This window comes from Gopherus flavomarginatus, chromosome 3, assembly GCF_025201925.1.
Source record: "Gopherus flavomarginatus isolate rGopFla2 chromosome 3, rGopFla2.mat.asm, whole genome shotgun sequence".
Lineage (NCBI taxonomy): Eukaryota > Metazoa > Chordata > Testudines > Testudinidae > Gopherus > Gopherus flavomarginatus.
The window spans coordinates 64,825,612-64,897,700 of record NC_066619.1 but is presented as its reverse complement, the minus strand read 5'-3'; the positions used below and the strand labels follow the sequence as shown (position 1 = coordinate 64,897,700).

The 72,089-nt window shown below is 41.6% G+C and overlaps 1 protein-coding gene across 3 annotated transcripts; it reads right to left on the bottom strand.

Annotated features, from left to right (window-relative positions):
- Positions 1–39,724: 39,724 nt before the first annotated feature.
- On the bottom strand, positions 39,725–68,507 carry FAM174A (family with sequence similarity 174 member A). Of its 3 annotated transcripts, none has more exons than XM_050946037.1 (3): positions 68,117–68,507; positions 46,195–46,344; positions 39,725–40,311 (listed from the first exon to the last, which is right to left on the bottom strand). In XM_050946037.1, exons 1-3 carry the CDS (start codon positions 68,383–68,385, stop codon positions 40,308–40,310), a joined length of 423 nt encoding a protein of 140 aa, XP_050801994.1. In that variant the 5' UTR covers positions 68,386–68,507; the 3' UTR covers positions 39,725–40,307. The 3 variants fall into 3 exon arrangements, with proteins under 3 accessions (XP_050801994.1, XP_050801996.1, XP_050801997.1); XM_050946039.1 differs by having other exon boundaries at positions 46,210–46,344; positions 68,117–68,505; XM_050946040.1 differs by lacking the exon at positions 39,725–40,311 and adding an exon at positions 44,299–44,392 and having other exon boundaries at positions 46,210–46,344.
- Between the last annotated feature and the right edge of the window lie 3,582 nt (positions 68,508–72,089).

The window sequence follows — 72,089 nt, the reverse complement described above, 5'->3', positions numbered from 1 at the left end:
TAAAGTGGCTTCATACTGCCAAGGGGAACAACAAGAAACTTCTTCGTTGGAGTTTAGCTCTCCAAGATTTTGATTTTGAAATTCAACACATCACAGGAGCTTCTAATAAAGTTGCTGATGCACTCTCCCGTGAGAGTTTCCCAGAATTCAGTAGTTAAAAAGTTTTCTTAAAATGTAGAAGTCTGTTAGTTATATACTTAGTAGTATATGTAAAGGTGCATGTGTTGTATTAATCTGTTTATTTTCAAGTTCTAGAAGGAAATCGCCGCCAGTGAGCTTCCCCACTGTCTGCAATTTGGGGGGCGTGTCATAAACAGATAGCTAAGGGTTAATGTCTCTTTCACCTGAAGCACCTGACCAGAGGACCAATCAGGAAACTGGATTTTTTCAACTTTGGGTGGAGGGAACTGAGTGTTTTTGTCTTTGTTTTCTGGCTGCCTGCTTGCTCTGAGCTTTGGAGAAGTAGTTCTACTTTCTAGTCTTCTGTTTCTAAGTGTAAGGACAAAGAGATCAGATAGTAAGTTCTATGGTTTCTTTTCTTTGGTATTTGCATGAATATAAGTGCTGGAGTGCTTTGATTTGTATTCTTTTTGAATAAGGCTGTTTATTCAATATTCTTTTAAGAAATTGCCCTGTATTGTGTCATCTTAATACAGAGAGACTATTTGTATTTTTTCTTTCTTTTTTATATAAAGCTTTCTTTTAAGACCTGTTGGAGTTTTTCTTTACTGCAGGGAAATTGAGTCTGTACTCACCAGGGAATTGGTGGGAGGAAGAAATCAGGGGAGATCTGTGTGTGTTGAAGTGGCTAGCCTGATTTTGCATTCCCTCTGGGTGAAGAGGAAAGTACTTTTTGTTTCCAGGATTGGGAACAGAGAGGGAGATTCACTCTGTTTGGATTCACAGAGCTTGTGTCTGTGTATCTCTCCAGGAGCACCTGGAGGGGGGAAGGGAAAAAGAATTATTTCCCTTTGTTGTGAGACTCAAGGGATTTGGGTCTTGGGGTCCCCAGGGAAGGTTTTTCAGAGGGACCAGAGTGCCCCAAAACACTCTAATTTTTTGGGTGGTGGCAGCAGGTACCAGGTCCAAGCTGGTAACTAAGCTTGGAGGTTTTCATGCTAACCCCCATATTTTGGACGCTAAGGTCCAAATCTGGGACTAAGGTTATTACAAAAGCCCAGGGTGTTATGGCAGCACATTGCAACTATTTCCCACTACTGTAAAACCTCAGAGTTACAAACTGACCAGTCAACCACACACAATTCATTTGGTACTGGAAGGATGTAATCAGGCAGCAGGAGAGGTCAGAAAAAAAAAGCAAATATAGTACACTAGTGTGTTAAATGTAAACTACTATAAAAAAAATAAAAGGAAGCAGCATTTTTCTTCTGCATAGTAAAGTTTCAAAGCTGTATTAAGTCAAACTTTTGAAAGAACTATAATGTTTTATTCAGCATGAACATTTCAGAGTTATGAATAACCGCCATTCCCAAAGTGTTTGTAACTCTGAGGTTCTACTGCATTATTTTCTGAACCTCTAGGGTATGATATAATAAGAGCAGGAATCAAACTCAGAACTCCTGCCCCGCACTACAAAATACTTCCACAAGGACACTGAGCATGACAGCTCACTATTGACCCACTGTATGTGAAATGATTTGCTAGGGCACAGGTGGATTTCATTAAAAACTAGCAGAAGTTGCAACTTCCTGGGATAAATAAGCTTGGAAGTTTTCATCCATGCTAATGTTACAGTGCTGTAATAGTTGGGATATGTCTGCGTTTCAAGCTTTGTGTTTGTGGAACCATGCATTTTTTTCCATACTCTCTATCATCCATATTCAAAGCCATTAGTCATGTATCTAGATGCACGTTGAACCCAAGCTGAAGAGGGTACCAAAGGGTATGACTCAGAGTGTGTGTTGGCCTGTGACCCACCCATTTTGCATTTTGGAGGCAACAAAGGTGGCCTCAAGTCTAGCCAGTCCTCTACTGCCATTCCCACAATTCCTTGTACCTGTGTCTTCTGCCTACTCACTTGCCCTCTATGCACAGGAAGCTACATGCTTGTTCAAATACCCTTGTCAGCATTTAACCCTTCATTTTACATAAGACTCCTCCATTTTCTGAACTCAGTCCAGCTCAGCCCAGACATTTTGCTTAGAAGATGCTCACCTCCCAGAGTGCTGCTAGCCTACCTGAGGATCCCACCAGGATTCTAGTTAATAGCAATGCAAATTCAGTAAAGTGTCTGAGTGTGAGTGAGAGGGAGGGAGGGAGGAAAGAAGGGAGGGATGAAGGAGCAGGCTTTATTCTTTCCTTGTTAATTACATATTAGACTATGAATTTCTCCAGGCCCCCTTAACTTCTTCCTCACGTACAGTTTCATTCCTCATTAAATTGCAGCTTTTATGCATGTGTGTTCATAACAAATATATCAAAGTCTCACAAGCCTCCCACTGCTCTCAAAATGACCCTCCTACACAGACTCAATTCCACAGATTTTGGCCTTTCATTGTTAAAAGAACTCAAGAGAAAAAAATGGGGGATAATTATGAGAAAACAGAGGATTTTAAAAATACTATATATTCTAAGTTGTATCCAATCTTGATCACAGTGTTAGGGTACATACACAAACTTCTTCACGATTCTGAATGTAACTAACCACACTGGGTGAAGCGTAAAGTCTTCAGGATTGATGTTAATCTTCTGATATATAGCAGGCTATTAAACATGTGCACTGAAGTAATGGTCACTGTGACCAAAGTACAACACACAGCTCCATTAGATGTGTATAATAGATAGACAGCATTATAAAAGGAAATTTACAAAATATATGGCTATTTCCTTCAGGATAGAAATCAAACTCATAAAAGGGATATATGATAAGCCTTGGAATAGTGACAAAGACTGCTTAGATAGCACTTCTTTCCCGAGGCATCTTGCTTAAGGCAGGCCATGCAAATGACAAGGAAAAGTGGAAATAATAAGAAATGTTTTAAACTCTGTGGAAGTATCAAGAGCAATTGTCGTAACTGATAGATTTTTTTAAAAAAATCAAGGAACAGCATTAAAAATCAACAAGGGGGCAGAAGCAATTACTATGAAAATATTTTTTAAAAAACAAAACCCCAAAAGACTAATTGACTATTGTCTTTCTCAAGGACATTCACAAAAAGGAAAACAGTGCAAATCAAGTGTGAAAAAATGTGACTTTTCGTTAGTTGCAACAAGTGACAAAAAAGCCAACTCAACTCACGCTGCAAATTTGCCTGTGTCATTAGGTAGCACAGCCACTTTTTCATCATTTCATTTGACATAGTGAAACAGAAACTATCCATGGAGGTGAGAGACCTGATGCTCAAAGTGTAACTATCATTCGTTGCACCAAGAGGTCACAATCTGCATCTCTCCTGCGTGATTAGGAATATTAGTTCACAGAACGAGAAGACTTCTGAAGGAATGGTGTACAGGTGTTTGAGAATATAAATCAAAAGGAAATGCTCAAAATAAAATTGTCAAAAGAGCAAAAATTCCTCCCTTCCTTTGGTTTGATTTTGTGCATCGGTTTTTAAAAGACGTCTGGACAATAATAGGAACTGAAAGCATATAATGAATAACATAAATATATCACTTGTAAAACCTACAAGTTGTGCTGTGCCTTCAGACAATTTTAAATGAGGCACATACAGGCACAGGATCTGTCTGCACAGAGCAACTAGCAAGGTGGGGCCCATACGTGAAATGCAATAGCAACATGAGCTCATCTTATAACTGAACAGAATCTTATTGCAAGCAAGATTAGCCAACTGTTTCTTTGGGTCTTCAGGATTCTCTGATATACCACCATTCTTACATCCCATTCTTGCCCCCCACAGGTCAGATGATGGCGCTCAAATTGGGTGTCATTTGGCACAAAAGGATTCTTTCCAGTGTACTCTTTCCAATGCACACAAATATCTAGTGTCTAAAGACTGCTTAAAATATATTAGCTGTCTTCCCATCAACCACCCTTTCAAAATAGTGAATGTTTACTCCCTCCCTACCGCTATCACTATAACAGCTAGAGTCTGATTCGCTCCTAGCCTCAATTTGCTATTGTCAATCTACTCCATCTCCCCCAAATTACTGGAGAAAGTAGAGGGAGGAGTGCGTCAGGACAGTGCTAAATTCAACTATTAAGAGGAAACCAAACTGTCAAAGATCACTTATAATTCTAATGAACTCTAACTGGTCCAGACAATTGAACCTAGCAGTCCCCCAACATGGACTCAGGTATCTTGCTCTATGTCAGCAGTCATAGCCTCAACTGCTTCTCAACTGCTTCCAGAGTTTTCCTTGAGCCTCCTATCCAAATACTGACCAAGTTTATTCCCTCTTAGCATACTAGATCTGATGAAATGATGATACCTGTGGCTGCAGAGCCCTGAATACAGCCTTAAACAAACAATACTTTTAATAAAAAGTATTATAATAATGGTGCACAATGCTACTTCTTATGATAGCAGTACTGCAGTGTTTATTTTTATAAGAATATTTTTCCCTCTGTGTGGAGGGGGAGAAGGGTAGGGGACAGTGGGTGAGGAAATATGACCTGGGCAAGTTCTGAGAACAGGCATGAGCCAATATGGAAGGGCAAATGAGGTGTTTTCAAAAAAATAATAGAAACAAAGAAAAGACAGACCTTGAACTTTCTCTGTGTGTGAGAATATGTATACACATACACACAAATAGAGAACGAAATACCAGCACTCAGATATTCCACTCTTCAGTGATTTCCAACATCTGTGTTTTTGTCCTTCCAAGTCAGCTGCCGTTACTGAATCATGGTCCCTGACTACAATTGGCCACGTGAATGGCTAAAACTGAAGAAAAGCAGTGGGACTGCTCATACTGCTTATTTGGAATTTTGAATTCAGTGAAGATTTTTTTGTCACATTATCCATCAGATAGATAGATAGACACAGCAGAGAGAGAGAGAGCGAGAGAGAAAACATAAAAACCTGTTTGTTGCCGCAGGCGTGTTTTCATTTGTTCAGCTCAGTTTGTTTTAGTATTTCATATTTAATAGTTCACTTACTTATTGGGATTCTATCTAAAACATTTAATGACATTTACAAATAAATCTATAGCTATGCAGAGGTTATATTTTTGGATTAAAACAAATATTTTCGGAAATAACAGGCAGTTCTTTGCCATAGGAGGATGCGCTTTTAAACCTCTTTCTCTTCTCTTAAAAACCTATCAGTATCACAATGGGACCTGAACATTTTTGAAAATCCAGCCTTTATCAAAGTGCTTAAATGGGAAAGCAGCTATTTTAGAAATTTGGTTCTGACTGTGCTGAGCACTTGAAAATCTAGTCCTGTTTTCTTTTGAAAATCTGGCTCATAAGGGCTTCAGGTTCAGGTCCTCAGGAACTGAGGCATACAAACCCTTAGAATTATTTTCAGAGGTGCAATTAAAGTTCTTAGTGCACCTGAGAAATGATTCTAAGATTCTATACAAGGTTGGGGAGGCATTGTGATGGGGAGGAATGAGCCCAGGAATGCTTTGTGCGAAAATCCAGTATTTTGACCATTGTTTTTGTCCCAAATATCAAAAATTTAATAGAAGAAGAAGACCTGAAAAATTTTGAATAGGAAATGTTGAAATGAAATATTTCACCATCAGAAACAAAATCTTCATTTTGCTCAGCTGGAATACTGGAAAGGATCCAGAGGCAAGTGACACAGATAATCAAAGGGACGGAATACAAGCCATATGAGCAAAGGCTGAAGGAACTGAGTACATTTAGTCTGGAAAAGAGGAGATTGAGGGGGGACATGATAGCAGTCTTCAAATACTTGAAAGGCTGCCATAAAAAAGAAGGAGGAAAGTTGATCTGTGTTGCCACACAAGGCAGGACAAGAGACAATGGGTTCAAACTCCAGAATAGCAGATTTAGATTAAATCTCAGGAAAAACTTCCTGTGGATAAGAACAGTAGGAGAATGGAACAGACTGCCTAGGAAGGTTATGGAAGCTCCTTCATTGAAGGTTTCCAGAAGAAGGCTGGGTAGCCATCTGTCTTGGATGGTTTAGACACAACAAATCCTGCATGTTGGCCGGGGGTTAGACTAGATGACCCTTGCAGTCCCTCCTAAAGCGATGATTCGAAAAATGTTGATTCAAAATAAATTTGTTTGTGTTAATGTTGATTAAAATATCAACAGTTTAAATTTCAATTCAACATTTCTTATTAAAACTACATTTTAAATGGAAATGTCTATTTGCAACTACATTTATCTTTACATCTATATTTCAAAATCCTTTTACAAAATTTCAAATTGACATTTCAGAACATATTAATTTGTTTAGCTTCAAAGGGCTGCTTAGAAACAGAATGTTTGCTTCTGATTTCCTGATGGAAAATAAACAACTTTGTTGATTTTCAACTATGTCTCATGAAAAATTTGCCTCCAGTGAACTACATTTTCTGATGGGAAAATTTTGACCACTTCTAAGTGATAGTTACGTTCAACTGTCAGGACTGCCTACCACAGTCAACTTCTTGTTGACTGGCCTGGGATGGATGTATTCAGCTCTCAGTCTCCATTTCCCCATATGTTACATTAATAGTACTGACCTGCCTTGCAGGACTGTTCTTAAGATAGATTGATTAATAACTGTACAGTACTTTGAATGTGTTCTTAGATTTATAGATACTAAGGCCAAAAGGGACGATTAGGATCATTTAGTCTGATTTCCTGCATAACACATCCAATCTTGATTTAAAAATTGCCCGTGATGGCTAATCTACCACAATCTCTTGTAAGTTGAACCATATACCATATACCTTTTGTAAGTTAATTACTATATACCATTAAAAAATGTACACCTTACTTCCAGTCTAAATTTATCTAGCTTCAACTTCCAGCTATTTGATCTTGTTATACCTTTGTCTATTAGTTTGAAGAGCCCTCTATTATCCTATTTCTGTTCCCCGTGTACTACTTGTAGACTGTGATCAAGTCAACCCTTAACCTTCTCTTTGTTAAGCTAAATAGAGCAAGTTCCTTGAGTCTGTTACTATAAGAAATGTTTTCCAATCCTTTAATCATTCTTTTGGCACTTCTCTGTACACTCCAATTTTTCAACATCCTTCTTAAATCATAGACACCAGAACTGGACACAGTATTTCAGTAATATTTGCACCACTGCCAAATACAGAGATAAATAACCTCTCTGCTCCTACTTGAGTATCCCTTGCTTATATATTCAAGAATGCATTACCCTTTGGGTCACAGAGCTGCATGAGGAGTTCATGTTCAGCTGATTATCCACCATGGCCCCAAATCTTTTTCAGAGTCATTGCTTCTCAGGACAGAGTCCCTCATCCTATAAGTAAGACCTGTATTATTTGTTCCTGGATGTATGACATTACATTTGGTGGTAATAAAATGTGTATTTGCTTGCTTGCTTGACCTGTTCTCTTATTTACCATGCCCCCAACCACTGTATCACCTGCAAACTTTATCACTGATAAAATTATGTTTTCTTCTAGGCCTCTGAGGAAAAAAGCCATGAAATAGTGTAGGGATAAGAACCAATCCCTCAACAGAATCCACTAGAAACACATCTGCTTAACGGTGATTCCCCATTATATTACATTTTAGACCTCCAAGTTACCCTTTTTTTAATGTGTGCTACGTTGATTTTGTATTGTTCTAGATTCTTAATCAAATTACAGTACCAAATCTAAGTTACAGAAATATAAGTTTATTACTTAGTATTATATTGCTTATCATTAGTTTCCCATGATTTAATTAAGTAAATAATGTGAAAATCTAGCATTTAATATTTTTTCATCTGGCCTCTGGAGTGCTGGCCTGCTCTTAGCTGAACAAAGAAGAAAAAAGAGGTATTCTCACCAGAACTATATTCTTGAAAGTAAATTATTGAAGGGTATGACATCCTGGCTTTGTGTATATGAACTGGGTGATGTGCCTTCTAGTGTGGTTGTTGCTGAGAGATGATAAGTGACTACCTATCCTACTAGTAGGTATAGCAGAGATCTTTTAGCTTTTGTCCTGGCTCTCAATGTGTGTGTGACTTTTCTAGGGTAGGTCACATTCCTTTTATGCATATTGGTGAATTCACAAGTAGTCCCAATCTTGTGTGAGTAACTGCTTATCGATGTGAGTAAAAGGGATTACAATATGGCTCCTAATAGTTTGCAACACAGAAATTCATTACAGTAGCTTGCTTGGACTTAAACCTCCAGAATGCTGTTTTATCTTTATCCTGCATGTTGTCGCTGTTTCTAATCTTTCCCCCTCTTATTTCATATTCTTTCCTGTTAATTGCTGTTATCATTAGTCATATACAACATCATACATCTTAGTCCAATTCCTCTTTCACAAACAAAATGCCACCTTTGCATATAAATTCCGGCAGAACGTCACAAATTTTCATTGAGCCTCAGAGCTTTTGGATCATTCTATATACAATATTTTCATCATTCCATTTGTCCCTGAATTAATTACAGCACACAGGTACTAAACAGGGGAAAATTTAGTGAAACTGACTTAAAATGTTCTTACCCGAGAAAGTTCAAATTCTTATAAACTGTATTATAAATATAAAGATAGCCTGTGATCTTGTTTCATGCTGGGTAATGAAAATGCAAACTGGTATCCACCCATAATAATTCTAGTGAAGATTCAAAGTATTCATCTGTTGAATTTGAAATTCCTGTTTCCTGTATAAGTAATCATATTACTTATCAAAACAATAAGCCATTGTTGTTGATATGCAGCATTTCATAAACATCTAACTTATTGCCTGGTTCACGATCATTGTGATTTTTCTCTTGAAATATGAAATGCTTTTGGTTTTAGGCAGCTGGTATGCGACCACCCACCTGAGATCCAGAAGGCTCTGCTTAGGGAACAGACTTCCGTTTTTTATAATGCTACATATGTCAGCAAGGTGGTGACCTCACTCTCTTGGGAAAACCAACCTGCCTAAACATGTTGATTTTTACCATACCCTGGTAACCTGCTCAGAGAATGAACCTGGTGTTCACCTTGGGGAAAACATGAGAGTCAGACAAGCTGCTGTAGAGCAGATAGTCACAATGCATTATTGATCAAAGAGATTCATGTACTATACTACAATCACAAAAACACTTTCAGGAAAGCCAAATTCCCTTCTAGAAGGTAAAAAGGGAAAATATGTTTACAAACAGTATGACATTTCCAATATTAAAGTAATAATAAAATCTGAAAAAAATCTATATTATAACATCTGAGAGTTCTTTTGAATTATTGTGACTATGAATCATTATCTTGATCCTCTATAACATCTCAAAGAAAATACCATGAGTAGGGCCCCACCAAATTCTTAGTCCATTTTGGTCAATTTCACAGTCATAGGATTTAAAAAATCATAAATTTCATTATTTCAGCTATTTAAATCTGAAATTTCATGGTGTTGTAATTGCAGGAGTCCAGACCTAAAATGCAGTTGAGGGGCAGGAGGTCACAAGGCTATTGTAGGGAGAATTGCAGTTCTGTTACCCTTACTTCTGCGCTGCTGCTGGTGGCTGCACTGCCTTCAGAGCTGGGAAGTTGGAGAGTGGCAGGCTGCTGGCCTGGAGCCCAGCTTTGAAGGCAAAGCCACCGCCAGCAGCAGCGCAGAAGTAATGGTGGCAATACCATACCATGCCACTTTACTTTTGTGCTGCTGCCTGCAGAACTGGGCCCTCAGTCAGCAGTTGCCACTCTCTGGCCACCCAGCTCTGAAGGCAGCAGCACAGAAGTAAGGGTGGCATGGTATGTATTGCCACTCTGACTTCTCCACTGCTGCTGGCGGGGCACTGCCTTCCGAGCTGGGTGCCTGGCCAACAGCCGCCATTCTCTGGCTGCCCAACTCTGAAGACAGAGCAGAAATAAGGGTGGTAATACTGTGACCACCCTAAAATAATGTTGCAGCTCCCTTTTGGGTCAGAACCCTCCCGTTTGAGAAACGCTGGTCTCCCCCAAGAAATCTGTATAGTACAGTATAGGATAAAAGCACACAAAAGACCAGATTTCATGGTCCATGATGCGTTTTTCATGGCAGTGAATTTGGTAGGTCCCTAATCATGAGACCTCAGGTTATAACTTTAACAAAATAAGCCTATGTCACAGGTAAATAGAGAAACCCTCTCTCTTTTTAAAAAAAATAAAGAAGCACATGCATTATTAATTATAATTATCATTTTTATTACAGTAAAGTCTAGAGGCCCCAACCCAGATAAGGGTCCCAGTGTACTAAGTGCTGAACAAACACACAGAAAGACAGCGCATGCCCTGAAGAGCTCACTGTCTAAACAAAGGAGAGAGACAAATGGGATGGAAAATATATATATGTTCAGATTTTTGTAAAGCAAATCTACCTAATTAATATTCAGGAGTCCACCACTTCTTACCAACAGCCATACGATACTTCTACTCTACACACCACTAGTGATGGCATGTAGTGTACATGTAGATACACACTGCAGTGAAAGCCAGCTGTGTTCAGTGAAAGGCTTTGGCAGAGGGGATACAGCAGGGAAAAGCATCAGCAGCTCCCCGCTGCCAGAGCCTTTCACTGCATGGAGGAATCTGGCAGGGTGGAAGCAGCAGTAGAAGACTCAGCTGCCTGAGCCTTTCCCTGCTGCCAGTGTCTTGCCTTACAGCAGGGGAAGCCTCCAGCAATAGGGAGCTAACAGACCCTTTCCCCACTGCCCCCATACTACCAGAGCCTTTTCCTGCGTAAGGCGACTAGAGAGCTGTGTAAGGTTTGTACTTGTGTATATACTCATAGCCTTCAAGCACGTCTTTAATGTATTGCCTAAGCCATGCCTCACCAGATACATGGATATCTGTACCCAAGCTAGGGTGGCCACACAAGTATGTACACTGATGAAAGAAATGTGCAGTGTATATGTACCCAAAGAGGGTCATTTAACATTTGTAATTTTAGAGCCATGCTGATTGGAGAATAAAGCCAATTCTAACATTTAGGACCCAATTTTCAAAGTTAAGCATATTCAAATATTTGAGTATAGCTCATTTAAGTAGATAGAAAAGACCAGATATATGTGCCTGCACATAATCATATAGATGAGTATATATTGTTCATACTACATCTGTGTGATCTCAATCTCTTCAGATTATACTCTGAAAGACACCTATGCAATCCAGTGCCTGTTTTAATGCTACTCATAATAATAAGCACTAAAATGAATAGTCAGATGTTAAGTAGGCAACAAAGATAGGAAAGGACAGAAAAAGGGGAGTTGGAGCTAAAGATGGGCAAAGTTTTTGTCTGAAACTTTTTTCAGAGGAAAATGGTGATTCAGTGACACCAAAATATTTTGCAAATTTGTATCAGTTTCAATACCATGAAAAGATTACAAAAAAAATCAAAACATTTCATTTTGACATTTTTTAAACAAAACTTTTAGATTTTCAGTCTGAAATAAATAACTTTTTTCAAAATTTCAGTTTATTATTTTTTTAAATAATATTGTTTTTGACTTTTTGATTGCACCCTCTTCCCATTTTTTTTAAATAGTTTGTGGTTCACCCCAAAATTATTCACACCGCTGTAGTTGGAGAGAAGGAGGAAATGTAACCCAACATTTTTTTTCCTTTTCCAATCTTTATCTTTTTGTTCTCTGTTTTGTTTTGTTTTGAATATTTTTACCCTGGCCTATTTGCTATTCATTTAGCTGTTCTAATAGTGTTTGTTTAAAAACTGCTAAGATTTTGGAATAAATATTTTAATTAAACACAGTGATTTTGGCTTGCTCCAATTATAAACCAAATCAACTGGCAGAAAGCATTTAAACAGAAAAATGTGAAGGATACATAGAAGCTGTTTAAGAATATTTAACTAGGTACCCCAAAAGCCATAATCAAGAAAGAAGGCTATACGGGTTTGAAAAACTAAGGGAAAGCAGCTATAACATGTATCTATAACAAACGGAAAAATGGGGAAGTTAATAGCAATGAATATAAATCAGAAGCTAATAACAGTAGAAAATTAATAAGGTAAGCAAAATAACACATGAAGAAATCTTCAGCCAGCAGAGTTAAGGACAATAAGAACTTCGACAGGTATATTAGAAACAAAAAGGATCCTAACAATAGTATTAGTTCATTATTAGATAGAAATGATGCAATCGTTAATAATAATGAAGAAAAGGTGGAAGTATTCAATAAATATTTTGTTCTTTATATCAGAAAAGTGATATATTCATGTCATATGATGAGGATGAAATACTTTCCATGCCAATAGTAACTCACGTGGAGATTAAACAGCAGCTACTGAAGTTAGACATTTTTAAATCAACAGGTCTAAATATCTTGCATTCAAGAGTTTTAAAAACAGGCTGATGAGCAATCTAGACCATTTATGTTGATTTTCATGATTCTTAGAACACTGGGGAAGTTCCAGAGGATAGGAAGAAAGATAATATTGTGTCAGTATTTAAAAAGGATAAACAGGATGATCTGGCTAATTATAGGCCTGTCAACTGGACATCAACCCCGGGCAAAATAATGGAACAGTTGTTAGTGGAGTCAGTTAACAAGAAATTAAAGGTGGATAATAGAAATAATGCTAATCAACATGGGTTTATAGAAAATCTATCTTGGCAAGTTAACTTGATATCTTTTTTCATGAGATTACAGGTTTTATTGATAAAATTAATAGTGTTGATCTAAAAGATGTAGACTTCTATAGGACACTTACCTGATAGCACACATATTAATTTTAAAAAGTAACACAATACAAATCAACAAGGCACACAGTAAATTGACACATTAAATGGGTGTGTTTCTAGTGGGGGTTCTGCAGGGATCAGTTCTTTCTCTATGGAATTAAACACTTTTAAAGAAAACAAAAAATCATTGCTAATGAAGTTTTTAGATCACACAAAGATTAGGGAAATAGTAAATAATGGAGAGGACAGGTCACTAGTACAGAGCTATCTAAAATGTTTAGTAAGCCATGAGCAAGTGAGCAATATGCGTGTCAATATAATCAAATGCAAAATCATGCAAAGAATACAGGCCAGACTTACAGGATGGAGGATCTATCCTGGGAAGCAGTGAATCTGAAAAAAGAACTGGTGAATAATCAAGCTGAACATAAGCTCCTAGTATAATTCTGAGGCCAAAAGGACAAAAGTGATCTAAACAGAGGAATATCCATTAGGAATAAGAAGATTGTATTACTTCTGTATTTGTCACTGGAGTGACCACTATTGGAATAGTGTGTCCAGTTCTGGTGTCCATACTTGAAGAAGGCTTTAGAAAAATTGGAGAAGAGCCAGAAGAATGATTAAAGGACTGCAAATCAATTCTTATAGTGAGTGATTTAAGGAACTCAATCTATTTACCTTATCAAAGAGAAGGTTGAGGGGTGACTTCGTCAGCCTTATAAGTAGCTACATGAGGAGCAGATATACGATAGTAGTGGGGGTTGCCCTATCTAGCTGAAAAAATATAACAAGATCCAATGCCTTGAAGATAGATAAATTTAGACTAGAAATAAGGCACAATTTTTTAACAGTGCAGTAATTAACTATTGGAACAACTTATGAAGGTCTGTGGTAGATTCTCCATCACTGACCATTTCAAAATCAAGATTGGATGTTTTTTCTAAAAGAGATGCTCTGGTTAAAACAGGAATTAATTCAGATAAGTCCTATGGCTTGAGTTATGCAGATATCAGACCAGAGGATCAGAATGGTTCCTTCTGGCCTTATCCATGAATCTGTAAATCTCTGAAGCAATTCTAGACAGAACCACCTTTGTGTTACATGTAATTGATCAGAATTGCTCTACAGCTAAAAACGCACATTAAAAAAGATCAGTGGAATACTTGGAGCTGCATCATCAATTCAGGTGACCCCACTTGCATACAACTCCAACTGGTATAACACTGGAAGATAAGCAGTAAGATTGCAGTTTTGTATTCAAGTCTCTGTGGTTTCATATCCTCACTGCATGGGTACATATTATTAAAGGGAAATAAACACATGAGCATTTAAATCTCAGTTGCATTTTTCTGTTGAGCTTCTCCAGAATCATCTCTTACCATTTCACGTTAAATAGTTATGCATAGAGTACTTTCAAAGGGATTTAGTGCATGTCTATGATCAGGGATGTGACTTTGTAAAAACGGTAGCCTCATTTTCCTGTGTTTTTCTTCATCACTGACTTCACCAACAGATTTGCTCATGTTACAAGTAAAAAAAAAAAAAGTTTTTTTTTTTTTTTTACAATAAGCTCAATTTCTCATCCACAAAACAAGCTGTTCTTTCTGCTTCATATATCACTAGCAGTGATCATAAGGAGAAAAATTCTGGAATCAAAATTTTAGCTGACTATTTACTGCTACAGAAGGAAGGACAGTGTACAGCTTTCTCTTCAGCAGCTATATTGACTCTGAATTGATAACAGTAAACAATGATTCTGTGAGCAAACTGAGTGAATAAAGCTTAGAAGACTTCTGGGGGCACAGATAAGTGGCAGTAAAGAATGTGCCTTGTTCAGAACAGTACCTCTCTGACCATGCCCACACTTTGGTGCTTCTAAATGACATTCTAAATAATTTGTACAAGATTTAGTACTAGTGGGAAAGGATTCCCAAGTGTCACACACACAAAAAAATGCAATTTGAAGAAAAGGAGAAAATAAACTGAAATGAACAAAGTGTTAGAACTCAGCAGCACAGTGGGAGATAGCGGAAGAAAGACTAAATAGAGTTTAAGGAAATTTGAAAAATGACTGTCTTGATCTCTTTCAATCTCCTTTCCTTGTATTTAACCTTTTAGCTTTTCAAATTCATTTTGACAGTCAGGGTATTTCTTTTTCTAAAAAAAACTCAACAAACCTCTCCATCTTCCCAGTGAAAAGGAACACCCTCTCCCTCTACCAGCTAGGCCCTCCTACTGAAGTATGTCTGTACCATGTCTAATGGCAGGGCTTATAATCAGCAGTTCAGCAACTAGAAAATGACTCTAATGTTAAGCATAAATGTGAAAAGTATCCAGGTGGTACAGTATGCTTTTTTATGTCTGCTTTGTGCCTGGACTTGGAAAGCACAGTATGAAGTGGCTGCAAGCATCTTGGCCTGCTTTTCTACTTTCTCGGATATTGAACAGGCTGAGTTTTATCGTAACAGAAATAAAACCAAAGAAAGATATGTGCAGATATTTGCTTTGAGTTTTCATGCTTTCGTTGCCTCCTACTGGTTTTCTTCCTTTCCATTCCAAGACTTTCTGCCTTAAGTGTTATATTCTCAGTCAGTTCTCTTCACTCTTCTCTGGCTCCCCTTCCCTCTGGCTTCTGTCTCAAGGAACTTGGTGCACCTCAGATATTTTTCTCTCAACCCCGTATCACCATTTTTTCACCTGTCATCATTATTTTGTATTGTTACTCTGCTGTTACATTTTGACTGGAGGCTGGAGGAATTAAAATGACACTCCAACTCAAACTTTACATGCCAGCCCCAAAAGGCTAGCTATACTCATACTCTTACAGCAATTATTTCAAAACCTTCCATTCGGATTCATGTGGAACTATATATCCCTTATTTATTCATACAGCAATCAAAGCACGTTTCCTAATGAAACAATATTTTGGCCCCCAAATCTTAGCCATTAAAATGTACCACTTCTAAAGATGGGCCTGAAGCAAAACAGAAGAGATAACACACCTCTGGCACTGAGTGAATTGAAAACCTTATGTTACTCCAGATCTAATTTTTTCAATTGTTCCTGGTCCTTATAATGGATCAAACCAGAAACCCAGACTGCAAACACCTCAAACTTTGGCAAGCTCAAAATCCACATGCGAATTTTGTAGTTTGGGTCATCTCTACAATATACAGTCTGGTCTTAAAATAATAGAAGTAAAAAATGTACTTAACAATACAATACATAGTTTTCAATGGCAATATTCTTTAGATGTATTAGAGCTGATAGAAGTATTTGTTTCAAATAGTAGCCTTTATGCTGAGCTGTACTGTGTTGGCACGAAGACCTAAATTTGAGCTCTCTCCTCTTATAGGGGAATTCTTACATACTGTCTACAAGCCTCTACCCCACACACCCTGCTGCTGGCAGTGTATTGGTGGGGCTCCCTTCTCCCCAGCAAAGCCTGGCATCTGTAGCAGTCTTTTATGTGGTTGGCAGTTGGCACAGTTTAGAGCAGCCTTAGAAGGAGAGGTACTTCTTCGGCATCAGTACTGGGGAAGCTGAAAGGACACCTTTGTGACCTCTTCCTTTGTGCTCCTTGGCTGCAGCTTATGATCTATTACCCTATATGTCATTAGTTTAGCCCTTTTTTCCTGTTAGCAAATGATTTGTGAACTGATCCTGATTTACTGTATACTGATGAACAGTCATCAGTTTATGGATTGCAACCTTCATTTTGATTATGTACTATTAGTGAATGATAAGTGATTGTTTGGATGATATTGTTTCTGCTGCCTGATTGATGACTGAAACTATTTGAATCCAAGAATACAAAATATTGAGTGACAAACCGTGAATAGCATGTACTCCTACTCATGTGCTATCATTTCTGGTTACATTATACTACAGGAATGTTTACAAAGAACAGCCATGACCTAAACATTTGGGTGAAATGAACCGTATTAGTGTGAATGTTTGTTAATGCTGAATAAAAAGGCATGAACGTAATCAACCAAACAGCCATTTATGATCTGAATGATTTTTGTTACTACTCTTACGATGTTTGACCAGCTCTGATATCAGTTGTTTCTTTCCTGAAGCAAAACTTTTAAAATTAAAGATAAGACCAAGGTTCAAATACAGGAGCTCTAGAGGGAATATCTACAGTAATTAGCTTAGTATTTCTAGGGAGAGGTGGGAAGAATTCTTGTTCTGAATGTTTACAGTTCCAGTTCAGATTTAAACTATAGGGTATATATTAAAGCAGATCAGAAATTTAATTGTTTAATACACACTGACTTACACAAGGAGGAGATTGAATATTACATGGCAGTTTAATACCTTGAGGGGTCTGGCTAGAGTATATATTTAAAGCAGATCAGAAATGTAATTGCTTAATATACATTGACTTACACAGGGAAGAGACTGAATATTACTTGGAGGGTCTGGCTAGTTTCTTAGGCTTCAGCAAAAGGAAAAATGTCACATCAGGATGTTAGCTTGAGGCCAGTGAATAAATCACATGGGATACAGAAACATATGGGGGAAGCACTTGAGAGGAAATGTGTGGGGAGTGCAAGGCTTACTAGGTGCATCAGTACATGTGTGGCAGAAAGAGGAAGGGCTTAGTGAGTGGCTAAATGGTGAGAAAGGAGAAGAAGGAAGAGAGCAGAGGAGAAGAAGGAAGTAGGATTCCTGCTGTGGGGGAGGATTAGAGATGAAAGCTCAGTGCCTATCCTCCAGGAAACAGTATTATGACACTAAACTTTAATGGTCTTAAGTATTCATAGTAGTAACACTATAAACAGCTAAAAGTCTTTTTGATGCTTTAAAAATGCAGAGTAAGTCATTGTTTATGCTGCATTCAATCATTTTATTATTGTTTTGCAGTTTTTCTTTTGTCATCTTTCTCGTTCCCATTCTAGTATTTTAAATGGGTTCTGTTCATTTCCCCCTTCACTGTCTTTTTAGGCATGAACAGAATGCAGCAATGTCATTTTGAGATTGCAGTATAAGGCACAAGAAGGAATCATCCCATGCGAATCAAAACTACCTGTTTAGCAATTACATCTGAAGTAAAGCCAAGCATGTAGAACTAATTGCTCACTACACCTCCAGGTATCAATAGCGTATGTTTCCTGCAATGCATTAAATAAGAGTATAACAGTCTGTTGTGTTTATTTATTAAATTACTGAGGGCACTGCTACAAAAAATGAGGTTCTACGGTCTTCCTGGGCTGCAGAGCCACTGGAGACCCTCCTAGTTTTGATGAGACATTCCCCCTTTCTGCTAACCACACAGAAACAGACAGAGATAGGTGACCAGGATTTTCAGTAACTAGTGACTTTTGGATGCCTCAGCTTTTGCCCAACTTAAAGGGTTCATCCTTGGCTAACTGATGCAAAGTTAGTCAGGGCATGTCTTTAAAAGAGCCAGGGCCCCATACTCTGCAACTTTCTCTGCAGGGTAGCTCAGACTAGGAGAGGAAGCGCTCTGTAATAACCCACAATCTAACCACCAGTGACTGAGAAAGGGCCTCTGTGGAAGTAAAAGAAAGGATCTTTTCAAGCCGATTAAGGAGACCTCCCAAAACAGGCTGTTCACATGTGGTTACAGCCTCCAACAAGAACATAGCAGCTTGCTCTTGGTGGGAAGATGGATGGCCCGCAGAGGTAAAACTGATTAGAGTAAACATTATAATGGGACAAGTCTCAGCAAGGACAACACAGAACTCAAAGGAATTTGAAAGGAAAAAGGAAACAGTCAGTTATTTAAAAATACATATGACTTACCCCTTCCATACCCCTTCTTTGGAGATCATGATATAGGTATAGTGCAGATGTAGATGTCATTGAAAACAAAAGAAAAGAATTATCAACATGTCTATTCTTGTAATGTTTGCAATAAAGAGTGTTTAAAAAAAAGATTGTGATGGTATAAAATTACATGAGTATTTCTTCCCAAACCAGGTTCCTGTAACATGTTTACTATTTATTTTTTCTTACCATAAGACCCACTCTCATTGTGGCCCAAGCTTCTAACCTCTGAATTTGTTGACATCCTAATGATACATGAGTGCCACAACTGATTTCAGCTGTCACCAGGATATCAATTCCTTAAACCCACCTTCTAGGGGAAGAAGAATACTCTTATGCTTAAAGCACAGGCCTGTATCCCAGAACAAGTTAGAGAAGTTTTTTAAGAGACACAAAAAAGTAACCTCCAAAGCAATAATAATTACATCAAGGCAAGGTGGTTTTTCTGCACTTGTGTATAGGCCTACAGCAACTCACCCAGATTACGTCTAAACAACAGACAGGCAGGGTTGACTGTTATCCATCACAAGGAAAACTAGAGGAATCAATATGCCTTATTCAAGATATCTAAAATACTGATGATATTTAGGTCACGAAGCAGCAGCACATATAAAGGAAAAGTAACTTTTCATATTATCACATGATAAGGAGTCACAACACAGAGGAATAGGAATGCTTTGTAAAGCAGCAAAACACGGGATGCGAATTGAAGGGAAAGGTCTGGATCTCAATGGCACTGCTTGTGATAGATCTGCTTCGTTAAATTTCACATGTGTATGTTATAAAGTTAACAACTGCAGAATCACACAAAACACATTGTTGAGTCTCACAGCCTGAGCAAATAAATAAAAGCTACACAGATAAGTGGATTAAAGACACCCACTGCAACTTTATTAGAGGTTTAATTTAGCCTGATAGAAAACTGGCCTCTCCCTACCAATACTACTGCAAGACATATCAGTGATCCCTTCCCCCATCAGCTGAAGACTGAGTACCAGAAATGGCAAGTTCCATCTACAAGAAGTTCCCTATAACTTAGCCCATTACTGAGGCTTGTCCATGTCACTCACATAAACATTATGGGCCAGGTCCCTATCTTGTGTAAATCAGCATAGCTACATATAGTCAATTGAGCTATCCTGATTTACACAAGTTGAGGATATTCTAGACCAGGGATCAGCAACCTTTGGCACACGGCCCACCAGGGTAAGCACCCTGGTGGGCTGGGCCAGTTTGTTTACATGCTGCGTCTGCAGGTTTGGCTGATCACGGCTCCCACTGGCTGCAGTTCACCATCCCAGGCCAATGGGGGCTGTGGGAAGCGGTGCAGGCCGAGGGATGTGCGGGCCCACATTTGTTTAGCTTTTCCCTCCTCTCCATTCTCCTAGTCCAAAACTGGATTTTAGACTACTGGGCTTAATGTTGTCTTTCCACACGGAACTTGTATACCAAAACTGGAAAGTCATAACGTAAGGAATATATGCATTTTCATGCCAGTACAGATCAGCAGTCCATCTAGTCCACGGCAGAGTTGTGTCTGTAAAACATTGACATTAGTAAATATTGTTGTAGATTCACACTATTTATTAAACTGTTTCAGTTAAACCATTGTCTAACTATTTCAGCCCTAATTAGGAGTCCTCCCTTCCTATTTCAGAGCCCATTGTGTGAGATATGAAAGGAACTGTTATACATTTTAAACGTGTCATACAAACAGAATTAAATCAATCATGCACTGAAAACACACACAATTAGGTTTCTCTGAGAGATACATCATCTCTGCATGTTGTATGCCCTAACAGCTTCCACAATCTATTCAGTGAGGCCTGCATGATTCAGCATTGAAGGCTCTTCCTGCTGAATATGAAGTTTGCTTATAATAAATAATAAGAATCAAACATGTGATTCATGGGCCAAATTAAAAAGCTGACATTCATGGATGGAGAGATGATAAATCTGCAGCTTCTACGTTCAGGAGAACATGAGTACCAGCACAGCTTATTTGGCAGTAAAAGTCATGGTGATAGCACTTAAATAATTGATGACAGCATGGTTGCTTTGTAAATTCCTAATCTGCCATTTGCAATCATACCTAAGAAAATCCATTGATCTTCTGTGAAAATTGCTTTCTTTCCTGAGTTGAGTGTATTGTTTATAATTCTTTGTTGAGCAACTTGAGAGTCCTCTTAAAAGAAGGGCTCTCTGTGTATCTGAGGTGTAGTAATGTTATATATAGAATATGCGTCTGGGAATTTCCAGAGTAGTGGAGTTGTGGCTTTTTGTGCTTTTAATGAGGTGCATTCATCTTGTTCCTTTAGAGGTCATGTATGGATCTGAGTGCAGGCACTCTGCATAACACAGGATAAAAGTGAACATTTATAGTATAATTTACTTGACTTTTTTATGAGAAGTAACACAATCCTATTCTGAGTTCCTCACATTGTTTTCCCCCAGTTATCTAATTGTTAGATATTCTTCTCAGTCAGTGCCTCCACCAAGCAGCCAGGTACATAAACTAACAGATGTTCCCTATGATCTGTAAGTCATTACTCATAATGAAGGAAGAAAATCAAGGGCTGATAGAATATAAAGATAAACAAACATTTTATTCCCAGAAAGGATAAGGGAAAACAAAAAAAAAAGGAAAGGGAACAGACAAGGGACTTCACGCTATCAACCAGTTGCACAACAATAAATGTGAACTACTCTCAAGTTAAGTAAAAAATAACTAAAATGCCCTCAAAGTGTCCCCACAGGACTTGCTGGTTGATGGCGCTTGAGCAAAATGAGAAGGGCTGGCATCTCTTGCGTGGAAACTGACAAGTCGCCCTTTCAGATGAAGGGCATCCTTGGCTGCATTAAACTCTAGCTGTCCCTTGGTACAGGGGAGGCCTAACAGGCAGGGTTGGCAGGTTTATATAATTTTTGGTGGTGCCCAGAATGGGTCCGAGTCCCACCCCTGACACACACCTGCTTTGTAAGCCAATATATATATTTTAAAATAATGTAAAAATGGACTGGAAACAGTAACCGTTTAACAGTTTCCCTATATTGCACAATATAAGTATCATAAGAAAATTTTATTTTACTAAGAATTTCAACTTTATTAATACTCCTTTGAATAAGGAAACAGCTAAGCACATTTGGATCAATAACCCTCAAAAGCAAATACTTTCTAAAATTAAAACAAAATGTAGCCCCTTCTTTTGCAGTGTTCTTCAGGAAGCAGCAAACATTTTTCGTCGTTGTTTGGTGAAGTATGGGGCTGCCCCTTCTCCAGCGTGGGGCAGGAGTGGTGACAGGGTGTGGGGGCAGGGTGTTACAAGTTCAACACTCACCCAAGCCCCAGCTGCTCAGGTCCAGACACCAGGAACCCTGTCAGACTTGGTCACGTGGGCTTGTCACTTGGTCTCTGGTCCATTAGCTATTCCTCCCAAACAGAGAGTCTGTTTAGGCTCAATTTGCATGTTGGGGCAGCCTAGCCATGGGCAAGGCTATTCTGTTTTGCAGTTGGTTGCCTCACTCATATGCGAATTCTGGGGTAGAGGGGTTCCTTAGCAGTACCTGAGGGCAGAATGAGGGCTGATATGTTCAAATATGGAAGAAATACACTCAAGCAAATCAGTGCAATGGAGGTGTGGTGCTCTGGGAATAAATCAGTGTTGTGTAGTGAATTAGGCTGTTGTCTATAAGACCTCTGCCTTATTTGTTGTAGAGGTTGGAAGGTGTGTACCTATGGAGTATGTGGGAACGTGTGGGTCAAGACCCTTCCAAAACATAAGGCCCACCCACCCTAAACCAACAGAGAGGAACTACTGAGCTCAGGCACCAAATGATTACTTAGGGCAACAATGAAAAATAAGGAATTGGAGTGGAGGTCAAAGGTTGAAAATTATGGAACCAGAATGGGACACTTCAGGCAGTGCCTGCCCCTCCTCAGAAGTGTCTAAGATGGCAGTGGACACCATCCACAAAAACTGCACTCGGTGACATGATTTGACAAGAGACTAAAAATACACACCACAGTCATGGAATACCACTCCCCACACTTTAGCTTCCCTTGTTGTGTGATGGATGGCCATCTTGGCCAGTGCCAGGAGAAGGTTGATGACTTTGTGGGACTATGGATGGGGTGTGCTGGGATAAAAACAAGAGGGGTAAAGTGCAGCCAGAACCTCAGTAAGGGAGTGTCAGAAGGAGATAGAAGAGGGGCTGCAGCCTGATGCACACTACTTCAGTGTGCACCAGGGTCTCCCTCTTGCTGCAGAAGGGACAGATATCAGGGGGCTCCATGAACCATGCCAGATACAAGCTCTGGAGGAGCTGCCAACTACTATCCCTGGTGGGAGGTAGAACTAGAGTGGAGTACAGACTGGACTACTAGGGCTCCCTGCTCACTGTAGGTGGTAACAATATTACCTGTTGGTATCGGGGCAGGACATGAGGGGAAGGAAGTGGATGGTATGAAGCATGAGCATGTACAGATATAGTTGAAGATGGTTCTGCCTGGAATGGTGTAGGTCTGGTTGAGGTGGCGTCACCAGGCCAGAGTTAAAGGAATCACAAGGCCAGGTCCTGTAAACAAGAGTCATTGTCAGAGTCAGACTGAGATCGTGGTCGGAGACTGGAGAACAGAGGCAGTACTGGGTTAGAAGTGAGAATCATGAATCAGGGTCAAAGTCAGGATATAGTCAGAAACTAGAGATCAGGAGATGAGGGCCAGGACCTTGTCCTGCTTCTCCTGACACTCTTTGCAGGGGCATGGATCCAACTCCAAAACCTTCCACTCCAACTGTTCTATTATGTGGCATCATAATGCATATGTACAAGGGGGCTAAGCTAAGGTTGCACAGGCTGTCATGTACTTCTTGCATGTGGTAGGTTGCAGGGTTTCTACTAGCAGGTCAGGCTTCTGCATCAGATATAAACTGATTACAGAGCTTACTTTTCAAAGAGATACACACCAGATGGGTTCACTAATAAATCCTTTAATGATCTACCAGGTGTGGCTAAGGTTAGCTTAAATAAGATATTTTACACACAGCACCACCTAGTGCCTGAACAGTATAATACACATTAGCATTCCATTACATCTGCCTCTAAGTTCTACGTTCCTATCATTTACAAAATATACACTATCATGTCAACTTTGAAGTCCAGTACATATCGGTCTGTTAAGTGCCTCTGAATCATGCTGTATTTCTAATTACACAGTTCAAATGTGTAACAACTTGGCCACCTGGCTGTCCATTAGTTGCAATGAGTTTCTATGCATTCCTATCAGGAGTTGTGTTGCTAGTGGTGGTGATCTGAAATTCAGAAGAGGAAGAAATAGTTTTTCCTGCTGTAGGATTTTCTTCACTGTCTGTACAGTCTATGGCTGCCAGTACAATAAAGTGGGCTGCTAGTAGTATGACAAATGACAAATTCTGCTGCAATGAATTATGGCCCATTGTTCATCACTAATTGTTATGGAATACTGAAATGACCAAAAGTGCACTTTAGTTTCCCAATAACATTGTGAAATATTATGTCTTTCAAGTATATTATTTCTGTATACCAGGAAAACTAGTCGACAGCAGTCAGGGAATGCTATCCTCTGAATTCATACACATCTGCAGCTAGTCTCTTCCAAGGTCTGGTAAAAAAACGCACTTTCATAAACCTCATTTTTTCTGATATGAAATATGCATCAAACATAGGCAGAACATTTTCATAGGCATTTTTGTGACTCTCTTAAGTAAAATCAAAGGATTCAAAAAGATGCTCTTCCTGTTTTCCCTGTAGCACAAATTAGATTCCTGAATATCTCCAGTTTCCTGGTGGAGCTTTGTAGCAATTTGAAGTATTGCAAAAATACTGCTTCCAGTCTGTCCATTGTGAAGGTTTATCAAAGTTTATGTTCTCTGGGGCATGCTGATGGGATCCTGCAAACTTTGTTGCTTTGTTCCTTCTCTTTGCAACAGTTGTTGCTTTGTTCTTTCTATTTGTTCTTCCCTGGCGCTAGTTTACTTCTGACATCATGTCATTTACTTCTTGTATGCAGAAGGTTGCAGGGCTTCTACTAGCAGGTCAGGCTTCAGTATATGGATATAGACTGACTATAGAGCTTAGTTTTCAGAAAGATATACACCAGATGTCTCTTCCATAAGATCTTTTAATGCTTTCTTAGGTATGGGTAAGGTTAGGTTCAATAAGGTATTTTACACACAGCACCACCTGATCGTTGAACAGTATAATATAGTTTAGCATTCCATTACATAGACAATCTTAATTTGGCATGTTCTTGTGTGTGTGTGTGAGAGAGAGAGAGAGAGAGAGAGAGATTTACATACATATACTGACATGCTTTCAGGTTTGACTTCAGTGTGTCTTTATATTTGTTACATTATATATTTGCTATATTATATTTGCTATATAGATATGTTAGTACAGAGAGTGAACACCTAATTGTCTCTGTGCTGCTTCCATAAGAGCCTATGGTGTGGTTACCCAATAGTCAGTTTCAGGTGGAAGGATTGCTTGTGTATGAGAAGTTTTTATTCCAGATCAGAAATGAGTACAAACTGAGAAACATCTTCAGTTTTGGATCAACAAAATATTGTTACTCAAAGCAAATGTACAGAAACAACAAAAACTCTAATAAAAATCCCCATAAAATAGGACCAGAGAACATCATGATTAATAACTATGAGGAGCAATGAGAACAAACAGAGATATACTTTCACACACAGAGAAGTACTTAGCCCACCAAAAAACAACACCACAACACCACCCTCCCCCCCAAAAAAAAATCCAAGCAAAAACCAGAGTTTGTTCTCTATCAAATCTTTTGGACACTATGTATTCTTACTGATCCAATAAGTATGCCGACCCTCCCTTTTCAGTTAACATTAATTACAAACTCAAAACAACCAAAAGCTCCCTAGTAAACTAATTTCTATTTCAAGAAATCAAGTAACATCCTTACCAGCAAACAGAAGCTGGTTAAAATTTTGCTGTACTCTTGGCAGAGGAGACAATGAGGCCAAACACTACAAGTGCCTGAATCTTCAGCATCGTATGTGGGAAATTAAATATGCTGCTGCCATTTTTAAGTTGAGAGAATGACGCTTATTTTACTCTGCTAGAAGTGCATACAAGAGCACCCATCCTACTGAACATGCATTGTGTATAGAGTTTGTCAACTGTCAGTGTAGGAGTATTTCAAAAACACTATAGGTATATGCAAGGTCAGAAACATGCAAGAATCACAAACAGTTACATGTGGGACAGACAAGATTGTCCAGGACCATTACAGGCTGTTGTATCCTTGCTTTGCACTCTTCACGTTTTTCACATAAGTGTTAATGTGACTTGCTTCAAAGTGGTTAATAGAGACATGACAAATCTGCTGCCGCCATATTCTGTTGTGGGGTGTTGCTTCTGAGTTGCTGGGTCCAATCTGACATACTTTCAAGCTTGACTTCAGTGTATCTTTATATTATTTGTACTGGCCACTGTGAGAATGAATGTCTTGCTATAGATGACCATAAAATAGGGCTTTGAATATTCTTGAGCTGGCCTTGTGAAAAAGATGCACAGGCTGACACAACTGAGCCAGACATCCAACAATGATTAAGGATTTTAATATTGGGACTAATGTCCCATCATTTGACCTTGCAAACAGACTGAAGGCAGTAAATATGGATCTCACAACCCTATAGAAGCATTGGGAACACAACTCCCCCACAGACATTTAGCTAAAGGTAAATCTGTACTACCTGCTGGATTGGCATGTAGTGTTCGATGTATCAGGGATCGATTTATCACGTCTCGTCTGGATGCGATAAATCGATCAGCTAATCGACGCCCATACTCCACCTTGGCAGGAGGAGTAAGCACAGTCGACGGGGGTGCTGCAGCAGTCGACTCACCGCCATGAGGACGGCCAGGTAAGTCGAACTAAGATACTTCGACTTCAACTACGCAAATAGCGTAGCTGAAGCTGCGTATCTTAGTTCGAACCCCCCCCCCCACAGTGTAGACCAGCCTTCGTGCTTGTTTTAACATCGCTATCATTCTTTAGATGGTGAGACAGCATTCCAAATGCAGAGCTGGCCTTGGCCATACAATGGGTAATCTCATAAACAATTGTGGTATTCTGTGACAGCATACTCCCTAGGTAACAAAATTTCCCCATGGACTTCAGAGGAGAGTTGTCTATCTAATTATTAAGATCAACATGCATGTCCCTCAGAATAGGTTGGCCCAGTACTTCCATTTCCTTTAGGCTAATCGTGAAACCAAAGGAATTTACTGCACAAGTAAATTGATCAGTTAAAAACTGAATGTCATCAATCATGTGGGCAACCAGTGCACAAACATCAACAAATAACATACTCAGACAAACAGACTGAACATAAGAACATAACATAAGAACATAAGAATGGCCGTACCGGGTCAGACCAAAGGTCCATCTAGCCCAATATCTGTCTACAGACAGTGGCCCTGCCAGGTGCCTCAGAGGGAGTGAACCTAACAGGCAATGACCAAGTGATCTCTCTCCTGCCATCCATCTCCATTATCCGATGAACAGAGGCTAGGGACACCATTCTTTTTCCATCCTGGCTAATAGCCATTTATGGACTTCACCACCAAGAATTTATCCAGTTCTCTTTTAAACACTGTTATAGTCTTAGCCTTCACAACCTCCTCAGGTAAGGAGTTCCACAAGTTGACTGTGCGTGAAGAACTTCCTTTTATTTGTTTTAAATCTGCTGCCTATTAATTTCATTTCGTGACACCTAGTTCTTGCATTATGGGAATAAGTAAATAACTTTTCCTTATCCACTTTCTCAACATCGCTCATGATTTTATATACCTCTATCATATCCCTCCTTAGTCTCCTCTTTTCCAAGTTGAAGAGACCTAGCCTCTTTAATCTTTCCTCATATGAGACTTTCTCCAAACCCCTAATCATTTTAGTTGCCCTTTTCTGAACCTTTTCTAGTGCTAGAGTATCTTTTTTGAGGTGAGGAGACCACATCTGTACACAGTATTCAAGATGTGGGCGTACCATGGATTTATATAAGGGCAATAATATATTCTCAGTCTTATTCTCTATTCCCTTTTTAATGATTCCTAACATCTTGTTCGCTTTTTTGACCGCCTCTGCACACTGCGTGGACATCTTCAGAGAACTATCCACGATGACGCCAAGATCTTTTTCCTGGCTCGTTGTAGCTAAATTAGCCCCCATCATATTGTATGTATAGTTGGGGTTATTTCTTCCAATGTGCATTACTTTACATTTATCCACATTAAATTTCATTTGCCATTTTGTTGCCCAATCACTTAATTTTGTGAGATCTTTTTGAAGTTCTTCACAATCTGCTTTGGTCTTAACTATCTTGAGTAGTTCAGTATCATCTGCAAACTTTGCCACCTCACTGTTTACCCCTTTCTCCAGATCATTTATAAATAAATTGAATAGGACTGGTCATAGGATTGACCCTTGGGGAACACCACTAGTTACCCCTCTCCATTCTGAGAATTTACCATTCATTCCTACCCTTTGTTCCCTATCTTTTAACCAGTTCTCAATCCATGAAAGGACCTTCCCTTTTATCCCAAGACAGCTTAATTTACGTAAGAGCCTTTGGTGAGGGACCTCGTCAAAGGCTTTCTGGAAATCTAAGTACACTATGTCCACTGGATACCCCTTGTCCACATGGTTGTTGACCCTTTCAAAGAACCCTAATAGATTAGTAAGACACCATTTCCCTTTACAGAAACCATGTTGACTATTGCTCAACAGTTTATGTTTTTCTATGTGTCTGACAATTTTATTCTTAACTATTGTTTCGACTAATTTGCCCGGTACCGATGTTAGACTTACCGGTCTGTAATTACTGGGATCACCTCTAGAGCCCTTTTTAAATATTGGCATTACATTAGCTAACTTCCAGTCTTGGGTACCGAAACCGATTTAAAGGACAGGTTACAAACCTTAGTTAATAGTTCCGTAACTTCACATTTGAGTCCTTTCAGAACTCTTGGGTGAATGCCATCTGGTCCCAGTGACTTGTTAATGTTGAGTTTATCAATTAATTCCAAAACCTCCTCTAGCGACACTTCAATCTGTTACAGTTCCTCAGATTTCTCACCTACAAAAGCCAGCTCAGGTTTAGGAATCTCCCTAACAACCTCAGCCGTGAAGACTGAAGCAAAGAATCCATTTAGTTTCTTCACAATGACTTTATCGTCTTTAAGCGCTCCTTTTATATTTCGATCGTCAAGGGGCCCCACTGGTTGTTTAGTAGGCTTCCTGCTTCTGATGTACTTGAAAAACATTTTGTTATTACCTTTGGAGTTTTTGGCTAGCCGATCTTCAAACCTCTCTTTGGCTTTTCTTATTACACTCTTGCACTTAATTTGGCAATGTTTATGCTCATTTCTATTTGCCTCACTAGGATTTGACTTTTGACTTTTAAAGGAATTCTTTTTATCTCTCACTGCTTCTTTTACATGGTTGTTAAGCCACAGTGGCTCTTTTTTAGTTCTTTTACTGTTTCCTAATTTGGGGTATACATTGAAGTTGGGCCTCTATTATGGTGTCTTTAAAAAGCACCCATGCAGCTTGCAGGGATTTCACTTTAGTCACTGTGTCTTTTAACTTTTGTTAAACTAACTCTCTCATTTTTGTATAGTTCTCCCTTTTGAAATTAAATACCACAGTGTTGGGCTGTTGAGATGTTCTTCCCACCACAGGGATGTTAAATGTTATTATATTATGGTCGCTATTTGCAAGAGATCCTGCTATAGTTACCTCTTGGACCAGCTCCTGCGCTCCACTCAGGATTAAATCTAGAGTTTCCTCTCCCCTTGTGGGTTCCTGTACCAGCTGCTCCATGAAGCAGTCATTTAAAGTATCGAGAAATTTTATCTCTGCATTTCGCCCTGAAGTGAAATGTTCCCAGTCAATATGGGGATAATTGAAATCCCCCAACTATTACTGGGTTCTTAATTTTGACAGCCTCTCTGATTTCCCTTAGCATTTCATCATCACTATTACTGTCCTGGTCAGGTGGTCGATAATAGATCCCTAAGGTTATATTTTTATTAGAGCATGACATTTCTATCCATAGAGATTCTATGGAACATGTGGATTTGCTTAAGATTTTTACTTCATTTGAATCTACATTTTCTTTCACATATAGTGCCACTCCTCCCACTGCATGACTGTTCTGTCCTTCCAATACATTTTGTACCCCGGAATGATCGTGTCCCATTGATTGCTCTCAGTCCACCAAGTTTTCGTGATGCCTATTATATCAATATCCTCCTTTATCACAAGGCACTCTGGTTCACCCATTTTATTATTTAGACTTCTAGCATTTGTGTACAAGCACTTTAAAAACTTGTCCATGTTTATTTGACTGCCCTTTTCTGATGTGCCAGATTCTTTTTTATGTGACTGTTTATTATATGATCTGGCCCTTATATTATCCTCTTCCGTCCTCTGCTCCTGACTATAACCTGGAGATTCTCTATCATCAGACTCTCCCCTAAAAGAAGTCTGTGTCCGATCCACATGGTCCTCTGCAGCAGTCGGCTTTCCCCCATCTCCTAGTTTAAAAACTGCTCTACAACCTTTTTAATGTTTAGTGTCAGCAATCTGGTTCCACTTTGGTTTAGGTGGAGCCCATCTCTCCTGTATGGGCTCCCCCCCATCCCAAAAGTTTCCCTAGTTCCTAATGAACGTAAACCCCTCCTCTCTACACCATCATCTCATCTGTGCATTGAGACTCTGAAGCTCTGCCTGCCTACCTGGCCCTGCGCGTGGAACTGGGAGCATTTCTGAGAATGCCACCATAGAGGTCCTGAATTTCAGTCTCTTCCCTAGCAGCCTAAATTTGGCTTCCAGGACATTTCTCCTACCCTTCTCTATGTCATTGGTACCTACATGTACCATGACCACCGGCTCCTCCCCAGCACTACACATAAGTCTGTCTAGATGCCTCGAGAGATCCGCAACCTTCGCAGCAGGCAGACAAGTCACCATATGGTTCTCCCAGTCATCACAAACCCAGCTATCTATGTTTCTAATGATCGAATCTCCCATTACTAACACCTGTCTTTTCCTAGAAACTGGAGTTCCCTCCCTCGGAGAGGTAACCTCTGTGCGAGAGGCAACCCCAGCACCATCTGGAAGGAGGGTCCCAACTATGGGAAGGTTTCCCTCTTCTCCCATTGACTGCTCTGCTTCCCTGGGCCTTTCTTCCTCCTCAACAGCGCAGGGGCTGTCTGACTGGAGGTGGGACAATTCTACAGTATCCTGGAAAGCCTCATCAACATACCTCTCTGTCTTTTTTAGCTCCTCCGGTTCCACCACCCTGGCCTCCAAAGTCTGTACATGGTCTCTGAGGGCCAGGAGCTCCTTGCACCGACTGCACACATATGCCACTCACCCACAGGGCAGGTAATCATACATGCTACACTCAGTGCAATAAACTGGATAGCTCCCACTTTGCTACTGGGATTCTGCCTGCATTGTCTCCTAGTTAATGAAAGGGTGGTTTAAAGAAGGTGGTTTTGAATGTAGTTTGGTTTATAGGTTTTAAGGAGACTAAAGGGGCACAGATAGGACCGACAAGGGACCCCTGCTCCCTTCCGACTCCCCTGCCAAACTCCCTTGCGAAACTCCCTGTTAGCAGCCCCTGGTCGCAAAGCTCCCTGGTCGCTTGTGCGTGGCTTTATAAAGCCCTGGCCTGAGTGAATGCCCTGCCCACTGATTAAGGCTCAGCCATTTACCAGAGGCTTCTAGCTTTTAAACCTTCCTTTGAAGCTCACAGCCTCCAATTGCCGGCCACAGCACACGGTCCTTCAAACAACCAAACAACCAAACAGAACTCCAACAGAAAGTCATGGAAGTATTTCCCTTAGCTATAGAAGCCTCAGTGGAAGTTGAGACAGACTGGAAACATTTTCAAGATACAACCTATATTATGGCTGCTGAAGTTCTCAGCTTCGTTAAGAGGAAAGATCAGGACTAATTTGATGAGAATGACCTGAAATATGTCAGCTCTTGAACTCATTGCATGCTACTCATCGAGCATACAAGGAAGCCCGGGAGCTAGGAAGGCTACATACCCATTGAGCAAAACATATGATCCAGCCCAGACTTTGGAAAATGAAAATCTTGTGCTGGGAAAAGAACGTGGTGGAGTTACAACTGGAAGCAGACCAGACACCGAAAGCTTTTTTACTGGCCTTTGTGCTATCTACAGCCACAGGTTCAATGGGATAACGTCTATATGCACACTGGACGACAGTCAACCCTTAACTGACAAAAAAGAAATACTTTCCCAGTGATGAAACATTTCAGTTAACTTCTTAATCACAATTCCAACATTTCTTCCACAACACCTATTAAAAAGAAGACCTTGCAGTAGCACTATCATATGAAAGACCATAAGAGCAATCAAGCAGATTTCACAAGGGAAAGTATCTGGACAGGATGACATTTCAGCAAAGATACATATGCAGGGTGGCTACCACATTGCCAGGCACCTCCCATGGCTCTCCCTGCATTATCTGGGACCAAAAGTCAGTGCCACCGGTATTCAAGGATGCCAACCTTGTCCACCTCTATAAACATAACAGTGATAGGGCAAACTGTGATAAGCACAGATTGCTCTAATCTCTCTTGCTGGGAGAACTGTTGCACAGGTCATATTGAATAGACTTAACACCCATCTTATGGAAATTATCCTTCCCAAGTCTCAGTTGGATTTTAGTCTGGACAGGGCACTTTAGACATAATCTTCTCAGCTCATCAGCTTCAGGAAAAGTGCTGGGTGCAAAACCATGGTCTTTATATGGTGTTTGTCAACCTAACTAAAACTTTTGGTGCTGTAAATCATGAGAGACTCTGGAAATTTTTGTTCATCTTTGGATGCCCTGCAAAGTTTATTTCTATAATTTGGACCTTCTGTGATGGGACGATGGACAGACTGGTGGAAAATGCTGAGATAAAGAACTCCTGTATAGTCACCAATGTTACCCCACAAGATTGCATACTTCGTTAAGAGGAAAGATCAGGACTAATTTGATGAGAATGACCTGCGGGAATGATTTGCAGGGCATCCAAAGATGAATAAAAATTTCCAGAGTCCCTCATGATTTACAGCACCAAAAGCTTTAGTTAGGTTGACAAACACCATATAAAGACCATGGTTTTGCACCCAGCACTTTCCATGCATACTGGCTTCCATGCTCTTTTCCACCCTTTTTTCAGCTATGCTTAGGGATGCATTTCATGACATTGACAGAGTATTTATCCGGTTCCACATCAATGGGAAGTTGTTCAATCTCCAACGCTTGTGCTCATGCAAAAGTACCAGATTTACTCAATAAGGAGCATTGACTATTTAACTATCTTAAATGTGGGGCATAACATTTTCATATTGCAAGTTTTCATTTAAATACACCTGCTTCAAAATGAGCCAAAATTCCATAGTTTGTTAAATTGTTTTGCTTTAAGCTTGTAAACAAATACAATGAATAGAAATGGAAAGGAGATTGTGTCTGTCTACATACTTCCAGAGATAGCTGCATTCCAACATTACAGCTGGTATCCCACAATTCTCTTGTTTACCAGAAATGATCTCAACAAAGTTCTTGAGTTACAACAGTAAATCTTTTTGTTTGAACTATCCCAGTCTTCATTTTGTACCTTCTCCCATTAACATTTGTTATGGTGGTTACAACATTATATAAACTTTTATCCACTTTCTTGCAGTTGAACTCACTAACTGGAACCTGACAGTCTACCCCAATTCTACAATAGTGCTTAAGGCCCACTGAAGTAAATTGGACTTAAGTATGTGCTTAAGTGCTTTACTGAATCCAGACCTAAATACTGATTAGCTGATGAGGTTGCAATATTGAAAATAATATTGAGTTATTGCTGGTGTGGGTAGCAGAGTTATTTTGAAGTTACTAAAGCACATCATTTGCAACTAAAAAGATTTCTCCTCTAAATATACCAGGTTGAATATAGAAGAATCCATCTTAACTAGAGCAGTTAGAGAAATAATTGAATACTTCTGGGGATTGATATTGAGATATAAAGCCTTTCATGTCTAAGTAATCAGTTCAAATCAAGACCAGCTGACAATGAACATGTTATCTGACAGCTGTTTGGGGTTATATCTCTGTGAACTGAATCTGAGTATCTCAGACTAGTTCTTTGTAGATCGACTTGGCACAATTTGATTTTGATTTTTTAAAAATAATGTTAGTAGATAATGTCAACAGTTTTTAAAGCATATTTTTCTATTATCATAGATTTAAATTTTCAGTTGCACAAAATTATGGGTTTTAATCAATTTTTTATTTTTATCAATTTAAATGACCACAGTTGCAGGAAATTATGGGGTGGTCAGACAACTATTTAATGACAGTAGATGTTGAGATTCAAAAAGTTAAAGCTTTACAACAGCTAAAACACAAAGTATCAACATCACATGTCAAAATATACAAAATAAATATCCTTCAATCAAACTATAAAATTCTCAAGCAACATTTTTCTTACTTTGCCTATCCATACATTTCAGTTATCAACGGAAATGTTTTTTAATCTGTTTGTGTGTGCACAGTGAAATCTATGTCTGCTAAATTAAAATCTAAGCCTTCCAAGCTTATTATTTGTAGGCGATGTATTTATTTTATCAAGCAAGAGAATACCACCAAACCCACAATGGGCACTCCCTTTGGTGGGCTCAACAGAAATACCAAGGGCTGAACATATGTAAAGCTTAAACTACCTTATCATAGAGGTCAGCACTATGGTATATGGTGCAGCGTGGGGAAGCTTGATTCTATTCTGTTCAGAGGCCTTCAGGCTACAGGGCTGTCAATCTGCTACTTTCCCTGCACTAAATTCACTTTAAAAAGCCAATGAAAAGGAAGCCCAAAGATATAAACTACTATCCCCACTGTAATTTGACTAAGAATAGATTTAGAGAGACACTCGACTTTGATGGTATGGACATAGTAATCTTTGCAAACAAAGGGCTAGATTCACAAGAGGACTTAGGCATCATTCACAAAAAGAATGTAGAGGGGGCGCAGGTGCTGCCATCCTTCTCCCCAACAGCTCAGCAGTTAGAGCATTCACTTGGAATGTGGGATACCCAGATTTGTATCTCCACTCTGGAGCAGAGACTTGGACCGCAGTTTTCCCCCTTCCCAGGTTAGAGCCCTAACCACCTAGCTTAGAGTCACTCTCTCTCTGCTCCAATGACTGTACAGGCATATACTAGCAGCTGCAAGCCTGTGCTGTCATGCAGATAGAATTCATAAAATCCTGTGTGTAAAAAATGCCAAAAATTGCTGAGAACTTAAAAATAGGATAGTAGCAGAATGTGAATCCCAGTGATGGCTGAAGTTGGTGATATTCTAAACAAAAACACTCTGCCATTCTTTAGCTGTTTCCATCGCTTCACATTGAAGCACCAGTAATTATTCTAGGCTTTGGTGTGATATTGTGATGCATGGCTTGTGTTGTGCTGGGAGAGTTGTATGGATTAGTGTGTGAGACAAACAGGGTGTGCGCTGCCATGAGTGGCTCTGTGCGTTTGAGGTTATGGGTGCTGGTTGTGTTGTTCTGTGGGTGTTTGTGCTGATTTGTGTCTAGGAGGTTGTGCTGGGATATTTGTGTAGATGACAGTTATGCATATGGATGTGGCAGGTGGGCCAGGTAATCCATCATTTGTGCAATCTCCTTCACATAACCATTACATTGGTGCATGCAGGTTAGCAGTAGAATAGGAGTGGTAATAGGTTGAGTTACCTCTGATATCACAATGGTCTAGGTCAGTGGTTTTCAAACTTTTTTTCTAGAGATCCAGTTGAAGAAAATTGTTTATGCCCGTGACCCAACAGAGCTGGGGATGAGGAATTTGGTAGGGGCTCAGGGCTGGGTCAGAGGGTTGGGGTGCAGGAGTGAGGGCTGCAGGGTGGGGCTGGGAATGAGGGGTTCAGGGTGTGGGAATGGGTTCTGGGCTGGGGTAGAGGTTTGGGGTGCAGGAGGGGGTAGGGCTCTGGGTGCAAGCTCTGGGGTGGGGCTGAGGATGAGGGGCTTGAGGAGCAGGAGGGGGCTCCGGGTTTGGGGGGGGCTTAGGATTGGGGGTTGGGATGATGGAGGTCAGGGATTAGGGGTTTGGGGTACAGGAAGGGGTTCCGGGTTATCAGAGGTGGGGCGGGTGATTGGGATGCAGGGTTGGGGCATGGACCTCCAGTGACTCCCAGTCAGCGGTGCAGCCCAGGTGCAGAAAAAGGCTTCCCACCCATGCTGGCACTGCGGACCACACTGTGCCTGAAGCAGCCAGCAGCAGGTCCACTCCTAGGTGGAAGGCAGGCACTGCCCTCCCATCCCCAACTCCGCCAATGGGATTGTGGAGCTGGTGCTCAGCGCTGGGGCAGCATGTGGAGCCCCGTGGCCCCCCTGCCTAGAAGTCGGACCTGCTGCTGGCCACTTCCGGAGTGCAGCATGGTGTCAGAACAGGTAGCTGGGCAGCACCGCTGACGGGACTTTTAACATCCCAGTCGGTGGTGCTGACCAGAGCCAGGCTGTACTGGGTCGCAACACACACTTTGAAAAACGCTGTTCTAGGACTTTTGGCATAACAGATTACATGCCTTAATGTAGCTGTATTCTACATAGATGTAATTCATAATGTCAAAATGGCTACGAATTTTAACACTGGATGGAAACAGACAACTAATCCCAGTCATGATTCAACCTGGTGATATTGAATGAAGAAAGCCCTCAGCCGTAATTTTAGCTGTTTCTTTCACTTCACACTGACCTCTACAGACATAATAGGTTTCAGAGTGACAATCCTGTAACCATATTATATAGCTACAAAGTGCAACAGCTGAACATCAAAATACCGCATAGCTTCTTAGTGATTAAGGCGCTCACCTGGGAGACTGTTGGGTAGAAGTGTGTGGAATCATCATTACCCTACCTGACCCTCAGCTATGTGAATGGCACCTAAGTTCCCTTATAAATCTAGTGCCTTTCCCCCAACGCACACCAAAATGTTCTGTAAATGTCAAAATTAACTGTTTTGACATTTGCTTTTTTCACCCATGTTTCCATCTGAAACAATTTGCTGAAATCAACATGAATTCATGAAGTATTTCAGTAGACCCAAATCTGCATCTCTCATCCAAAAAAGTTTCAGTTGAAAAATTCAGCCCAGGTCTAACTAGAAGAGCATTTCTCCCCATGGAGATTTCTAGAAATACTGTAATGCAACAATTGGAGAAAAAGCAGGCATTCTTATTCCATTAAACACACTGACTATTTTCATGTGCTTTCAATAAATATGACTAGTAAATCTCCACATCACATTGAGGCACCATAGCTATTCATATGGGCAGATTACTATCATTGTTTAACAGTGCGATTAATCGTAATTATTTTTTTTAATTGCTTGACAGCCATAATTAGTTTGTTTGCACTCTTTAATTATGGACTTCAGCTCTGCTAGCTACATAATTTGTGTGCTCTTAAATGAGGTCATAGATTCCAAGGCCAGCAGGGACTATGGTGATCATGTAGTCCAGGGGCCATTGACCCACAGAAAAAAAATCAATCGTAGCCCACACACAAGTAAAAAGCAAGGTTCTGATCCAAAATTGACTACCCCGGTCTTTGGATCAGATGCTGTGATGCGGTTCTCATCATAAATCAGCCCTACCATCCCCTGGTGCTGTGTGGCTCTTCTCTGAATTTCCCCCAGTTTGTCAGTATATTTCTAGGGGGCCGAGAGCTGAGTGCAGAATCTCTGTGATGTTGGGGGGGTGGGAGAAGAGGACTCCTCCCCAGAACTGGACCGAGAGGGGCTGTCCTCTCACTGCTCCGGAGTGGTCAGCCCAGTGGTATAGCCAGGATGGGACACTTGGGTGGGCCCCGACTTCAGGTGGGTGGGCAATGATGGGGGAGGGGTCAGAGAGATTGGGGACACCTCCCTCCCACCTCCTCCAGCTGGCCTTGTGGAGGGAGATTGACACCTGGGCAGGGGCCCTCTGGGGCACCAGGTGCACACCCAGCTCTGAGAGGAAACACTGCTCTCCATTGGCAATGGCTCCCATCCCACTGCCCCACGCTGGGCCTGGCTCCCCAGGCAACAGGCCTTTATTGAGCATTCCTCTGCTGCCGCTGGGATGCTGCTCACTCATCTGCCCTCCTCCTCCCCGTGGTAATTTAGCCACTGGGCCAAGGGGGTGTACTCAAGAGTCCCAGCCAATTGGGGGGCCTTGGAAAAATGGGTACTCCTCTGCCCCCACTTGCTCCGACCCCCTGCCCAGTGCTCCTACTGGGGAAAAGGGTCAGGATGAGGGGCTTGCCCTGCTCTGCCCACCCAGTGCTCCAGCCAGGGAGTGGGGTCGGGTGCTTGTGGGCTGGCAAGCCCCCGCACCTCTACCTTGCTCCCCAGCTGGAGTGCCAGGTGGGCAGGTGGAGTGGGACGAGCCCCCCCATCCCACTCCGCAGGCCAGATGAAATTAAGCAATGGGCCGGATCCAGCACAGGGATGTAGGTCCCCCACTCCTGATGTAGTCTGACCTTCAGTATAACACAGGCCACAGGACTTCCTCTGATAATTCCTAGACAAGGTTTTCTAGACTAACATCCACTCTTGATTTAAAAATTGTTACTGATGGAGCATCCATCGTGACCCTTGGTAAATTCTAACAGTTATTTACTCTCGCTGTTAAACGTTTACACCCTGCCTTGCTTCAGCTTCCAGCCCTTGGATCATGTTATACCTTTCTCTGCTAGACTGCACATCCCATTATTAAATATTTGCTCACATGAAGAGACTTACAGCTTGTAATCAAGTCAGCTCTTACCTTTTCTTTGTTAAGCTAAATAGACTCAAGAAGAAGCTCAGTCATTCACTATAAGGCATGTGTTCTAATCCTTTATTCATTCTCATGGCTCTTCTCTGAACACTCAATTTATTAACATCTTTCTTGAATTGTGGGCATCAGAACTGCACACAGTATTCCAGCAGCAGTCACACTAGTGCCAAATACAGAAATAAAATAACCTCTTTACTCCTACTTATGATCCTTCGATGCATACACACAGGAGTCTTATTAGCCCTTTTGGTCACAGCGGAGCTCATGTTCAGCTGATCATCACCACAAACTCCAGCCACTTCTTCCCAGGATCCAGTCCCACATCTTGTAAGTATGGCCTACATTCATGGTTCCTGGATGTATACATGTATATTAATCATTAAAATGCATATTGTTTTCTTGTGCCCGGTTTACCAAGTAATCCAGATCGCTCTGTATCAATGACCTACCTTCTTTGTTATTTATCTTTCCCCCAATCTGTGTCATCTGCAAACTTTCAGTGATAGGTCCCTGATAAAAATTTTAAATGGCATAAGGCCAAGAACCGACCCCTGTGGGACCCTACTAGAAACAAGCCCTTTCACTGCTGATTCCCAGTTTACAATTACATTTCAAGACCTATCAGTTAGCCATCTTTTAATCCATGTAATGTGAGCCATATTAATTTTCTATCATTTTAATTTTTTTTTTAATCAAAATGTCATGAAGTACCAAGTCAAACGTACTTAGATTTCTGTAAGGCACTACATAAACACTTTAGCTTTATCAACCAAGCTTGTAATCTCATTAAAAAAACATCATCTTAGTTTGACAGAATCTTTTTTCCATAAAACCATGTTGATTGACATAAGTTATATGACCCTCCTTTAACTCTTTACTTACTGAGTCCTATATCAGCCACTCCATTATTGCAATATCTTAAAGAAAGGATTACAGCTTAAATGAAGGCTTCCTGCTCTACCTTTGAAGGGTGGCTTTGAATACCAAGGACCAGATTTTCAGCGGGTGGAAGTCAGAGTAGCTTCACTGATGTCAATATAGCTATACTGATTTACATTAACTGAGAAAGTGGCTCCTGGAGCGAGATTAGCCACTCTGTTACACCAGCTTTACGTCAGTGTGACTGCATTTGTTAGAGAAGCCGATGGAATCATTATCAGTCATAACTGGTTGACTAGAATGGCCATAACATTACCGTACTTCTCAGGATCCTATCAAAGGCAACTTTAAAACCTGCATAAATAAAGTGTCATACAAAATATTAGGAATATTGTAAACATTTTATTGGTTCACTTGGCAGTTTTAAATAATGTTTACATACAGCAACTCACATTCATTTAGTTAAAAATTTCAAGCAAAAAGAGGCAGTAGTTTGGCACAGAGCTTTTTCAAGATAGGGAAAGAATCTCAGCTAAACTACAGAAAATCTAGCCGTACTACAGAATTCACACATACGTAAGATGATGATGTTTAAATGGACTTAAAATATTACACTGGTAAAAACAAGTGAACATATTCCAGATTGGTATAGAAAAGTGTACCATATATATATACAAATAAGGAATTAAAATAAGCAGAAAATACCCTGTTTTAAAAGGGAATCTCTTTTCCAAATAGTTTTGAATGTTAGCGTACACTCCTCTGAATTTAGAGTATTTCTGTATATACAAAGAGGTACAACAAATTGTTATAGTATTTATTGCAACAAACTAAGAATACCATAATATACACAATTTAAATACCCCCCTCCCCGACCCTGTTGATATATTGGCTTCTTATTCCTCCTGCAAAACCTCCTCTTTCTGTTGATTTAAGATTAATTTTTCTCAATGAAAGGCACATACTTATCTGCAACAGAAGAAACAAAGGTGGTAATCTTTAAACACATACATTTTTAAACACTTTTAAAAACAAAAAAGATATTAAAATATTTTTGCTCTGACTAGTTAAATTGTCCAAAAACCTGATAACTTCTGGTACTGATAAAAGGAGTCTGCCTCATACATAAAATATCCTTCCCTAGATCTGTTATACTGGATAATACTGAAATAGTGCATTTTGAAGTATGATTATTTCTCCATGCTAGGTTTATCTTTACGAAAAGAATAGTTTAAAGACTTAAGATTCTATAGTATGTACTGCACAGTAAGCATTGTACTTAAGAACCAAGGATTTGTCAATCTGTTTTCTTTTAAACTCCAATATTGGGTTTCCACAAGATTCAAATACACTGAGTCTGATTACTTTCAATCCAAACATGTTTACTATTATGATCTACTGAAATGCCCTATTTCTAAGTAATAAAGGCTTTTTTTGTTTGTTTGTTTTTCCTTTGATTGACAACTTCAGCAGTAAACTTCATGGCTGGCTCACATGAGGATGTTTCAGCTGCACAAAGCAGATGCTTGCTCTTGTAAATCTTGATGAGGATACTCTGAGGGCTATATTCTAACCTCTGGGACTTTTGTAAATAATATGAATGCCAACAAGTATTCTCTAAGGCACGTTGTCAGGTGTTTTGTTTTACACAGTGTTCTGTTATTTTAGAGAACTAGTTTGGCAAGTCTTTCTGAAGGAGCAATTTACACCTTTGTATTTTCGCTGTTCTGTAAAATAAGATAAAAACACTTATTTCTCCAAGACATTTGTTTACAGCTATCAAAGTATCCCACAACTGACTTATCGGGAATATGGTTTCAGTTTTCAGTACTGCTGGCTGGATACTTATGTATGTCAAATTGCAGTTCCAAATCATCCTCAACTAACTCTACTGGCATAACCATTTGTTTCAGGACACAGTTCCAAATTGCCCTCCTTGTTCATAAAGCCCTCAATGCACAAAATCACATACCTTTTCTTTAGTCCCTTTCTACCTAGCACCAGCCTCCCCACAGTTATTTCACACAAACTTGACATAGTGAAAGCACCTAAACCTTTGTAGTTCTTCCCAGCTAGAGCTAGAAAAACCTGTAGGCAATCTTAGCCTCAGGAATACCATTTATTTTCAAAAAGTTATTCTTTCTTATTTCTCTTGTTCACTTCCATTTTTTAATTTTAAATTAGGCAACTACTTAACTCTAATTTGTTTCTGGACAGTTAACAGATGCTATACAAAATGAAATCATATGTCAGTCCCTAGGTTCTTGCAATTCTGAAGTACACTTACATACATTAGAGCCAGAGAATCATCCTTAAAATATGAAATTTTGTTTCTTTTGTGTTATAAATTTTAATTTCACATGTGGCATGTGGTAATTTGTTTTTACCTAAACAATAAAAAAAAAAAAAAGTATCAGTTTGTAGAACAGAAAAGGGTTTATCCATTAAAAAAAAGTTTTCCTGTTCATTCTAGGCTGGAGTTGCAGCAGATCTCTATGAGAAAAATTTTGTGCACATCAAGAGCACCAATGATTAAAAAAAACTTTGCAAGTAAAATTACACCAGTAAGCCAGATGGTCAGATGCACCAGGCGCCTTCTCTACAGGCATCTGCAAGATTCTCCTCCCTCCCTAAATCAACTCTCCAAGCCTTTAAATCCTTACCTGCCATTCCTTTAAGAATGATACAGATCCTGATAATCATTAAAACATACTGGCTGAAAAGTGATGAGTTTCAAAAGATTTAATTAATTACACCAGTGCTTGCCACGAACGTACTAAAAGTCTAACCAGAGTCAACATGCTCCTAATCATGAAACAACTTTTTAAATATCCTACACCTAGGTTTCAAATTTCTGCACTAACCCTCCAAACAATGCCATTGAGCAGCAATGCATAGTAAAATACTGTGTGTAAATGGCAATGTTAATTTAGCAGCAACTATATGAAATTTTACTGTATACAGATAACTCAAACGGTTTACCTGAACGAATGATAGAGGAAAACATTGCAAGATTTAAAAAAACCAAACACACACACAACAAGGGGGGGTTGGGAGGGGGAGAAGAGAAGGAAGGGGAGAAAGAGTGGTCCTAATAAGCTGCTGAACCAACCTTTTGCAAAGGCTGAGAATTTCTCTACTAGGTTAAATAAATTGTGCAGTACGAGAGAATGCAGAAAGCCTTTGAGTAACATAGATTTTCAAGATTAATTTTTTCTTATATTATTGACTGGATGAAATGGGAAGCCCCTGGAAGCCATTTGCCCTAGCTTTTCATCCTGAGATGGTGGCTCAAGGCACTTGAATAATGAATTAGGACTTTGTAGCTCTTTCCTTTGCAAGACACATAAAAACAAGTTCAGTTCTCTGCAACACTTTTACCTTAATATTTCTTAAATATGAATGTTTAGCAGGCTATTCTCTTTTGGAGATATTATTTATGCTATGTCTGTGTTGTGTACATAGTACAATTATGATTTTATAAATTGGTTAACTGAAACTCTAGGTAAGTGATACTCAGACTGAGGCTCAGGAGCCACAAGTGGCTCTTTAATGTGTGAAAAAAAATGCAAAAAAAAGACACATGATATTAAAACAATCTGATTTAATTATTAACCAATCAGGATGCTTTTACTATGTTATTAACCAAGTATAGTTGATAAAATAATAATACTTGGTCAGTTATTGTGCTGTAAGAATAATAGAGAGATATAGTAAATGAAACGATTCACACTACCGTGACTCTTTTGGGCAATGCTGATTGCTCATTTAGCTCTTAGGTCTGAGTAGCACTGCTCTATGTTAACTTAAGTTTGGTTAGGTTGTCCAGAGTTACTCTATCTCAAATCACTATTCTTGCAGAACTCAGACTTTGCAACCTAGTAAACTCTTGAGGTTTCAGCCTTGTGGAGTATAGCAACTCTACAGAGCAGACAGTAAGCTGCAGTCTCCTCAAGCAAGCACCTGTGATTTGCAAAACAGAGCATGAGCATGACATAACTACCATGCTGGCATGTAATACAGCAAGTATAGGATGGGTCAAAATCCCTTAATGCACGTAAGAATAAGAGTATTTTTTTTAAAAAAAAAAAGACTAAATAAAGACTGAAGACAGACAAAACTGAAAAGAAATTTTGCTTTGAGCATGAAAACAACGGATTTTTAAAAATAAATGCTTTTCTACCTAGGTTCTGATACTGTTCCAATGACTGCGGCACCTAAAGCACTTCAAACTGTGAAGTATACAACTGATTTCTAAGTGTGTATCACTTTCCATTGCATTGCTAGTATGGTGCTATAATCATTGTTTTACCATGGAGAAGTCACATTTTATAACATTTTCTTATAAAAATGCCACCTCAAAGTAGTAGTGCGAATTCTACAACGGATAGTCTCTTTGTATCAAACAACTGCATCGAGGCACAACTCTTACTTTCAGATTCAGGATATGGTTGGTTCCCATAACCACCACCATTTTCTTTAGTTTTCTTAGATTCAGAACAAAATGGCTGGTTCTATTTTGTGGTTCATCTTCTTAAAATCTTCAGCAGCAAGGTATGTTCCCCATTGTGTTACTTATTTACATTAATAGCTGCCAGAATATATAGCTGTATAAACAGATAAATTAAATGTGGGTAACAGCTGTCTTTCTAAAGATAACAAAAAGTTTTTCAAATGAGCAATTTTAATTATTTATTTTATGAATGTAATAGTTTATTATCTCTGAACTGTTGGAAGGAAGGTTCCAGCTTCTAGCCACTGCACTGTCAACCTACGTTCCAGAGGTACATTTTGAAGGGGAACAAATATGATTCACAGTACTGAACATCTCATTAAAACAGACTAGATATTTGGTACAATCCCATTCAGATTTAATCTACTGTTGTCCCTTTGGTTTTTGCATTGTACTGAGCCATCAGGCTGCTAAGGATGCCCTTATACACCCTTTACATCACATCTTTTTGGCTGGTAAAATGGAAAAATGAAGGCAGCCTTGATATTCCAACAGACTTGTGTCAGCAGTTCTCTTCTCTGTTTACTCCTCATTTATCTGTCAAGGGAGAAAGATACACTGCTCTACTGCAGATACTGCAATCTGCTTTGCACACTTAGATTTAGGTACTTCATGACAGGTTGCATAGTTAAGAGGATTTGTGGCACTTTAACTGTTTTTAATTAAGATGCTTAGCTGAAGACCACCGAATTATAGGATGTGAGCAATCTCAGAAATGCCTAGGTCTAGAAAGTAATGACAGGAATACTATGCAAAATTAGATACAGTAGTATTAGTTAGTTATCATATAATGGAATAATTTACTAAATATAAACATACTGGTTTAGAAGACTTACAGTCCAAGTGTTAACATTGGGCAATTTGATCCATAAAGATAGAAAAAACACATGGAGCAATCATAAAAATAGAGGACTTTCTAAATTCAAAGCACCAAAATAAAAAAAAAATATTTAATAGTTACAATGACTTTGAAACCAACCTAATAACTACCAAAAAGACAAGAAAAGTAAAGGTTTTAAAAAAATAGGGCACAGAAGATGGTTTCTTTTAGTGCACAGTAAACTTCAAGCTATGGATTGGATTTTTGGCATATTTGTAGAATATGAATGAAGTTTAGAAAATGACCTAAAAAAGCAGAAAGTGTGATAATGAGAACATTTGATACATACACTTCAGTGTCAAAAATCTAGAAAATCTAATATAATCTGCAAAAGATTTCTAAGAGGAAAAGAATTAGTCATGCCAAAACAAAGAAAAATATATACAGTAAATAGATGTGTATCTGTACTTTTGTTTTCCAAAGGTAATTCCTGCATGTGACAGATTGTTTGTCAAACGTAATGCTGTAGAACAATCTGCTTCACCACTATGTGAAAGACAAGATGGGTGAGGTAATATCTTTTTACTGGACCTACTTCTGCTGGTGAGAGAGAAATTTTTAAGCTTACACATAGTTCATCTTTATAGGTTGATCTTAGTATTTTAAGCTGTCCCGCACCAGCTACACATTCCTTTTAGATCAGATACTCTGCTTCTCAGCATGTGAGATAACATTTAATCTCTTCATGAAGCAGAACTTGAAAGCATCTCAGATTACTCCTTGCTTTACACAAGACTCATTTACAGGAGTACAAAGTAACTTTACAGCCGCAGATGCCAAAAATGGATATTTGTATCTAAGCGCAGCTTAGACTCCTTGTACACTTGAAAAAAATTTAATCATGCCAACTCGTTGGCATTTACTGGAAAACCTATTAAATTACCTTCCCTATCTCTAGCTACAAAAGAGAAAATAAAATCTTCACATAACCCCAAGCACTAGATTTAGGTACAGAATTGTGAACCATACATTTTTTCTATGTAGAAGGGAGGAAGAAGATTGTGGCACATACACCCAAAAGCAATAAAGTTAGATTTTTAATAATTGTGCCAGTTTCCCCTGCTATCTATCCCTGTGAAGTCTGAATTAGAAACAGGTTCCTATATGTAGATTAAAGTCTCTCTGTTTAGCATCTCCAACTCACGTTGAACCAAGATTGTGGACGTACACAACTTCTGAAAACTAAGCCACTTTAAAGAGTCCCTAAATTTAGGCTCACATTTATTGCATTTACGTGGCCCACCAGACTTTCAGAATATAAACTGAGAGTCCAGATAAAGTAACCACATGTAAAAGCCACTGACCACATGTAAAATTGTAATTTGTCGAATAAGTGTGATGCTCCTGGCCTAACTACTTCATCTGAAAATTAGTACGGACAATGCGTGCTGCGCTTTTGAATATGTAGTGAAGTTGCTTGACCATCATCATTCCTCCACTCCCGTAAGAGTACATTAACCTTCTAAACACTAACCTTCGAGGATGATTAGCATCAAACAATGTTGTATCATCATCATCATCATCTTGTTCTAATGGCGTCAACTCCATATTTTCTATGTTGGTGTCCAAAACTCCATACCTTCGGGTCTTTTTGTTTCTTTTTCTGAGGCTGAAACATAATGTTTTTAAAGTTTTAATCTTTAAAATAGCTGAAATAGAAAGTTATAACTGTGAGATTACTGTATTAAAGAGCAACAAGGAGTCCAGTGGCACCTTAAAGACTAACAGATTTATTTGGGCATAAGCTTTCGTGGGTAAAAAACCTCACTTCTTCAGAAGCATTGTATTAAAGAGAACAGTTTTAGTTCCTTAAATTTTAGATCTGTATTTAAATTCTTCATATTTGCATGTTATTTAACATATGCTAATCATTTAAAATATTTTCTTTATCTCAATGGAGTAAAAGTAAAATATCAAAGAGTAACATTCCCCTGAGAGCCAAGTTTTCAAAACAGGAAGCCTAAAATGGCACAAAAAGTATGTATAAAATTGTGCACCTACATTTTTGTGAATAATTACTGTAACAGTGGATCAAAGATAGGTAGTCGCAGATCCACGTTTTTTGAGGCACCTACCTAGCTATGTGCAAATGCCATCCATGATTTGTAGTAATTTCAGCCCAGGTCTACGCTACAGCAGGGACTGATGCTCTAAGATCAATCCACTGGCGGTCGACTTAGTGGGTCTAGTAAAGACCCGCCAAATCGACTGCAGATCGCTCTCCAGCTGACCCCTGTACTCTGCCTCCAATGAGAAGAGTAAGGTAAGTCAACGGGAGATTTTCTCCCATCGACCCCAACGATTTAGGCCCTGTGGTCACTCAACCTACGGTACGTCAACAAGTTGCATAGTGTAGGTCAACTTATGTGGTTGTGTAGATGTAGCAATTAAGTATGGACCTCTGGTTCTGAAAACTATCTAAACTGGTAACGATGGCCAAAGTGGAAAATCCTGTTAATCTTTACATCACATACTATACACTTCTATACCAAAGAACAGATACACAATGCAGAGACAAGGTGTCTGACAAAAAAAAAAAAAAAAAAAAAAGGATCTAATGAAATCGTATCTTTTAAAAAAATGCAAAATGAGCAGAACTGTGGATGCTGTAGTGTTTTCACTCATTACCTGCAACTAGACTAGTAGTAAAGATTTAAAATTTTTATTAAAGTTAATGTTTATAATTAAATATACACAAGTTAAGAGGGAAGGTACTGTACATCTGGGGTCCGACTTGAATTATGAGGGATTACATATCACATAACCAGTATAGACCCAGACTGGGATGCGGGGTTTTTTAAAGCGTCAGTGGATAAGTAGGCTCGAATACGCCACCTATGCAATGTATAAAGAGTTCAAGTCAGTATCAGTGTCGCGAATAAGTACATGGGTGGGGTGCATCTCTTGGCTCTTCAGGGAAGGAAGTGGGTTACTTCCCTGGTCAGTGGTCTTGATTACTTAATGTGGTATTGATGGTGTCCGGTGATGTGTTGCATATAGCTGTCTCTGGACAAGCTCATGGTGCCAGACACCATGAGCTGTCTCACGAGCCGGGCTTAGCGTCGCCTGACTCCACACACTCTCAGTACCAGCTCGTTGTGGGGGTCCCACGAGCCCAGGGCTCCCATGATCAGGGCGTGTATCTGGACTTCTACAACTCTTATTAGGCAACTATTTGTTACTGAGCCAAACGATCACTATTACTAAGCTAAATGCCAGACAAAAGCACATAGCAGAACACCTGCAAAGTATAGCAATCTATTCTTTATAGGAATGTTTCTCAAATTTGGGATGCTGCTTGTGTAGGGAAAGCCCTTGGCAGGCCGGGCCAGTTTGTTTACCTGCCTCATCCGTAGGTTTGGCCGATTGTGGCTCCCACTGGCCGCAGTTCGCTGCTCCAGGCCAATGGGAGCTGCTGGAAGGGGCGTGGGCCGAGGGACGTACTGGCCGCTGCTTCCAGCGGCTCCCATTGGCCTGGAGCAGCGAACTGCAGCCAGTGGGAGCGACAATCGGCCGAACCTGCAGATGAGGCAGGTAAACAAACTGGCCCAGCCCGCCAGAGCCTTTCCCCGCACAAGCAGCATCCCAAATTTGGGAGACACTGCTTTATAGAAATAAGGACTCATGATCAGATACTTTATATCAATGGCATCATTTACACACCTGCATATTCAGATTATTCCACAGTTTGCATTACAAGTCCCTTTTTCTAAGAGTTTAGCATATTAGGGTAAACTCATAGACTTTAGGGTCAGAAGGGACCAATATGATCATCTAGTCTGACCTCCTGCACAAAGCAGGCCACAGAACCCTACCCACCCACTTCTATAACAAACCCCTAACCTATGTCTGAGTTATTGAAGTCTTCAAATTGTGGTTTGAAGACCTCAAGCTGCAGAGAATCCACCAGCAAGTGACCCATGCCCCACGCTGCAGAGGAAAGTGAAAAACCTCCAGGGCCTCTGCCAATCTGCCCCAGAGGAAAATTCCTTCCTGACCCCAAATATGGCGATCAGCTAAACCCTGAGCATGTGGGCAAGACTCACCAGCCAGCACTCAGGAAAGAATTCTCTGCAGTTACTCAGATCCCATCCCATCCAACATCCCATTACAGACCACTGGGCATACTCATCTGCTGATAATCAAAGATCAATTGCCAAAATTAAGTTATCCCATCATACCATCCCTTCCATAAACTTATCAAGCTTAGTCTTAAAGCCAGATGTGTCTTTTGCCCCCACTACTCCCCTTGGAAGGCTGTTCCAGAACTTGACTCCTCTAATGGTTAGAAACCTTCGTCTAATTTCAAGTCTAAACTTCTTAGTGTCCAGTTTATACCCATTTGTTCTTGTGTCTACATTGGTACTAAGCTTAAATAATTCCTCTCCCTCCCTAATATTAATCCCTCTGATATATTCATAAAGAGCAAGCATATCCCCCCTCAACCTTCTTTTAGCTAGGCTAAACAAGCCAAGCTCTTTGAGTCTCCTTTCATAAGGCAGGTTTGCCATTCCTCGGATCATCCTAGTAGCTCGTCTCTGAACTTGTTCCAGTTTGAATTCATCCTTCTTAAACATGGGAGACCAGAACTGCACACAGTATTCCAGATGAGGTCTCACCAGTGCCTTATATAACGGTACTAACACCTCCTTATCTTTGCTGGAAATACCTCGCCTGATGCATCCTAAAACTGCATTAGCTTTTTTAACAGCCATATCACATTGGCGGCTCATAGTCATCCTGTGATCAATCAATACTCTAAGGTCCTTCTCCTCCTCTGTTGCTTCCAACTGATGTGTCCCCAATGTATATCTAAAATTCTTATTATAATCCCTAAGTGCATGACCTTGCACTTTTCACTATTAAATTTCATCCTATTACTATTACTCCAGTTTACAAGGTCATCCGGATCTTCCTGTATGATATCCCAGTCCTTCTCTGCATTAGCAATACCCTCAGCTTTGTGTCATCCGCAAACTTTATTAGCACATTCCCGCTTTTTGTGCCAAGGTCAGTAATAAAAAATAAACATACATTTCAGACTGAAACTTTAAACATGTAATAAAACAAACTGTTCAGTCAAAGTTCATGCTGAGGGATGGCAAGACAATAAGACTGTACATGAAGACTACAGGTCCCATATCCAGGAAACAGGATCCTACCTCTGAACACCAACACCTGCTACTTGGCTATTTTTTCTTTTTGTTTGTCTGTCATACTCAGCCCTACATCTCTGTTTTAAAGGAGGACTTTCCGTATTTAGGAGGAACAACAACAGGCAGCAAGGCTGGTGGAGTACACATTTTGAGGCACTAGCACACATGGGAAAAACGAATTAAGTCAGTTATATTGAAATAAAGTCAAGAAATTGACAAGACTTATGCCTATCATCACGGATCAAAACACAAACTATTTTGACTTCTCTCACATTACCTATTTAGGCTCTGGTCCTGCAAAAATTTACGTGCTTAATTTTATGCACATGAATAGGCTCATTCAACTTAGGGGGGACCACTCATTTACCTACATGCAGGGGGAAACTTCACAAGTCTTTGCAGGATTGGGACCTTGAACAGTAATGGAACAGCTTTTTGGAGCATGGTACACATCTCTACTGTTCTGTGAGATGCTGGATTCATAAATAATAATACTGCAAAAGACATGCAATTTTTGGAGACTTCTATTTTTAACTCCTATGACTTCCTTATTTTTTTAAACTATTATTTGATAGGCATTTAGTCCTCATTGTTACATATTGACCCCCTTTTCAAAAAGTGCCAAGTAAATTGGTAGAAACAGCATTACAGAACACCAGGATCAACATGTGATCAAACAGAGAAAGAAAATTGTGCCGCTCAAATCCATTATTAGTATCTGTACTGCAGTAGCACCTATAAGCCCCAGGACACACACAAACCGTTCTTCTTCTGAAGGGCTTACAAATTAGTCTACTGGAATTTTTTGAGAAGGTCAATAAAACAATGGATAAAGGAGAAGTGGTTGATACAATTTATTTGTGGTTTTAAAATGCCTCCAACAAAGTTCCTCCTAAAAATCTATTAGGGAAACTAACTATTAATGGATAGAGCCCTCTGTAGATACAAAATTTATACCCACAGATATAAATCGGATACTCGTGGAGCTGCAGGACTCTGCCGGGAACCTTAGTGGCAAAAGCAGTAGCATGTCGAGCCACCACTCAAAGGAGCCAGAGCCTTGCATGGGCAGCTCCTCCAGTATGGCTGTACTGCCCTGCCAACCAACTCACTGGCAGCTGTCCTTGGTTGCACTGTGCATGCAAGCAGCTCACACACTTCCGGACAAAAGTCCCTTCCATGCAGTGGTGTCTCTGTCCTGTCCAGGAGTGTGCAAGACGCTTGAATGATGAATGGTCCATTATTAGGAGATGAAATTCAGTCTTACTAAACACTAGGTGATACATAGTGGAAGGAAAAAAATGAAGTACTCATGCACATTGTTGGGTTGCAAGTTAGCTGTGATCACTCGGGGGGAGGAAAAAAACAGGCTAAAATCCTGGCTTCATTGAAGTCCACAACAAAACATTCACTGATTTAACGGAGCCAAGATTTTACCTCTGGACATTACTGTGGATAGCGCAATATGCACCACTGGTCAAATAAGCAAGCAAGAGGATAAAATTATAAAAGAATGGGATAGAAAAATGATACTAAAAATGTTTTACTATTATAAAAGTAAATGGACCTTGTCTTTAATACTATGATTAGGTCTGATCACCCTGCCTCAAAGCAGATATAACAGAAGTAGAAGGGGACCAAATATTTGTGACAAAGGATTAGATATATGGAAAGACTGACATAGGTGACACTGAAAATACTGAGACCATTAAGTTTAGGAAGGAGCTAAAAGAGAAAACATGACAAAAGTACCTAACATTGAATGGCATACAGAAGGTAAGTTGGGAGTTTCTATTTACCCGTTTCAAATACAAATTAGCATCCAATGTAAAGACAAATTTAAAACTGAAAAGCTTGTTTGTCTTTTTAAAAAGAGCCATAATGTATATTCAGCCTATGGAAGTCAGCATCCCAAGATACTGAGGTCAACATAGAGTACAAGAAAGGATTAGACTTCACATGGGTGACAACAACTTCTATAGTTACACGAGTATGTGGTGAGGTTTTTTTTTTTTAATTTTTTTTAAGAAAACACCACACATAGCTACTGAAAGAGCAATATGTCAGTATCACATATTAAGAGTTTAGGCTATTAGCCTAGTACTGTTTTGTTAGCAGAGACATACCTTGTTCAAATAATTAGATGGCTTGGCCAAGAGTCTTACACCCTCTTTCACCCTTGTCCACTAAGTCAAGAGGCTGCAGGAGCATAAATTGGCTCTGAAAAATCCTGATCCAACTGGAGAGAATTCACTTGGGGTAGAAACTGAAGACAGCATGTTAGTGGCAGGGCGGCAGCACTGTGACTGAGCAGCACTGCTGCCTGCACCATGAGCAACCGGAAACAGGTTGACATAGCTTAGGTAGCCTGTCAAGAATGTACAAGTTACATCAGGGCTGTTTTGCTCATATAGCAACCCTGAACTGGGTGGGCACAAAGGTGGCTTGAGGCCCCCTTAGGTCTTGGCTACACTTGCAAGTTAGAGCACATTAAAGCAGCCCCGGGAGCCCTAACTCATGAGGTGTTCACACCGGCAAGGCACATAGAGCGCCTGGACTCTGCATTTGGAGCGCTTCTGGTAATCCACCTTTACAAGAAGCATAAAGCTTGCTGTACCCTGCCTGAAGCACCTACGTGTCAGTGTGGATGACACGTGGCATTACCATGCTGTGGTTGGCCTTCAGAAACACCCCATAATCCCCTGAAGTCAAGTGGCCACTCTTGTCATTGTTTTGAAATCGGCTGCAGGCACGCGGATATCTCCTTTCAAAGCTCCGTTTCTGACGGCTGGCATGCTTATCTGCTCCAAGACAAAGCAAACCATTAGTGTGGAATGCTGCTGTTGTGAGTGTGGTGTGTGTGTGTGTGTGTGTGTGTGTAAGTGTAGGGGGGGGTCAGCTACTGTCTGAACTTACAAGACAGCATGCTGACATGCTCTCAGCCCCCCAAAACACACTGTCTCTCCCCCCACGTACACACAACACACTCCCTGTCTCTTTCTCTCACACACACACACTCCCCATTTGAAAAGCATGTTGCAGCCACTTGCACACTGGGATAGCTATCACAATGCACTGCTCTTTGTGGCATTGCAAGAGCTGTTAATGTGGCCACATCAGTGTGCTTGCAGCTGACAGTGTAAACACGTGGCAGTGTTTTCCCTTCTGCGGTCGCCGAAGGCTGGTTTAACTCCCAGTGCTCTACATCTGCAAGTTTAGCCAAGCCCTAAATCCAGGGCCACCCAGAGGATTCCGGGGGCCTGGGGTCTTTGGTGGCGGGGGGGCCCCTGCTTCAGCAGTAATTTGGTGGCAGGGGGCCCTTCTGTTCCGGGACCCGCTGCCGAAGTGCCCCGCACACCTCCGGTGGGGGCCCCCCGCCACTGAATTGCCACAGAAGCGGGACCCGCCGCCTTAGTGCAGCCGGGTCTTCGGCGGTAATTCTGTGGCAGGGGGCCCCCACCGGGGGTGTTCGGGGCACTTTGATGGCGGGTCCCGGAACGGAAGGGCTCCCGACTGCTGAATTATTGCCAAAGACTCAGCTGCACTTCGGCGGCGGGTCCCGCTTTGGCGGTAATTCGCCGGTGGGGGGTCCTTCCGCCCCGGAGCACAAGGACCCCCTGCCGGCAAAGACCGGGAGTGGAAGAAGCTCCAGGAGCCCGGGCCCAGCAAGAGTTTTCCGGCCCCCCCAGAACGAGTGAAGGACCCCACTCCAGGGGCCCCGAAAAACTCTCATGGGGGCCCCTGCGGGACCCGGGGCAAATTGCCCCTCTTGCCCATCCCCCCCCGCAGGCGGCCCTGCCTAAATCCCATTCTCTCTGTACTGCAAGTTCTATGCTGCAGTGAAAAGGAGCAGCACAGAATCTCTCACCTCTTGGATTCATTCAGATTATCCATTTTTCCACTAAAGTAAAAATGAGTAACATTCCTAACAGCTAGATATTTATTACTACTCATCAATACATGTAAGCTCCACTGTCAAAGTAAATAAAATCACTAAAGCCAGTGTGTTAAAATGTTTTAAGAGAGTGAAAGTACTTTATACATCAATGTGTGAATCATATTTCACATAACTTTTGGCAAAAGGAGAGGGATACCTTGCTGTGATTGGGAAAAGCTAAACAGGTCTTTACAATTCACTTCAACTAGTAAATTTTCCAGAACTGGATACCTTCTGATCACAGGTTTAACTAAATAGCTTAGATGAGTACAATTAATGTGCCTGATTTTTCAAGTGCATGTACCAAATACTTTTACAATCAACCAACCAACCACACGCCTAAAATCTGGAGGTCAAGAAATTTAAAATTAAGACCGCACCTAGCCTCCCCCAAAAGCACACAAATAATATGAACTTTGTCCTTTGTCCACTCTGTTCTCTCTCACTATAAGAGAAGTATGTTCCTGACAATTATTACACCTAGGTAACATGTTAAGAGCCAAAAGACCTGTCTAGTTTAGCCAGAAACCTTGCTGCTAGAGACCTCAAATCCCATACACATCATGAATAGTAATCAGAGTCATACAGAGGACGAGAAGTAGATTCCATTACCCGAGAGCTCTGTTTTTCCTCATTCCCATCAGAGGAGAACTCATCCACCAGATAATGGATTGAGGAGGATTGTGGTTTTTTGTTATTTTATTTTCTTAACGTAAGATTCTAGCTTAGAGCAACATTTAGGGGAAGGACATTTGGGGGAAGTTGATCACTTTTCCTGTGGCTATCTGTTATAACATTGTAAAGTCTGCCTCTTCAGTTATTGGCCAGAAGCTTCACAGAGTCCCAGAGTTTTACCTAAAATCATGCCAGAACCCCACAGCACTGCAGGGAAAAGTTTATCTAAGAAAGAGAATCAGAGGTACCTCTAAATAGAGAGCAAGAAACTTTAGTATATGCAACTCTGGACTACTGAGGTGGCTCCTCTTCTGGACAGGATTTATAAATCTGTTATCCCCTTTACAGTATTAGAAGAAGATGCTAAAGCCAGGAGACAGGGCTAAGCAGACCTCAGATCCTTAGAAATTAAAGGAAGGATTAGTGCAAGTGAACCTTGTTCTGGTGGAAGGGAATGGATCCAAGTAGTTTTCATGTAAATGCTTCTCAAATGGTTGGGAGTTAACGACTGACTGAAAACTGACTCTGCACCATAGAACCACCCCTGTGGAAGAACACTGTACACATACAGCAAAGAATCCTGTGGCACCTTGTAGACTAACAGATGTTTTGGAGCATGAGCTTTCGTGGGTGAATACCCACTTCGTCGGATGCATGTAGTGGAAATTTCCAGGGGCAGGTATACGTATGCAAGCAAGAAGCAAGCTAGAGATAACGAGGTTAGTTCAGTCAGGGAGGATGAGGCCCTGTTCCAGCAGTTGAGGTGTGAAAACCAAGGGAGGAGAAACTGGTTTTGTAGCTGGCAAGCCATTCACAGTCTTTGTTTAATCCTGAGCTGATGGTGTCAAATTTGCAGATGAACTGAAGCTCAGCAGTTTCTCTTTGAAGTCTGGTCCTGAAGTTTTTTTGCTGCAGACTTCAAAGAGAAACTGCTGAGCTTCAGTTCATCTGCAAATTTGACACCATCAGCTCAGGATTAAACAAAGACTGTGAATGGCTTGCCAGCTACAAAAGCAGTTTCTCCTCCCTTGGTTTTCACACCTCAACTGCTGGAACAGGGCCTCATCCTCCCTGACTGAACTAACCTCGTTATCTCTAGCTTGCTTCCATACGTATACCTGCCCCTGGAAATTTCCACTACATGCATCCGACGAAGTGGGTATTCACCCACGAAAGCTCATGCTCCAAAATGTCTGTTAGTCTATAAGATGCCACAGGATTCTTTGCTGCTTTTACAGATCCAGACTAACACAGCCACCTCTCTGATACTTGAACCTATGTACTGTTGCCAGAATTCCTAGTGATGCTATAGCAGCTCTCAGAAAAAGGAGACTTCATCTTTAAAAGACATTCTCAAAAGCGTCATCCTCAAAAGCAGCAAGGTTAGCCATGGGTCTGATGATGGAATAAAAAGAGTAGTCTGGTTACTATAATAAGCAGGTTCACTTGTATTACATGAATTCCATGTTTCTGGAATGATTTAAAAAGTAATAATATGAGTTACGGGTAGTTTACAATCAAATTAAAAAAAGTAAGAAGAAAATCCTTCACAATGTTACATTTTTACTGTACCATCTTTTACTGCACTTACAAATTACTGAAAATAGTGGTTTATGATCCAAACACAAAACTTCACTGTAGCAGTGAATAATAATGACTGAAAAATAAACCCAAAATAACTCTTAGAACTAGAGAAGAGCAAACTAGAATCCACACATACACGTGGACAGACACTATCCAAGATTAACAGCAGTGCATTTTTTTTAATAGGACTTAAGAGCACATTTGCTGTTGCAATTTCAATCACCACGAAACTAGCTTTAATCAGAATGCCAAGAGGGGTACTGGTGAGTATACTCTGGGCAGCTATTGTTTGGAAGAAAATTTTATTATTAAAAAGGGACTCCTGTCTTTTGCAGATCAAGTCCATTTTCTCAATGAGTCTCCAACAGAGGGGAAAAAGAGACTAAAAAAATCAAATAATCTTTCATTACCTCACAGACAGTACTTTGAAAGAGTTAAGCAGCCTTGACTAGGCAGCCTTTATTAAACTTCATCAAATGCTTGCAAACTGAAGTGTTTTATTGAAAAACTCTCCAAACATATCAAGAGCTGGTGGAAGATGTCATTTTATTTATTAGAGCGGAGTGAATTTTTTAAGATTAATAGTTTATCTGTGAAAAATGAAGTTTCAGGTTGACCAAAAGTATTCATGAATTTGACTCAAATTCACTGAATAGTTCCAACCAATTTTCTTTTCCAGCCTAGAGTCACAAGGCAACTTAGGTGCTATTCACAAAACCATCAGAGAAGGGGGAGGCATTGCCACCCTTATAGTACCGTGGCTGGGGAACTTACCTGGGATACAGGAGATTTGGGTTCAAGTCCCCATTCTTCTTGAGTCACAACAAAATTCTGAACTTGGGTCTCCCACATTGCAAGTGATGACCCTAACAACTGGACTACAGAGTATGTCGGGGTGGGTCACAATCTCTCCAATTCAAGCTATGCCAGGTTGGTTAAATAATTAAATATCCATTGGAGCAAGGACTGAAACTGAGGTGATCAACCCTCTATCCTCCAGGATAAGTACTCTAACCACCAGGCTAATCCAGAGTCATTCTGTATGAATATTTACAGTACATGGAATAGCTTCAATAGAGAGCTCCACCTCAGAATACCCCAGAGTCTACTGGTTATTGCATTAACCTGCAATGTGGGAAAGCCATGTTTAAAATTTTGTTGTGAATCAGGAAGAATGGGGACTTGAATGCAAGCCTCCAACATCCCAGGTGAGTCCTCTAACCACAAGGCTATAGGGTATAATTGCAGCAGCACCAACACCAGTTTTGTGAATGGCATTTCCAAAATTTGCTTTGCTCTTAATTAAAAAATAAAAGTTAAAAGTGCTGGAAAACAAAACTTGTCATTTGACCAAATCCTAATTGTTTTCCAGGCTTTTGTTTTACAGAAAAAGCAATACAAAAAATAATTTGTGCTCAATGCAAGGTGATTGTTTTCATTTGACCAGCAAACCAAAAACAAACCAACAAACCCACCACACACCAAAATAAAAACACCACCCCCAAACAAACAAAAAACCAACACCACCATCATATCCCCCCTCCTCACCCCAACAATTATTTGGGCAGCTCTACTTACTACACACTCAATTGAATGAGATGCCAAGGGCTCTCAATTCCACTGACTTTAATGGATCCAAGGGGGAAATGCTCAAGCTTGCATTCCAAAATGGCACATAAGGCCTCAGTCCTGCAAACACACACATACTTAATTAATGAAATCAGACGAGTTATGCACATGCTTAAGAATGTGTTAAGCATGTGTCTGTTTACAGCACTGGAGCCTAATCCACAAATTTCCATTATTCACATGAAAGAATCCTATTCAGCTCAATAAGGTTACTCTCATAAGTAAGGGCTTGTAATATTGGATCCTGAAAATCTGTCAAGCTATATTTGTTTAATTTGCTCTGAGTGATATATTAACCACTATAACAGTTTGGCAAATTTCCAGATATCAATCTAACAATATCCCTCTAAATATCCAGGGATAAAGAGTGATATTCTTCAGAAAAGAGACTCTTTATACTAAAAGTAGAGTCTTGGATAACTAAAGATAGAAAGAAGGTTTCTTAAATTCAGCATTAAAAAGTGAGGCTGTAATATGAAACTATCACTCGTGCCAGTTTTATTCATACGTGACAGAACATGCAGTACATAACATTAAGGAACTTTTATCCCATATTAGGACAGTGAACATCTATTCTGTAATCTAACTTTGTTTCCACTTGTAAAGCATTTGCTTTTTGAAGTTATGTTTCAGTTGGATACAATGCATGAATTGTCCACGTTCATTGTTCAAGGTGCTATGGTGAAGGAAGCTATTATAAGAATCCATACAGATAGGTCAAGACCATCTTAGATCAAGGAGGGGCTGGAAGAATTGTATATTGCCTTCTTCAATGACTGATTTTACACTAAGGCCAACAGAAGTGTATGTATGTAGTTTAAAGGCAGCATTCTGACCCTTCTGGGTTGTCCAAAACCAGTTTTGCACTTTCATTTCTTCTCTTATGGAAGAAGGATATATTTAAACTACATGACTTGCTGGTTGGTACAAGGATATTAGAGACAAGGTGAGAGAAATATAACCTTTTATTGGACCAACTTCTTGTTAGTATCTATTAGTAAATATTCATCCTTCTAGTCCTTTCTTTCTGTATATTTGATTCATTTATATATCAACTATTCTTCAGAATCTTTATATATTAACAAAGAATAAGTTGAACTATAAGGCCCAGAACACTGACTGACAAGTAACCCTACTCAGGAATTTTATGCGTTAGGCCAGGGGTGGGCACCTTTTTTGGTCTGAGGGTCACACCTGGGAATAGAAATTGTATGACGGGACATGAATGCTCACAGAATTGGGGTTGGGGTGCAGGAGGGTGTGAGGACTCCAGGGTGGGGCCAGAAATGAGGCACTCAGGGTGTGGGAGGAGGCTCCAGGCTGAGGCAGGGGAGTGAGGTCCAGGAGAGGAGGGATAAGGGCTCTGGCCTTGGGCTAGGGATGGGGGGTTTGGGGTGCAGGAGGTGGCTCCGGCCTGGGACCAACGAGTTCGCAGGATGAGAGGGGGATCAAGGCTCAGGTAGGGGTTTGGGGTACAGGGAGAAGCTCAGGGGTGAAGGCTCCAGGCAGCGCTTACCTCAAGCATCTCCCAGAAACAGCGGCATGTCTCTTCTCCGGCTCCTATGCAGAGACATGGGCCAGGCCGCTCTGCACACTACCCCATCCACAAGCACCGCTCCTGTAGCTCCCATTGGCTGAAGTTCCAGGCCAATGGAAGCTGCAGGGGCAACACTTGGGTCAGGGGCAGTGTAGGAGCCAGAGGGGGGCCATGTTGCTGCTTCTGGGAGTTGCATGGAGCAGCCCCCGAACCTGCTCCCCCCTGCAGTGCCGGAGTGGGGCAAGCCCCAGACCCTGCTCCCCAGCAGGAGCTTGAGGGCCAGATTAAAATGGCTGGTGAACTTGATCCGGCCCGTGGGAAGTAGTTTGCCCACCCCTGCATTAGGCTGTATTTAATAATTCATTGCATCTTCATGTCTATAAAACTTCAGATATTCTAGGAAACCCTCTCCCCGTTGTTAAAATACAGCATTACATAAGCATATACAAAGACCTGGGAAACTAATAAGGGGTGATTGTTACAGCAGATGTTTTCTGTTGGGGAATCAATACAGAAAAATGATCATGGGATCAGAAGGATCCACTGAGAGATACTATCTTGAAGAACTGTTGGTCCTCTCAGCTGTAAATAAATTAATCACTTCACATATAAATCAGGTAAACCAAGAATGTATAGAAATGACATCAGAACATACATTTCTTTGGCAAAACCCTATATGACACTGGTACGAGAAGTTAGTTGGGGAACGAAACTGCATACCCTTCCAGATACAGTGAAGGAAAAAGACAGAGCCACCATAGATCTGACAACAGAGTGGTAATGTCTCTTTTCTTTCTGTACTCCATGTAGTCCTGTACTAATCTCTGGTTGATAATCTTTGATTAAATAATTCCAATTGAGCCTATTTTTCAACAATCTTGAGCCGTTACTAACTCAGACATGCAACATTCTGCTGATAAAAGTAACAAGCTTTGGGGTTTACAAAGAACTCTTCTTCAGGTCTGAAAAGCTACTCAGAGTATCACAGCTAATAGAAGGTGGAACAGATTGTTTAACATAAGGAATTAACATGCTATAAAAGACCATACAAGGTGAAGTGGGCAGTTTAACATCTCTGCAGTTCTAGGGCAAAGGAGGGTTAGTGAGGCCTGGTCTACACTATGTGTTTATTCCGAATTTAGCAGCGTTAAACCAATTTAACGCTGCACCCGTCCACATAACAAAGCCCTTTATATCAATATAAAGGGCTCTTAAAACTGATTTCTGTACTCCTCCCCGATGAGGAGAGTAGTGCTGAAATCGGTATTGCCATGTCGGACTAGGGTTAGTGTGACCGCAATTCGACGGTATTGGCCTCCAGGTGCTATCCCACAGTGCACCATTGTGACCGCTCTGGAAAGCAATCTGAACTCGGACGCACTGGCCAGGTAGACAGGAAAAGTCCTGCAAACTTTTGAATTTCATTTCCTGTTTGCCCAGCGTGGTGAGCTGATCAGCACAGGTGACCATGCAGAGCTCATCAGCACAGGTAACTGTGCAGTCTGAGAATCGAAAAAGAGCTCCAGCATGGACCGCACGGGAGATACTGGATCTGATCGCTATATAGGGAGAGGATTCCACGCTAACAGAACTCCGTTCCAAAAGACGAAATGAAAAAACACTTGAAAAAGTTTCCAAGGCCATGATGGAGAGAAGCTATAGCAGGGACTCAGTACAGTCCCGTATTAAAGTTAAGGAGCTCAGACAAGCCTACCAGAAAACCAAGGAAGCAAACAGAAGGTCTGGGGCAGGGCTGCAAACATGCCGCTTTTAAGCTGAGCTGCATGCAATTCTAGGGGGATCCGCTACCACTACCCCACCCCTGTCCGTGGATTCCGAGGTGGGGGTAATCTTAGCCTTGCCTGAGGATTCTGCAGACAGGGAAGATGAGGAGGAGGAAGAGGAGGACGAGCTTGCAGAGAGCACACAGCACTCTGTTCTCCCCAACAGCCAGGAGCTTTTTTCTCAGCCTGACAGAAGTACCCTCCCAGCCTTCCCAAGCCACTATCCCAGACAACGAAGCCATGGAAGGGACCTCTGGTAGGTGTACTTTTGTAAATATAAAACATGGTTTAAAAGCAAGCGTTTTTTAATGATTAATTTGCCCTGCGGACTTGGGATACATTCGCGGCCAGTACAGTTACTGGAAAAGTCTGTTAACATGTCTGGGGATGGAGCGGAAATCCTCCAGGGACATCTCCATGAAGCGCTCCTGGAGGTACTCCAGAAGCCTTTGCAGAAGGTTTCTGGGCAGGGCAGCCTTATTCCGATCTCCATGGTAGGACACTTGACCACACCATGCATGTAACAAGTAATCTGGTATCATTGCATGACAAAGCCTAGCTGTGTATGGTCCTGGTGTTTGCTGGCATTCAAGCAATATCCATTCTTTTTCTCGCTGTGTCATCCTCAGGACAGTGATATCGTTCATGGTAACCTGGTTGAAATATGGGAATTTAATTAAGGGGACAGAGATGGTTGGACTGTTTGCCTGTGGCTTAAAAGAAATCCTTCCTTGCATTTAGCCAAGGAGGGTGAGGGGGGGGCGGGATTGGCACCGAGCTTTTTCGCGTTTAGCTAGCTGGGATCTTCCCTGCTACCAGCCACGTGGTGAGGGCGAGGGTGGCTAGCAGCGATCTTCCATGATACCAGCCACGCGGTGGGAGGAGGGGTAAAGCGATCATCCCAGGGAATCGGATGGGGGCGGTTCTGGTGCTGCACGTTAACAGGAAAGAAGCAGCACTATTTGGGAAAGGAGAGCGCTGGGTATATGAAGGCTGCAGAAGCTGAAAGACAATGGCTTACCATGGACGCATGCAAGCAGAATTCTGATGCCCAGACCTGTGTCTGTGATCTCTAACACCAAAGCCGCAGACACTCAATATTAAGATGCAAAGTGCGACCTTTTCGTGAGATCACATGTGCTATGTAAGGTGAATAGTGTTGTTCACCATGAAAGAGTAAAACCATTGTTCTGTAAAATGTATCTTTTTAAATACTTCTCTCCCTTTTTTCCCTCCCACATGCAGCTGCAAATTTTTCAAGTCTCCCTCCTCCATCTCGAAGGCTATCTCAGATAAGGCGGTGGAAAAAAAAGACACGAGAAGAAATGTTCTCGGAAATCATGGAAGTGACCCGCAATGAAAGAGTTCATCTGAATGAGTGGAAGGACGTGGTATCAAAGTACAGGAAAGATGCCAGTGACCGTGAGGACAGGAGGGATGAACATGAGGAGAGGAGAGACACTCGAGATGAGAGGTGGCAGCAGGAAGATCTGAGGTGTCGGGATGCAACTCTGGGGTTGTTGCGTGATCAAACAGACATGCTCCGGTGTCTGGTGGAGCTTCAGGAACGGCAGCAGGATCACAGAGTGCCGCTGCAGCCCCTGTATAACCACCCTCCCCTTTCACCATGTTCCTTAGCCTCCTCACTCACCAGATGACTAAGAACGCGTAGGGGGAGGCTCCGCGCACCCCTATTCCACCCCAGTGGACAGCACAACCAAAAGGCTATCATTATCGCAAAAAATTTTTAGTGGCCTTTTCCTTCCCTCCTATCCTCCTCCCAAACCCCACCCAGGCTACCTTGTCAGTTCTCGCCCTCTTTTTAAAATTAATTAATAAAGAATACATGATTTTTAAACGAGTGATTTTATTTCCTCAGGAAGCAAGTGGTAATCGAAGGGGTAGGGTGGGAGGCTTACAGGGAATGAATCCATCAGCGGACGGGCGGTGGGGGAGGTTCATCAAGGAGAAACAAACACAGTCACACCGTACCCTGGCCTGTGATGAAACTGGTTTTCAAAGCCTCTCTGATTCGCATTGCTTCCTGGTGTGCTCTTCTAATCGCCTTGGTGTCTGGCTGCACGTAATCAGCAGCCAGGTGATTTGCCTCAGCCTCCCACCCTGCCATAAAGGTCTCCCCCTTACTCTCACAGAGATTGTGGAGCACACAGCAAGCAGCAATAACAAAGGGGACATTGGTTTGGCTGAAGTCTGAGCGAGTCAGTAATGTGCGCCAGTGCGCCTTTAAATGGCCAAATACACATTCTACCACCGTTTTGCACTTGCTCAGCCTGTAGTTGAACAAATCCTGACTACTGTTTAGGCTGCCTGTGTATGGCTTCATGAGCCATGGCATCAAGGGGTAGGCTGGGTCCCCCAGGATAACTACAGGCATTTCAACATCCCCAACTGTTAATTTCTGGTCTGGGAAGTAATCCCCTTGCTACAGCCGTTTAAACAGAGTCGTGTTCCTGAAGACGCAAGTGTCATGAACCCTTCCCGGCCATCCCACGTGGATGTTGGTGAAACGCCCCTTGTGATCCACTAGTGCTTGCAGCACCATGGAAAAGTACCCCTTTCAGTTTATGTACTGTGTGCCCTGGTGCTCCGGTGCCAAGATAGGGATATGGGTTCCATCTATCGCCCCCCACAGTTAGGGAATCCCACTGCAGCAAAGCCATCCACTATGACCTGCACATTTCCCAGAGCCACAGCCTTTCGTAGCAGCAGCTTAATGACTGCTTTGGCTACTTGCATCACAGCAGCCCCCACAGTAGATTTGCCCCCTCCAAATTGATTCCCGACTGACCGGTAGCTGTCTGGCATTGCAAGCTTCCAGAGGGCTATCGCCACTCACTTCTCAACTGTGAGGGCTGCTCTTATCTTGGTATTCTGCATTTCAGGGCAGGGGAAAGCAAGTCAGAAAGTTCCACGAAAGTGCCCTTACGCATGCGAAAGTTTCACAGCCATTGGGAATCGTCCCAAACCTGCAACACTATGCAGTCCCATCAGTCTGTGCTTGTTTCCCAGGCCCAAAATTGGCGTTCCATGGCTAGAATCTGCCCCATTACCAGCATGATCTCCAAAGCGCAGGGGCCTGCGGTTTGAGAGAATTCTGTGTCCATGTTCTCATCACTCTCGTTGCCGCGCTGCTGTACCTGCCTCCTCCTCGACTGGTTTTGCAGGTCCTGGTTCAGCACTGATTGCACAAGAATGCACGAGGTGTTTACAACGTCCATGATTGCTGTCTAGAGCTGAGAAGAGTCCATGCTTGCCGTGCTATGGCGTCTGCACAGTTCACCCAGGGAAAAAGGCACGAAACAGTTGTCTGCTACCTGCAGGGAGGGAGAGGTGAGGCTGTGCCCAGAACCACCCACGACAATGTTTTTTGCCCCATCAGCCACTGGGATCTCAACCCAGAATTCCAATGGGCGAGGGAGACTGCGGGAACTATGGGATAGCTACCCACAGTGCAACGCTCCGGAAATCGACACTAGCCTCGGTACATGGATGCACACCGCCAAATTAATGTGCTTAGTGTGGCCACGTGCAATCAACTTTATACAATCTGTTTTAAAAAAATGGTTTCTGTAAAATCGGAATAATCCCGTAGTGTAGACATACCCTGAGTTATAGATTGTTCTAACTAAGCCATAAATCCAGTGTCTTTGAGTCCATGAATTTTAGGCTATGTCTACACTACAGCTTCTGCTGGCAAAATTTATGTCACTTAGAGTGTGAATATTTCACCCCTCTGAGCAACATAAATTAAACTGACATATGCATTCATGTGAGATCGTCTCCCGCCGACATCATTTACGCTGTTTGCAGAGGTGTTTTTTTTAAGCTGATGGGAGAGCTCTCTCTCCTGTCGGCATAGAGTGTCTTCACTAAATGTGCTGCAGGGCAAAGCTGTATTGGTACCTGTATCAAAAGAACCTGCTTCATTACAGAAAAAAAAAAACCCTCTGCAATCACACACCCCTAGCTGTCACCTACCACGCTATGCTGGAAATCATACAGGGTATCATTAAACAATTAGAATCTGTGCCTGACAGAGACTACATCCTGAAAGAATCTTTCCCAAACTCCCTCTTCTGGCCTCAAACACCCCCCAACTTCAGCAAATTCATTAACAGAAGCAAGTTTCCCACAGTCCAAGACAAACACAAACTCAAAGCAGCACCAGACGCTGCCAGAACAACAGATGCAAAACTTGCAGACATATCTCCACTGCTACAGTGATTAATACTCACCCAAACATACCTTTCAAAACAAGTGGTATACCTAATCCATTGAACTAAATACCCCAACAACAAGAATTAGTTGTAACAAAAGTAAGTAAGAAATTTTCAGAGTGGAATCAATTTAAAATTGACAGGTCCCCTTTAAGAATCACATCTGAAGCTTGACGGTACTTGGTGCATGAAAATATGCCTCTCCCCCAAAACAAAACAATAAGCACCCCTGCAAAATTTCTGCAAACATATAAAAGTAACTGGATTTAAAAATTTCACACTATATAGTGCTTTCATTCTCCATGTAGCTCCAAGCTTTCCAACAAGTAATAAGTGCATATTTTCCCCATATGCAAGTATATATGCTTGCTATTTTATTAATGAAAGGAAAATCAGCACAGATTCTAAGCTATCCAAAAGGCTAGATACGGAAAACTAATGTCACAGAAAACAATCCAAGATGCAAAATGACAGTTGTGCTAGACTACAGCTGAAAGAAAGTTTTAGGACTACTTAAGCCAAGGGTTCCCAATGCAGTGCCTGCGGGCAGCGTGGCACCCGCTGGGACGCTTAAGTGCGCCCGCTTACTGGCTGGTGGACGAGCATCTGCCGAAATGCTGCCAACAAGCAGCGTCACCCAGAGGCATCGCCACCAAAATACCACTGAAAATGGGAGGCATTTCAGCTGTGACACAATTTGTTGGTGGAATTTTGGCGGATGCTCATCTGCCGCCATGGTCCTCCATGCCTCGTCATCTGGCGCCCGAAAAAGGTTAGGGACCACTGACTTAAGCAATTAGGTCACTCATCTTAATGTACCCGAGTGTTTTTAGAAGACGTTATATAATGCATATTAACTTTGAAGCCTACATCTTTTAATGAACAATGATCAATTTATCTCAATAGTGAATTAACTTGGGGTATACATGTTGAATCTTAAAAAGACTTGCAAGTTAAAGATTGGCAAACACACAGTGCAGCTCTGCATTGGATCATCTATACAAGATTCACTCTCTGGTGACTCAAGACAAACTAAAGGCATTAAATTGAAATATTGGTTCTTCAGTCTAGCAGAGAAAGATACAACATGATCTAATGGCTAGACACTGAAGCTAGACAAATTCAGATAGGAAACAAGGCTTACATTTTTAACTGTGAAAATAATTAACCACTGGAACAATTTCCCAAGAGGTTGTGGTGGATTCTTCATCACTGGCAATTTTAAAATCAAGAGTGGATGTTTGTCTAAAAGATACACTCTAGGAACAATTTGGGGGAAGTTCTATGCCTGTATGTAAGACTAGATGATCGCAATGGCCATTTCCAGCTTCAGAATCTATTAAACATATCAGATTGTATTTATGTATCTCTGTCTCTCATATGGACATATGGTATCTTGAAAGAAAACTGGTAACTCTATTTTAAATAAATACATTGAACTCACAAAATATAGCAAAAAGGTGATGCTCCAGCACTAAACTTGGTCATTTTTCTGGTTTAGATTCATAGATTCTAAGTTTAGAAGGGACCACTGTGATTATCTCCTGCCAAACACAGGCTTTAGAACTTCTATAAAATAATTCTTACTTGAGCTACAGCATATCTTTCAGAAAAAAAAAAATATCCAATCTTGGTTTAAAAACTGCCAATGATAGAGAATCTAATACAACCCTTTGGTAAATTGTTCCAACAGTTAACTACCCTTTCTGGTTTTATGATACAGATCATCTTCAATTTAATGTAAAAAGAATTTGAAAAATAATGACAAGTGAGTAATGAGGAGCAGCATTATTGATTTGACAACATACAAGGGCAAGTCTACACTATAGTGCTCCATCGGCGTAATTGCACCAACTCAGCTGTGCCACTGTAGTATTTGTATAGAGGGGAGAGTGCTCTCCCATTGGCATAGTGTGTCTTCACCAGACACGCTACACCAATGGGATATGCCAACAAGAGAGTGCTCTCTCCTAGGCACAAATACTCCACCTCCCTGAGAGGCGGAAGCTATATCAGCAAGAGAGAGTCTCCTGCTGATATAGTGCTGGAGCGGACACTGCTTAGGTCACTGTAACTTGTCTTTTTCGTACCTGAGTGACGTAAGTTACATTGACTTAAACGGTAGTGTAGACCAGCCTCAAGTCTCAAAAGGTAGCCAAGAATAAGCGACAGAGGACTTTTAAATGAATGTTTCTGCACAAGGACTTTAAAAGTGAAGACAAGTAGACATGTGCTTGAGTAGACAGGCAGAGGGGCAAGGAGAGGGGGTAATGTGGTCAAAACAATGAGGAGTCTTACAGCAAGACTCTGAATGGGTATAAAATGTGATACTGGTGCTTGTGGATCAATGTGAGACATTGTATTTATGTTTAGGCATCTATAACTATGCGGTCAACATTTTAGAACAGTACTTGACCTGTGACATTCAGTCCAAGGCAGATGACAAAGGGCTGCTCCTCCCTAGAAAGCGCTGCCCAAAGTACCTGCCATCAGTAAGAAGGTAAAACAGCTACGGAACCGAAGGTGACGGGCACAGGAGGGTGCAAGGCTAATACCAGTGCAGTTTCTCCTGCAGAGGATGCACAGCGCGAGGTGTCCGTGTCGTGCCCCACGGGATGCCCCCGGGACAGGCTGCGCTGGGCACGCAGGGTTTGGCTCCGTACCACCTCACCTGAGCGCTCATTAGCAAATCCCCCGGCGTGTGCAGCGAGAAACCCTCGCACCACACGGCCAGCCCCGCTGCACCCAGGCCCGGACGTGGGACCCTGCAGGGGAAGCAGCGGCCCCCAGCGCCCGGCACAACCCGACAGGGCCTCTATCCCCGCCCGCCTGGTCCCTCACCGCACGGTCCGGATCACGAAGTAGACGATGAGGGCGGCGCTGGCCACCACGAGCACAGCCAGGGCGCGCTGGGTCATGGGCTGGTCCCGCTCGGGAGCGGGGGACGCGGCAGGGCTGCTGCTGCCATTGCTGCTCCGCGTCGCCTCCCCGGGGGTGCTGCCCTGCGGGAGCGTCGAGCGAGCCGGCGGGTCGCTGTTCGCCGCGGCAGCCTCCTCGCGCAGCGCTCCCAGCAGCAGCCCGGCCAGGAGCCAGCGCAGCGCCTGCCTCATCGCGCCCCCTCCCTGCCCGGCCCGGGCGCGGCCTAGGCGCGGCCCGGCCCTGCACCGGCGGCAGAGGAAGCGGAAGTTCTCGTCATGGCTCCGAGTCCGGCAGGGCCGCCGCTGCTATGGACTCTCCCCGGCCGCCGCTGTTGCTATCAGGTGACCGAGGCGCGGCGCTCCAAACTTAAACTGCGGTCGGCGCATGCGCGATTGCAGCTCAAGCCTGAGGGCGCGGGACTCGTGGAGCGTGGTTGCTGCTGGCGGTAGCCTTGGGCAAAGTCCGGCTGCAGGCGCCACGCCGGGCTCTGCGGACGCAGGGACGGAAGTGTAGGCAAAAAGGGGGATGCAATGGGGTGACCCACCCCAAACTCTGTTCTCCGGGACAAGGCAAGAGCCGGAGGTACCCGGATCCCGCCTGGCCGTCTTTGGCTCTCACCTCCTGCCCCAGCTGCAGCATCCACCACCTAGGGAACAAGCCTCGCTGTTCCTAGTGCAACTACCCGCCCGCTCGCAGCCCGTAGCCTCCCAGCTCACAAGCGCTGCTGCAACCCAGATCTGGAGCCATTCAGGGTTTGTCACACCCCCAAGGCTCCTGGCAGGAACAGGGACCACGTGTACCTACTGCGTCCAAAGCAGTCCAGGCCTTATGTGTATGATAGTGCGTGAGGCTGCGAAATACCGTAGATCCGGCACCTAGAGCAAGCTGGATCTTGGTCATTCCCCCCCCCCCCCCGCCTCCATACTGTAAAAAAATCTAAACAAATCAATTGCAGCTGTTTCTATTTCATCATAAATATCTTCCTGCTTCAGATAAAAATCTGTTTCAGGATAAAAATCTGCCCTCTGACTGGTGTGTGTGTGTGTCACTCTAATCGCATAAAACCAAACACTCTTGCCCTGCCCTGCCCTGCCCTGCTCCTTTCCTGAGGCCCTGCCCCTTCTCTGAGGATCTGCCCCTGCTCCTCATCGCTCTTTCTCCCCCGCCCTCACTCTCTTTCACTGGACTGGGGCAGGGGCTTGGGGTGTAGGATGGGATGAGGGCTCTGGTTGGGGGGGTTGGGCTCCAGGGTGGGGCCAGAAATGAGGGGTTCAGGGTGCTGGAGGGGGCTCTGGGCAGGGGTTGGAGTGTGGGAGGGGGTGAGTGCTCCTGCTGGGGTGTGAACTCGGGTGGGGCCAGAAATGAGGGGAGTAGGGTGTGGGAGGGAGCTCCAGGATAGGGCAGGGGGTGGGATGTGGGAGGTGGCTCTTGTGAGAGGTTTGGGGTGCAGGAGGGGACTCAGGGCTGGAGCAGTGGGGCTGGACACAGGAGGGCGTGTGGGGTACGGGCTCCAGGAGGGAGTTTGAGTGTGGGAGGGAGCTTGGGGCTGGGGCAGAGGGTTGTGCAGGCTCCAGGAATGAGTTTGGGTGCAGAAGGGGGCTCAGGGCTGGAACAGGGGTTGGGGCATGGGAGGGAGTGCAGGCTGCGGGAGGTTGTTTGGGTGCAGGAGGGGCCTTAGGTATGGGGCAGGAGGTTGGAGGGCAGGCTCTGGGAGAAAGTTAGGGTGCAGGAGGGGTTTCCATCTTGGGACAGGAGATTGGGGTGCGGGAGGGGATTTGGAGTGTAGGCTCCAGCCGAATGACGCTTACCTCAGGCAGCTCCTGGAAGTGGCCAGCATGTCCAGTTCCTAGGCGGAGGGGCCAGGAGGCTCTGTGTGCTGCCCACGCCTGCAGGTGCCACTCTCACAGCTCCCAGTTACCAGCCAATGGGAGCTGTGGAGTCAGCACTCAGGCTGGGGGCAGTACGTGGAGCCCCTGTGTCCACCTCGCACCTAGGAACCAGACATGTCGGCCGCTTCCGGGAGCCATGCGGAGCCAGGACAGGCAGGGAGTCTGCCTTAGTCCCACTGCACCGCCGATCAGACACCTGGCAACCTCTACCGGATGCCGCTGACTGGATGCCTGGCAACCCTATCTCTGACGTATTTTGGTCCAATAGCACTGGAACAATTACCAGCTGGTACCTAGCTCATGCTGAATCATGCCAGGTTTTAATCCCAATCTTCTGAATTCTACTATCTGAATAAAAAGTAATGTACCAAATCCTAATGACTTTAAATGCCTGTTGCAAAAGGTACAGCAGAATTGCAAAAACAAGCTGATTCCAGTGACTTCTTTTATCCCAATCCCCCAAATCCTACCAGCTAAGCGAAGAAGTGCAGTTTTTTCAGTTCTTTTGGAAAAATCCAGACCTCAATAGAGCAATTACAGTTTTGATTTCATGAGAGCCCCATTTTCTGCTGAAAAAACACTGATGGAAAATTTCCAGCTTCTCTATCCAAGATATTTGCAGTGGAGAAGTGAAGGTAGAATTAACTTTTCAATTAACTTTTCAGAAATGAGAAATTAGGCAATAAGTAATAGTTTTCTGAGTTCTGACTAGACTGGTGAGTACTTTCTGATGGACAGTAGATTCCCCTCTTTAAAGGAAATATTGACAACCTCTATCGGTAGGGTTCCAATATATTCTCTACTTTTTTTTCCCCAACAGCCACAGATTTCATGAATCAGTTTCATTAAGTGGCTTTGATTTGTTTCTGTACATTACACTTTCTGTGCCAAAATCTGGGATGGAGAGTGTCGTTGTCAGTCTGGATTTTTCCGGTCAAGCATGAACATGTATTCCATTTGACAGTACAATTTGGAGACTATGAGCCAAAATAATCTAAAATCCAGCAGGTTTCAGGAACTGGAAATATCTTTGTGGTGCTATTGAGTTTTTGTTTGTTTGTTTGTTTTCAATGTGTGACTTCCACAAAATCAAAATTTTCCAGTTTGTTTTTAATATTTCCAAATTTCTTTTATGTTGAGAAAAATTAAACTAATTATTTAGTTTCACCTAAGGTTGTCTCGTATTGAAAAACATTTTGGTTTGTTCAGACAAAGAGAAATATTTACTTTCAGACCAGTTTGACATTAAACTGTCTGCCTGAACTGTTGTGGCAGCTCACTGAAGTTGTAGTTCAGGTGCCTCATGCACCCATTTTCCCCTACCGTCTGGGCTCCCTTACCAGACTACATCTCCCATGATGCATTGCAGATGTATTTTGGTCTGCCTTCTGACTGAACAGCTATAGTGCATCATGGGTATCTATGACTGCAGTGTATCGCTGAAATTTTTTGAGACTTTTAATTCCACCCAAAGTTAATATTTCAGCATTTCATCCTGGTTTTAAGATGTACACAGATGTAGAAATATTGGAATTTCCTATCGGATGTAAATTTTGATTTTTGATCACCACTAATCTTGGACCCTGTGTACAAGAAAGGTAATAATTAGTGTCACTGCTGTTACCACTGTTATACAATTACCATAAATCTTATACAAAGTGTATCATGTAAAGCAGTGGTTCTTAACCTTTACTGCAGCCTGCACCCCTTTGGTTCTCAAATTATGTTCTCGCACCCCTTATCAAAAACCAAAATATGTTCTCGCATCCCTTAAACCTAAAAAATATGTTCTCGCACCCCTTAAACCTAGATATATTTTTGTTTGTATTTTACAGTAATCATTAAAAAATGTATAATGTTAATAAATACATAGGTTTGATGAAACAAAGTAGTTGTACTTACATGCTTGTGCTTAATTTGTGTTTTTGATGATTTACCTTCTAAAAAAATCTGGCATGTCTCACACTCCCAGAAAGGGCATCTCGCACCCCCGGGAGTGCGTGCAC

Bases quoted from the DNA above. Each gene is read 5' to 3' on its own strand.
- FAM174A (XM_050946037.1), bottom strand. From the start codon at position 68,385: ATGAGGCAGGCGCTGCGCTGGCTCCTGGCCGGGCTGCTGCTGGGAGCG. The intron at 46,345-68,116 runs GTGAGGGACCAG...ATTATGTTTCAG, and splicing joins TTCGTGATCCGGACCGTGCG to CCTCAGAAAAAGAAACAAAA.